The sequence below is a fragment of the Arachis ipaensis genome, chromosome B5 (assembly GCF_059453495.1).
Source record: "Arachis ipaensis isolate K30076 ecotype BB chromosome B5, ASM5945349v1, whole genome shotgun sequence".
Taxonomy (NCBI): Eukaryota; Viridiplantae; Streptophyta; class Magnoliopsida; order Fabales; family Fabaceae; genus Arachis; species Arachis ipaensis.
In genome coordinates, this window is record NC_142440.1 from 140,674,226 (window position 1) to 140,746,314 (window position 72,089).

The 72,089-nt window shown below is 31.8% G+C and overlaps 4 protein-coding genes, 1 non-coding gene and 1 pseudogene across 8 annotated transcripts; 2 read left to right on the forward strand and 4 right to left on the reverse strand.

The window, feature by feature from the left end:
- Nucleotides 1-24,014: 24,014 nt before the first annotated feature.
- On the forward strand, nucleotides 24,015-29,193 carry JAZ3 (jasmonate-zim-domain protein 3). Of its 4 annotated transcripts, none has more exons than XM_016347949.3 (8): nucleotides 24,017-24,277; nucleotides 26,724-26,917; nucleotides 27,264-27,553; nucleotides 27,835-27,925; nucleotides 28,107-28,380; nucleotides 28,499-28,559; nucleotides 28,750-28,920; nucleotides 29,048-29,193. In XM_016347949.3, exons 1-7 carry the CDS (start codon nucleotides 24,211-24,213, stop codon nucleotides 28,874-28,876), a joined length of 1,104 nt encoding a protein of 367 aa, XP_016203435.1. In that variant the 5' UTR covers nucleotides 24,017-24,210; the 3' UTR covers nucleotides 28,877-28,920; nucleotides 29,048-29,193. The 4 variants fall into 4 exon arrangements, with proteins under 4 accessions (XP_016203436.1, XP_016203435.1, XP_016203438.1 ...); XM_016347952.3 differs by adding an exon at nucleotides 26,581-26,621 and having other exon boundaries at nucleotides 24,138-24,277; nucleotides 28,750-29,193; XM_016347951.3 differs by adding an exon at nucleotides 26,581-26,621 and having other exon boundaries at nucleotides 24,138-24,277; nucleotides 26,727-26,917; nucleotides 28,750-29,193.
- A 254-nt stretch (nucleotides 29,194-29,447) lies between these two features.
- On the reverse strand, nucleotides 29,448-33,159 carry LOC107644142 (ABC transporter G family member STR-like). Its single transcript, XM_016347947.3, has 4 exons — nucleotides 32,655-33,159; nucleotides 32,014-32,193; nucleotides 31,674-31,942; nucleotides 29,448-31,261 (listed from the first exon to the last, which is right to left on the reverse strand). Exons 1-4 carry the CDS (start codon nucleotides 33,018-33,020, stop codon nucleotides 29,623-29,625), a joined length of 2,454 nt encoding a protein of 817 aa, XP_016203433.1. The 5' UTR covers nucleotides 33,021-33,159; the 3' UTR covers nucleotides 29,448-29,622.
- A 2,690-nt stretch (nucleotides 33,160-35,849) lies between these two features.
- On the forward strand, nucleotides 35,850-38,406 carry LOC107644146 (non-specific lipid transfer protein GPI-anchored 3-like). The gene is made up of 3 exons (XM_016347955.3): nucleotides 35,850-36,315; nucleotides 37,362-37,382; nucleotides 38,270-38,406. Exons 1-3 carry the CDS (start codon nucleotides 35,958-35,960, stop codon nucleotides 38,383-38,385), a joined length of 495 nt encoding a protein of 164 aa, XP_016203441.1. The 5' UTR covers nucleotides 35,850-35,957; the 3' UTR covers nucleotides 38,386-38,406.
- A 613-nt stretch (nucleotides 38,407-39,019) lies between these two features.
- On the reverse strand, nucleotides 39,020-41,206 carry LOC107644145 (uncharacterized). The gene is made up of 2 exons (XM_088488175.1): nucleotides 40,376-41,206; nucleotides 39,020-40,276 (listed from the first exon to the last, which is right to left on the reverse strand). The coding sequence occupies exons 1-2, from the start codon at nucleotides 41,027-41,029 to the stop codon at nucleotides 39,374-39,376; spliced, it is 1,557 nt and encodes a 518-aa protein (XP_088344301.1). The 5' UTR covers nucleotides 41,030-41,206; the 3' UTR covers nucleotides 39,020-39,373.
- Nucleotides 41,207-58,184: 16,978 nt separating this feature from the next.
- LOC148565982 (uncharacterized) lies at nucleotides 58,185-59,515 on the reverse strand (annotated as a pseudogene).
- A 4,150-nt stretch (nucleotides 59,516-63,665) lies between these two features.
- LOC148565983 (small nucleolar RNA R71) lies at nucleotides 63,666-63,773 on the reverse strand. The gene has a single exon (XR_015884255.1). It is a non-coding gene; the product is annotated as a small nucleolar RNA R71 (small nucleolar RNA).
- Between the last annotated feature and the right edge of the window lie 8,316 nt (nucleotides 63,774-72,089).

Consider the following 72,089-nt stretch of genomic DNA (forward strand, 5'->3'; position numbering starts at 1 on the left):
TTCTTCCCAACTCTCTGCTCTATCCGAAATGGGATACAAGGGAAAGAGGATTTCTGTCTTCTCTGCCGTGTATCTACGGTCTTAAACAATACTTGGGGACCAAATTGGTTTTCAAGGGCTCAGATCAAGTTGACCATGAGAAGATCTCTATGGTTGCTGCTTTATGGCTTTTGGTCAAGATGAAGAAGTCAGAAGGAAAGTTTCTACTCTGAGGATTAAGGAGAAAAAGTGATTCTGTGGGTTGGTGAAACTCAAGGCTCAAGGTGTTGACCTTGGAAGAAGAACCCAGCAACATGCAAGGAGATAAAAGAGGTTTGCTGTTCATTCAGAAACTAAGGAGAGAAAACCAGAGTGTGAGAACAGTGTTCTGTTAAGAAGTTCCTCTACTTGGATAATGCTTTCTTTCAAAGAAGCATTCGGCCAATACTGAAGAACTCAAGCTGAGGTTTGCGAATCTGGTTTTGCACATAGCGAAGAGGTTGCTGATGAAGTCAATCTCCTTCATGATTTACAGATTGTAATGTACTTTTCTATGTTTATCTTTCTGTAATTTCTTGTGAGAAAAGGTATTGTGAGAAAGCTCAAGTAAAAGCCATGAGTGGAAAAAGGCTGAGTGATATACTTGAGAGAAAAGTCTAGAGTTATTTTCTGATTTCTTTAGGTTGATTAAGTGTCTTATATCTTGTACCTGTAAGGTATCCCTTTCTTAGTTGGGTTAGCACTAAGAGGAATAGTTAGGTATTATCATAGCCAATGTCAAGTTAGGTTAGAACTTGAGTGTGAAAGGATTGGGTCAATCCTGTGAAATTGGTGTATGTAATACTGTTAACTATAGTGAAATTCTTCCATAGTTGTGGAGGAGACGGGATGTAGGTTGCATAGCACAAGGCAATCGAACCAGGATACATGCTGGTGTTAGCTTTTCTCTTCTCTGCTGAGTTCTGTTTTCTGATATTCATGAGACAAAAATTAATTGTCTCATAAATTTTCGCTGCTGAGTTCAAACAGAACCTGAATTAAAAATTTGTTTAAAAGGGTAATAACTGCAATCAAAAGGAAGGCATAGATTCAACCCCCTTCTCTAAGCCTACCACAACCTTCAGTTGGGGATCTAGGTTGGGGAAAATGGGTTGGGAAGGGTGTCTGATGGTGATGGGGATGAGGATGGATAGCTTATGTTGGATCGGATCCAATTGTGAACCTGGACCTATGTCAATAAAAAAATAAAAGAAAGAAAAATGAACACTAATAAATTTGTTTGTTCTAAAACATTTAAATTAGTGAATTTGCTAATGTGTGGTTTAAATGTACAATTTTTTTGTTTTTATGAATATATAAATATTCTGAATGTCATTATATTTTTAAATTGTTAAATAAATATTTTTTTTGAATTATTTAATGAAACTTCTTTTATTAGTGTTATATTTAATTATGTGTAATTTTATTATATTTCTTATATTTTTCAGATTTTATGATTTACAAGTTAGATTTACGTTTCGTCTAACGATTTTACGAATTACGATTTTATATTAGCTTTTCGAATCGAAATAAAAACTAAAATTTTACTATTTTGACTAATACATCAACTTAAAATATATTAAGTGTTAGTGACACGTCAATATTTAATTATTACATCATCTTCTATTTGTTAACAATATTAAAAAGAATGATATAATTAAAATATTTTTAAAATATTAAAAAAATAAATAAATCAAAACTTTAAATATATATTTAAAGTTTTCGAAAATTTGAGAGACAAACAATACCATTATAGCCATGTTAGAAAAGCTTATTAGAAGCACACCACAGACGTATATATATTATCATGAGTGATAAAATGATTAGTGTTGAATTTAACGAATTTTATCATATTAAAAAAATAAAGAAAGTATGTACCATGAAATTAAGGTGGTTGTTATTGTTATTGTTATCTTCTACTTGTTCATGAATAAATGACTATTTATACCCATGAGAGATGAAAACGCTGACATTTATACCCATGAAAGCTCGAAACTAATCTTGTAACATGATAGATGCTATCCGTGTGATAAAAGTGCCCTGACTTGGATCTGAGCTTGGTTCGTGGGTTTCCGAACCTACGTGGCACTCCCACCCCCCAAAGCTATATCTGAGCCAACCATTCACCATCATCATCTTCATCTTCTTCACCATCATCCCCATCCATCACTGTCTCTTCCCAGCCACCATAACCTCCATCACCATCACCTCAGTAGCGCCACAGCCACCTCCCTTCACCACAACCTCCGGCGACAACCCACACCGCCGCGCCCCTTTCTCTTCTTCTTCCCCTCTTCTCACCTCCGTTGAGCCCAGAAACCATAGCGCCAGCTCCTCCTCTCCACCAAACAGCCGCGACACCCAACCTTCTTCGCAGCATCCTTGTTCTGGTCGTTCCATGGGAAAACGGGAAACGGGGCTGGAATCGCGACGGTGCTAGGCTGGTTCGCGATGATGAAACGTGATGACAGAGAAGGAAGAAGATAGGGGGAAAGAGGCTCATCGTCGGTGTCGCTGTGGCTCGTCGACGGCACGGCGGTTCGGCCAGTGAGAGAGAGGGAGGAGAAGGTGGCCGGTTCGTTGGTGTGGCCGAGGAAGACAGAGAACACGCAAAGGGGAGAAAAGGGAAGAGGGTTGCGGTGGCTCGTAGAGGCCGATGGTGATGGTTGGCGGAGCTAGGGTTCGAAAAAGAGAGTGGTGACGGGTTGGAACGCCGTAAGGATGCTGCGGAGAAGGTTGAGTGTCGCGGCTGTTTGGTGGCAGACGAGAGGAAACCCAGGAATGGAGAAGGTGGCCGCTGCCGCTATGGGCTTTGGTGGAGAGGAGGAGCTGGCTCTGTGGTTTTTGGGCTCAGTGGAGGTGAGAAGAGGGGAAGAAGAAGAGAAAGGGGCGCGGCGGTGTGGGTTGTTGCTGGAGGTTGTGGTGAAGGGAGGTGGCTGTGGCGCTGCTGAGGTGATGGTGATGGAGGTTATGGTGGCTGGGAAGAGACAGTGATGGATGGGGATGATAGTGAAGAAGATGAAGATGATGATGGTGAATGGTTGGCTCAGATATGGCTTTGGGAGGGGGGGATGGGAGTGCCACGTAGGTTCGGAAACCCACGAACCAAGCTCAGATCTAAGCCAGGGCACTTTTGTCACACGGACAGCATCTATCATGGGTACAAGATTAGTTTCGAGCTTTATGGGTACAATTGTCAGCGTTTTCATCTCTCATGGGTACAAATGGTCATTTATTCATTGAACTTATTAGGGGGGACCAAATAAAAGCCGTAAGGAAGGATGTTAACATTGTGTGGCAAATATGAAATAACATTCTCGCAAATCACATGTTTTTCCCTCTCCGGTCTCTATCACGCCTAGGAAGTGGCAAGCCGGGAAATTTCTTCCGTTCCGTTAAAAATTTGTTTTTTGATGGGTTGGTTCGTGTCCAGTTTGGATAAACAACTTAATTAAGTTATTTTTGAAGAAATAGTTTAAACAATAAATGCTTATATATTAAAAGTAGCTTATAAATAAGTTATTTTGTGTTTGGTGTTTTAGTTTTAAAAGTACTTATTTTAAGAAAAAAGTGATAAAAAGCTTTTTATTATGAGAGACGTCATTTTTTTTAACTTCTTCTTAAGCACCAAAATAGCTTTTTAGAAAATTACAATTTTATTTTGAAAATTGTACCATACATTAATACTACACCTTTTCGTAAGTTAAAAGTTAAAAAAAAGTCACTTTTGAACCTATCCAAACGGGCCCTTAATAAGAGAGTTTTAAAATTTCCTTCCGTACTGTTTAATAGTGGGTTAGCGGGTTAATAGACCAAATTCGTCAAATTTCTCTTTTTAATTTTTTATTATTAAATATTAAATAATATAAATTACAAAAAAATATTAAATAATATATATAATTTCACAATTATTTTAATAAATTTATAATTTCTAAAGACATAAAAAAATTATATCTAAATTCACAAACATTAAAGTCTTTATAATTATAAATATGTAATAAACATAATCATAAACCAAAATTTTTTAAACAAAATAATAAAATTAACATTGTCTATTAATAAAATAAATATTGTCCAAAATATATAATTAAACATCCATAAGTTTAGAATATAATCAATCAAATGTAAAACATAATTCAAAACACTAAACTAAAACATTTTCAAAAAAATCTTAAGTCCGGCGGGAAAGTCTGCCCCGCCCCCGCCAAAGCCTATGGTTTAAGTGGTGCGGGTTATGCAAATTTTTGATATGTGGCGGTCTCAATTTTTCAGCCTGGCCCGCTTTTTTGGCGGGTTACATGACCCGACTCGATGGATTTAGACCCGTTTACCACCCCTAATCACTAGGGGTGGCAAAGCGGGCCGGCCTGCCCCGCCCCGCCTAGGCCCGCCAGATAAACGGGGCGGACCGGCCAGCCCCGCCAACTAAAATGGGTTCAAAATGTTAGCCCGCCCCGCTTTATGGCGGATTGGCGGGTTGGCAGGCTAGCCCGCTTGACTTTTTTTTTTTTTTTTGAAAAATAAAATTCATTAAAATTAACCAAAAAATAATAATTAAAAAGTCAAATACAAATAAAAAATAGTCAAATTATAATATAATTTTTTTACTATTTTTTTTAATTTTTAACTTCAATAAAATTGTTCAAAATAATATTTGTCAATAGAATCATCTTTATTTTAAAAAATAAGTCACATAATTTGAGCATATATACGAAATTGTAAAATAAAATAAATAAAGTTAATAACTCAAAAAAGAATTAAAACAAAAAATGAAAAAAAATATTTAAAAATTTTATAATTATTAATTTTATAATAGTAATCACTCTTTTATTTAATAAAAAAAAGAAAAATAAAAATCTTCGGCCCGGCAGACCGGCCCGCCCCGCCCCGCCAAAACTCACCAATTTGGCAGTGCGGGTTTAGCGGGTTTTTAATTTGGCGGGCTCCAAATCCTAGCCCGACCCGCCTTTTTAGCGGGTTTAGCGGATCGGCCCGACGGACTCGACCCGTTTTGCCACCCCTACTAATCACATCACATGTTTCTCTAACCCTTTAATCTTATCCATGTGCCTTTTCTTTTTTTTCTTTTTACTATGATTTTTTTTGTTATCTATAGTATTCTCTAGTTCGATATGTAAGAACTAATTCGTCGTAAATTTAAATTTTATTTAAAAATTTATTGCTGATGAATGAACTATTACATATATAAGATAGAATTCGAATCTCCAATACTTATTTAAGTAGACGAATAAATTAATGAACATTTAACCAATCTAAATTAATTAATATACTATAAATTTTAAATGTGTGTATATATATTTAAAAAATCCAAAATTTACGAAATACATATTTAAAGTTTATGCTAACTGAGTATTTGCTAATTTTTATTATTTCTCTAGATTTATTCCAAATATAATATATGAGAATCTATTATCTTTTAAGATTTTGGTTAAAATATGGCGTTTAACTAATTTTTTTTGTTATTAATTAATTTGATAATTTTGGATTATCTAATTATCAAACCTCACCTAACTATTTTATAGCTTAACCATATGTTTTCTTATATATATAAATCTCTTTTAACCTTAAAACACACATAGTTATATTATCATCGTTATCGTTATCGTTATCGGCGTCGTTGTTATTATTATTATTATTATTATTATTATTATTATTATTATTATTATTATTATTGTATAGAGTTGACAGAAGTTCCCACTCAAGGGAAGGTGAATTCACAAAATTTGTAGTACAATACGTTAGAATTATTACAACATGAGAATCATACTAAAACAGTAAAAAATAAATAATATAAAAGTTACAAATTTTTAATAGAAATATACTTGTTTGAAATAAAAAGCTAATAAGTATACATGCATGTGTTTCAACTTAATTGGTCGATGTTATTATGACATTGAAATGAATGTTCATCATTTCGTTCCTTTTCTTAATTATTAGATATAACTTGATAATAACAACCTTTAATTTCCTTCCCTTCTAATCCACCTGTACATATTTCATTAAACATGCGGATTGTATATTGAAATTTTACTTAAAAGACTTCTTCACATCACAACATTGGATTTGTTGGTATGTTATAATTAAAAAGGAGAAAGATGTATTTTATTGTGCGGATGAGGACAACTCCACCTCCAAACCTTCATATTATTTGTATATATGTTTAAAACAATAAAATTGTGTGTGTGTGTTTTTTTTTAACTTAAGAGTTAAGACAACTCTAGTAGCTACTGTTGAACTTTTGGATTAAAATAATAGGCACATTAGACATTAGTAAACTATAACAAAAATATGAAATTTTTGTTTCATATATATAAAACATGTTAAATTAAATGAAATTATATATACGGATCATCATACTGAAATATGAAATTTTTATCTACCAGCTGAAGATTTAATTAAGAAAAATAAAGAAGCGACTATTTAATAGTATATTGTAAGAGTATGGAATAATTATTTGTTGCATAAAATAACCAGATGAATAGAGACACACAAAACAATAGAAGAATTTATCGAAAACACTAAATTAATTAAATTAAAGAAAAACTCACACCACGATTACAATGAAAATATTGGAATCTCAAACAGAGCTCTGGCGAAGGAAGAAACAACGACAAAATTTTTAGATAGAAAGGGGAGATAGATAGAGAATGAGAATTAGAAATGAGGAAGAAAAAGAGAGTGCGACGTAATAATTTTATGTTTTCTTTTTACAGACAGTCAAACTGTCAGTAATAACAAAGAACCTATAATTTAGAATGCAATATTTTATTAAAACTCATTCATTAATAATAGCTGTGTTAGAGTGTGATGTAATTAGTTAGTTAGCAGCCTGACCTCATGGCAACCAGGGCAGTCAGAGTTAGTTAGCTACTATCTAGATGAGTTTCCGTTCGCCCTAGCTTATATTCAATATAAATACCCAAAATGTAACTGCATCGATTAACCAATTCAATACATAAAAACTCTCTCTCTCTCTCTCTCTCTCTCTCTCTCTCTCTCTCTCTCTCTTCTTCAGCTCAAGTTTATGATACCTTTCATGGTATCAAAGCTTCGGTTTTGATCCATGAAAAAATTAATAACTTCCTCTCCTAACAATCAAGCACTGTCGTCAATAGCCAATTTTTCAGCAACAATCAAGCTCGATGAAAATAATCACAAAGTATAGAAATGCCAAGCCTTAGCGTGCATCAAGGCAAACTGATTGCAAAACCACATCAGCACTGGATTAATTCCAAGAAGTTTCATCAACGATGAAGATAGAGCAGAAGAAAATGTCTCTCAAGAATTTGAAGATTGGGAGAAACGAGATCAATGCTTAGTTGCATGGATGATATCAGCGATAGATGAGACATTTGTGAACAAAGTGGTAGAATACAAGTTTGCATACGAGGCCCGGGAAGCGTTAGAAGAAGATTTTTACAGCAAGATTGAAATCAAAGATCAAAGTGCTGAAAACTCATCTCAAGTCAATCAAGAAATTCGGTTACACAGCCGCAGAATATATAACCAAGATTAACAAGGTAACAAATGCGTTAGCAGCTCTTGGAGCACCACTGTCCAAAGAGGAGTATTTTGAGTTTGCGTTAAGGGGCTTAAATGAAGAGTTCAGTGCTTTCATCACCATGACCAATGGAAGATCTGAGCACATGTCAATCAGTGAGTTTGAATCCCAACTTTTTGCTCAAGAAGAGGTAAATGAAAGGTTTAGAAAGCCAGATTTAACTGTAATGCATGCCAATTTAGTTAAAAAAGAACCAAAATCTGGAAAAGAAGAATCTAGATATCCTGAGTTCGATAATATGGTAGAGATTATAGAAGAAATCAAACTAGTAAAAGAGGTAGAAGAAGAAACTTTAGAGGAGGTCGCGCTTGGTGGCAAGGTAGCAAACCCCAATGCCAATTGTGTAGAAGGATTGGCCATACTGCTTGGCAATGTTACCACAGGTTTAACCCTAATTATCAGAACCCTCAGTTGCAAAACTCAAGTGGCCCTTCTGCAATGCCTCTTTTCATCAACAACTCCATCCTCAACCTCAGCAAGCAAGTAGTTCCACTCCTCAAGCCTCCTTACAGTTCCATCCAGCAACTTGGATTCAAGGTAGTATCCAGATTCAGGTGCCTTTCACCACATCACTTTTGATAAGATGAATCTGATTTCTAGCTTAGAATATGATGGATCTTAACAGGTGTTTAAAGGTAATGGAAAAAGGTATGAGTATTGCTAATATTGGGAGATCTTTCATGCATGCATTTAAATCAAACAAGTGTTTCAAACTTCATAATTTTCTACATGTTCCAACTATCTCAAAAAATTTGGTCTGTGTTTTAAAATTCATATTAGACAATGGAGTATTTTTTGAATTTTGGCCTCATACATGTACTGTAAAATTCTAGGAGTCAAAGAAGAGCCTCTTACAAGGCAAGCTTGGAAACGTTCTGTATAAGTTTGAGGACATTCAGATTTCAAGATCAATTTGGAATGCAGGAAAAATAAAAAAAATTCAGCAATGATAAAAAGAATATGTATGCAAACATTGCTGCAAAAAGACTAGTGCAAAATAAAGAGAGCATGACAAGCTTAGAATCAGCAAAAGACTATAGCAGCATAGCAAAAGTCATAAATAGTAGTGGAAGTAGCTTAGACTGTAATATTAATAATGAAATTGACAATGAATCTGATGAAAATATTGTAAACAATCAAAACAATTACGTCAATGTAACAACTCTTTTTGCCAATGACACAGCAAATAAAGAGCCAAATAAATTTTTCAATAAATGTTTTGTAAACTCTGACCAATCTAAACATTCAATCCATGCTGCAACTGCAAATTTTGAATTCAACATACATCCATCTCATACTGCATTTGCATACACTAACTCTACAACTTCAAACCTTGACAGCAACTCTCACACTCCAACAGCTTCACCACAAATAAATCCATACCAAACCTCCACTACTACTCCTTGCCATGATCCCTTACCCACTTCACCCCATCAGACCATCACCTCACTTGACCTATGGCACAGAAAGCTTGGTCACCCCCCCCCACCCAAATAACCAAATATATACTGAGCAGCGATAATATCTCCATACCAAAAATCCTCAGCCCTGTGAAGCCTACTAAATAAATAAAATCCATCAACTATCTTTTCCTCCCTTCAACATTCAATACACTGAACCCTTATAACTTATCTATTCAGATCTCTGGGGACCAGCACCAACCACCAACAGGTTTAGTTTTAGGTACTATGTGTCCTTTATTGATGCCTTCAGCAAATATACCTACAGTTATCTCTTAAATGCAAAATCACAAACCTTCAATGCCTTCTGCCAATTCAAAATATCAATAGAAACCAGAACAGACCATAAAATCTTTACAAGCCAATAAGGGGGGAATATATATCCACAGCCTTCACCCAGTTTCTCAACTCCCACAGCATCCAACACAGACTTTCATGTCCATACACACACACCCCTCAGCAGAATGGCTGTGCTGAAAGAAAGCACAAACATAAAATCGAGATCTCATTAACACTCTTGTCTCAAGCATCTTTACCTCTATTCTTTTAGGATGAAGCCCTTCTTACTGCAACCTACCTTATCAATCTATTTCCCACCCAAGTGCTCAATCTCAAATCACCAATTGAAAACTTTTTCAACAAACTCCAGATTACGATTTCCTCAAACCATTCGGTTGTGCCTGTTTTTCCCTCCCGAGGCCATACAATCACCATAAACTTGATCACAAATCTCACAAGTGTGTTTTCATTGGCTACAGCCAAAATCAGAAAGGGTACAAATGTCTATCCCCAACTGACAAAGTGTACATAGCTAGAAATATTGTGTTCAATGAAAATGAATTTCCCTTTTCCTCCCTCTTCAACAAAGTCTCTCAGAACCAAACTACCTCATCCACACCAACTATCCTCACATTGACATACACAACCCTTCCCAAACCTCAAAACCAATCCCCTCACCCTAATCCCACACACATAGTCCAACCACACCAACCCACAGCCTTAGACATTCATGATGCATCTCCCATTAATATTAATATTGTATCTACTTCATTGCCTACTACATCTGTTTTCATTCCTGAAAATTCTGCATTTTCTATTGCTCATGAATTTTTTACATGCAGAATCGAATGAGGCTCTCCCTTCACAGGTCATGCCAGTTCACAAGCACTAGTATCTTTCATTTCTCTTCAGCACACCCAAAACATTCATTCCATGCAGACCAGAAGCAAAAATGGTATCTGACCATTCAACATACCAAAACAAAACTACTAAGAGGACCCTAGTAAAGGGTTAAGGTCATCCCCGGTCACGACATCCTTAGCACGAGCAGAAATGGTCGGGTCATATTCAGAGACTGGCACGGTTGGGATGGCGCCAGGCCGTGAAGGAGGGAGCTCGGCGTTGACAACCTCAGGATTCTGAGTAGCTTGACCGACCTCTGTACTCGAAGACTTCGGGTCGGGCAAGGGAACCTCCTCATCATCATCAGGCGTTGGGACAATCTTTCTATCTACCACAATATTATCTTGGCTAAATAAAGAAAGATCTGCTTCGAGAGCAATAATTTGAATATGAACTTTCAGGTTGGCAAACATTTCATCCATCCCCTTGGCTACAGACTCCTCAAGCATAGCATACCTCTCCCGAGCTTTGTCCAACTTCTCTTGAAGATCGAGCTTTTCCCAAAAAATTTGGGTATAGCTATCCTCCGCCTTCTTTTTTATTCCTTCCGCCATGGCCATAGCCGCTTCTATTTTCTTCATCCTGGTCTGAGCTTTCTCCAGGTCGGACGTCAGCCCATCCCTCTCCTCCTCTAACTCCTTATTTATCTCCTTCAGCTTCTCCACCTTAGCTCTGGCAGCCACCAGAGAGTTGTAAGTGACACTGATAGGAGTCTTTTCCAACTCCTTTGCCAAATCCGTATACACTTCGGCCATTCAAATTCCACCTCGGGTCAGGAGTTGAAGATGGTTCTAGATAGCCACATCATCCATACTAATATGGCTAAAGGCTAGGATATTCTTCTCACTCCAAGCAAGTGCGTCAAAACCCCTTTGTCGTAAATACTTTTCCCTTAGCAGTCTTTTGCCTCTCAAGAAGAGGCTCCGAGGATAAAGGAAAAGGACGGGCGACAGTGCTTTCTGGAGGAGAATCGGAAGGAATCAGCCGACTTGATGGTACAGGTATAAACTTCTTAGGAGTTGAAGGACTCGAGTCTGACTTTTTGGGAGAAGTTCGGGCAGAAGTATCACCAGCTTTCTTTTGTTGTATACCACGAGCCATGACGTTCTTGCTGGTGGCTCGTAGTGTCTTCATAGCAGCAGATTTAGGAGCCATACTTTTTGCAAGCCAAAAGTCAAGGTGCATTAGTTATCAAAACAACTCACAGCCATAAATTATAAAATAGAAGGTAAGAAAGCTACCTAGCTCGTACCGAAGATAATTAGGATCCCCTAAACATTTTTTGGTGTCAAAATGAGGAGTCCGGCCCCAACACTCTTGAAACAGGTCTACCACACACTTCTCAAGATCGTCTAAGGCATCTACACTATATTTGGCTATCACAGGTTTCTCTTTCCAATATAACGGGAAACATGGTTCATCATTTTCATATAAAAAGAAAGGTCGGGCATCTTCTACAGCTGAAACCTTGAAAAATAGTTTTTAAAGTCGTGAAAAGACTATTCAAGAATGGAAAAGACTTTCCTTCCCTGGACAGCTTGGAACGATACCCAACCTAGTTTTTTGGAAGAATTAAAAGGTTTGGTCAAAACAAACAGATAAAAGAACACCCTGAGTGAAGGTCGGACATCTAGTTCCTGACAAAGGAGCTGGTATATCTTCAGAAAGGCCCAAGAGTTATGGTGTAATTGAGTAGGTGCGACATTGTAAGTCCAAAGGACATTGGTCTCAAAATTAGAGAAAGGAAGCCTAATATCAAGCTTAGTGAAAAAACAATCGTAAGCATAGAATAACAGGTGTTCCGACTTATTTAAGGGAGGAAAGAAAACCCTCTCCGATCAGCCACTACTATCTCATAATTGCGCTCGTTCTCCTAATTCCCACACAGTCTATGGTGCCTACGAAAGGTCTCGACAAATTCTTTATCAATCATGGGGAAAGGAGTAAGCACAGTAGTATCTACCCAAGATAAAAGAGAAGGGAGAACTTTTGTTGACATGTCGTGAATAACAGATTGAGACATAAAGCTATACCTACGAATGCAACAAAGAAATCATCACTAGAGAGCTCGGACACCAATCAAAAGAAGTCGGTTAAGTGAAACTAAACACAAACCGCGATTTCAAAAGATCTTTTCAAAACAAAGGAGATAGAAATGGCGTCACTCCTGCACTAGCAACAGCAACGCCATTGGAGACAACACGATGGCATTCTACAAAAGGCAACAATTTCTCAAAAATTCCAGAGACACAGCCAAAGTTCACAATAGTGATCCCAGACGGCAAAAACAGTTTCAAAAAGGTTTTTCTAGCAATAAACAAAGTAGAAACAGTTAAGCAAGCTATCAAAATCTCAAGACACAAGTATCGACAACGCAGAAACAAAATTCGTCACCAACACTACTATTCAGGGAACCATTTAGAACAGTTTCATGAATACAGAACAATCGAGACAACAAACAAAAGTGGATAAAAACACCAACTTTGATGAAATTTGAAAAACGGAGAGACATGTCAAGCAGCAAAATCACAATTGATCCTCTTCGAAGCACCATGGACTCTTTAAACGAATCAAGATAGAGAAAATCTTAAAACTAAAAAACAATTATGAAACAAGAAACAAAGAAAGAAATTGAAGAAGTTTTCGCAATGAAGGACGCAAATGGAGCATTTTCAGAAATGAAAAAGGGAGAAGAAGGAGAGTGCAAAGCATTTTATATGAAAGAAGGGGGTAAAACAGTCATTTCACACCCTTCTTTAAATCCACACGTGGATTCCAAGGGAACTATTGTGTAACATTTGTCCCTCACTTAAAGTGGTAATGTTCAAAAATTTAAAACATGTCGAGTACCCGATCTCTTGAAGGCGGCGTATCCGACAACGAAAACTAAAGCAACAAAATGCTTGAACCCGACCTCATGAAAGCTCGGACTCAAGCAGGGGCACTGTTCATACCCTGTCCCAAAACATAGAGCCAGACCTAACAAGGACAAAAAGGCCCACCTAAAAAACGATGACCTCTTCCATTTATCCGACCTCTTTAAAGAGGTCGGACACGGCGACAAGGACCAGCGTTACTTATCCAAATAAGTAACTGCCTCCCCGAATCTCTCTTACTATCTCTATCTCTCCTAAAATATAGATCCCAACAAACTCCCAAAGATAAAGGAAACAATTATCCTAAAAGTGGAATTACTCCCAAAAAAGGTGGTTATCAAACTCCACTATAAATATGCTGACACCCCCTCAAGTATACACGCGTTCCAATCTACTAAAAACCTGCTTAAAGTCCTTGCTAACTTAAGGATCGGAGTCTCTTAGCTGGCAGGTACCACTCTTTACCTCCTTACGCGGAATTCGAACAGCAACACCTCGACACCAAGAACAAGTCAGTCGATGCCACTAAAAGAGTCTAGATCTCACATTGAATCCTAAATCATCGTTTCAAATAACCCCATATATATATATATATATATAATAATAATAATAACATTCTATTCTAATATCTATTTTTCACTTTATTGCTCGAACTCAAAGTTATTGTTTCAAGGAATTCATTCCTACAGAAATATTTGATGGGGCAGATTTTTTTACCTTATCATTAAATGAGATATCACAGTATTTTTTAGGGTTAAATACGATTTCGGTCCATAACGTAGAGGCCGAAAATTTATTTCGTCTCCGACTTTTTTTTTGCTACAAAATGGTCCCAAAGGTTCCAGTTTGTTTTAAAATCGTCATTCGAACGAAAATACCCATCACCTTCTTCCCCAAAAACAGACGTAGAAGCTGAAGCTGAACTAGAAGCGAAAGAATAGTAGAAGCAACAACAACAACCAGACGCAGAAGAATAACAACAACAACAATGGATCATGTATACAGTTAACTATTAACAGAAATTCAATAACCTAAGCTAATTCTATCAAACCTAAACTAATTCAACAACAACAACAACAATTCAGCAGCAACTTTCAGCAATTCAATACCCACCTAAAATCAACTAACATAAAATCAAAATCCAGCTAAACTAATCCAGAATCAAATCAAGGAACTCACTAACCAAAAACAGAAATTGAAAGCAAAATGGTAACCTGGATTATGAAAATAGAAAACAGAAAAGAGAGAATAGGGGAGGCAGTGGTGGAGCGCCGGCGGTCTGGGTATGACGGGAAGGGGCTGGAGGTGGCCGAAGAATGTGCTAGCCGAAGCAGAAAAGGTGGCCGGCCCAGAGGCGGCTGTGAGTGTGGCTAGAGAACTATAAACAGAGGCTGGGCCCTGTTTCACTTGTCAAAGCCACGAAGAACTGGGAGTGGCCAAACAGAAGTAGGGCAGAGATGGAGTGCGGAAAAGAAAGAGAAGATGAATGTGATGGGTTCGCCGGCGGCACGACGACGACAGGCTGGCTGCGGCGAGGGCACAGAAAAAGAGGAGAGGGAAAAGAGAGAGAAAAAGAAAGAAAGAAGGACGAGGAAGAAAGAGGAGAGAGAGTAGCGACGACGGTGACGAAGAGCAGCGGCGGCGAGAACCCCTCCTCTTCCCTTCCCCCTCTTCTTTCCGAACCCACCCCCTCCCCGTCCTTCTCCCTTCGCATTTTCCCTTTCCCCTTTTTCCTACGTGTTTTCTTTTTTTCTTTTTTTTTATTAAGGGTAATTTGGTAATAAAAATAAAAAATTTGGTAAAAAAGACGATTTCAAGATCATTTTATTGTAAAAAAAAGCCAAAAATAAAATAAATTTTTGGCCTCTACATTATTAGGGACTAAAATCATACTTAACCGTATTTTTTATTACATCGTTACCTTCTCTACTACTATTTCATCCTCTACTGCGTATCTTTTCAAAATTTTAGACGTAAGCTTTGCCTGTAATTCAACCATCCCGTCATTTTGTATATGTTTCTCTTCTCCATCCAATTTAGATCTTTTATGATATTTCTTTCTTTCTATTTTACCTTTTTTTGTCGTCTCTTACATTTTCTATTAGAATATTCTTTATTATCTTCATGTTTCTTTATCTTTTCAGCATTCAATTTCGTTTATTTTTAAAATAACGCACGCTTAACTTTTTACGTTTAGGTAAAAATAATTAAATTATATTTATTTTTATTATTCATGCATATATATTTCTCAAAATATTGCACGTTTACTTTGCTGTATAGAAAATAAATTTCTATTTATTTTTATAATACATGTTTATCTTTTTTTATAAAATATTTAATTTTATTTATTTTGTAGGGTAGATATGTTAACTCTATTTTTTTTTTATAATGTCATCGTTTCCAATTTAATATATTATTATCAATACAACGTGCTTTATATTAAGATCAGAGTAGTATATATCTCTCAAAATTGAGAGTGACATGTAGCTCTAATTTCATTTTTATTTTCAAAAGGTAAAACTTATTTATAGAAGAAAATGAAGCACAACATTAACTATCTACATCCTCTATGTGAATGTGACTATGTATAGTAGCGAGTTGAATAAATTATAATGAAATTGTCATTTTTATTGATGAAAATGTAATTAACAAAAATAACAACTAATGGGTATAATTACAGACGAAATAGAAGTTATATATTAAGAAACTAGGATAAAACAAAAGATATTTTTCATATTATAATAGATATAGATAAGTCAACAAATCATCATAACTTATGGATGTTGTTTTACCCAAAAGAGTACACTAAAAGTCTAGAACCCATTCTGGATTGGAAGAACAAGTTCCTGAATACGACAGCTACTAACAGCAAGTTGTGTAACAACATCAGTGAGGAAAATAACTCGGTGAAAGTAGTTCATGCTTAATTAGATATGATATTTACTATAATTTATAGTTGATCCATGTAATCTTAGAGAATTTCCAATTGACTTTTCTTTTATTAAAGAAAAAAAAAACTGTATTTAGTTTAATCTTTGTTTTCTAAGAGAAGATTTAAATCAATGCAAAGTTAAAATTGTGTAGAGAGGTTTTAGAGGAGTATAATTTGTGCATAAGTCACAGTAAGACAATATATATAAAATGTAATAAGTTTGGTAGGCAAAGAAAAATAATAATACAAAAGTGAAAATTGAAAAAGTCATTCTATTCCAAATAAAATGTTTTAAGTATTTTGGGTGAATTATGTATCATAATAGAAATATTAAAGAGGATATAAAACATCAGATACAAACAAATTGATTAAAGTGACACAGTGTATTTGATTTTATATACGATAAAAAAATATTTTAAAACTTAAAAGAGAAATTTTATCGTACTATCATTAAACCGGCTATGTTATATGTAATATAGAGTGTTGAGTTATAAAAGGTGAACTTGAACATAAATTAAGTATAAAAGAGATGAAAATATTGAGATAAATAAGTGACCACACACTTATAAAATAATACTTATTATAGTAAAAATAGTAAAATCTCATCTCAGTGATTTAGACATGTAAAAAGAATATCAATAGATTATTCAGTCAAAAAGATAAATGAAATAGAAAGTGGACAAATAACAAATAGTACAAGAAGACTATATTATATATATGAAGTGGTAAAAAAAATTTACTTATAAATCAACAGTTTCACTATAAATATAATACATAATAAGACAATAAAATTATTTGATCAATATAATTAATGTCATCTAATAAAATAAAACTTTGTTGTTGATTTAATCTTTGTTTTCATCTCAAAACCTTAAAATTAAAAGTTGCTTTTGTCTTTTCATTCACGACAACAAAAACAAGTGATAACTTAAGATGATTGTGGATCATGGTTAATTAACGTATGGAAACAGATGAGCTAATAATAAACTATATACGCAAATTCATGCAAAAAAATAAAAAAATAAAAAATTAAAAACAATAGTTGGCATAATGATTAGTAAGTGACAAAATATTAACTAATGCTCCTTTAGTATTAGTGCGAAAGAGTTTCATATTTTTTTATTTAATTATAGGCCTTTTTGTTGGCGTACTTATTATAGGCCTTTTGATATACAAGTAATTGAATAGATATTTTACAATAAAAGTTAGACACACACTTTTACTAATATGTAATAACGCTCTAATAATCTCTAATATAATTGGCTCAATGGCAAGAAATGTATATGTTCTTTTCGCACAGTTTTTCTCAAGGTTCTGAGAATCGAATCGGTTATCGAACTATTTTAGTCACTATTTTATTAGTTTATTGGTCCAATTAATCTAACCGTAATTTAATTTAAAAAATTATTTTAAAATAAAATAATAAATAAATTATAAATATATATACTAAAATATAATTATAGTCTAATATAAATCTTAAAATATCTTCTAAATTTAAAATATTACATAAAATGTCATAAATCAAAACCACATGATCTTATCAAAATACAAACTCAAGTTTTTTTTTAAACAATTCACAACCTTAATTCTCTATGATTTCTTTTGGAAAAATAAAATCCCATCCAAGAAGGAAACCATAGCTGTAAGTAATTGAGAATATTTGTCAAACACTCAAACTCAACACCAAGACATAGAACAACTACACATATAGAACAGTACCAAACAATCCAATTCTCAATTCCATGAATCATAAACAAAAAAGTGTCTAAAATATCCATAGAATCAATCAAATTCAGCATTAAAATTATCAAAAACCAAATTTTACAGATAAACAAAATAAAGTAAAGATGGAATTTATACTCAAATTCTCCTTAATCTTAAACCTTGTCTCAGCACATACTTTGTGAGCAGCAACAAAATCATCTTTACAAGCACAACCCAATTATTCAGAACTATCACTCTCCAAACCTATGTGACAAATTCTACAATCCCTCTCCACTTTGTAATTAGTATTATTATTAATATTATTAATAATATTAACATTGCCAACTAATAAATGGATATTGAAGCTTTAAACTTTATTTAACAACAAGTTGTAACATGGCTCAAATAACAAATTAACCAAATTAATTAATACACAACTCCAAACACAACAAGTAAACTACTTCATACACTCCTCAAAAGCAGTCCTAAATCATTTGCAATTACAGTGAATTATGCTTCATAAACTACTCAAATTATCAGAATCAGAAACATGAAACGCACTATTTAAAATCTACAGAGGCATACAAATTTCAGAAAATGCATAATTGGCACAATTTATCAAGCATAGCAAAACTAAGTTCTCAAAGAAAAAGAAGACACAAAACAGGCATACCCCACGTACAACACATAGTTTCAAAAGATTCAAGCCTAAAGACCCCATCACCTTCTGCAGATAAATTATCAGAATCATTAACAATGGAGTAATTCACAGTAAAAACAGCAAGATTCACAGATTAATTAACACTTATTCAACAATTATTCAACCCATAACAAGTTCACAAATTAACTAACAATAATTATTTAATAATTATTATTAAAAAAATATCTAGAAGCTAAAAGCCTTAGAACAGAGCAGAGCAGATCCTAAGCAAGAGGGAGACAAGGGCACGACCGAAGGAATGACAGGTGAAACAGAGATAATGCCGGCGACGATGGAACAGAGCTGCGGGATGGAAAAAGGAGGCGAGCCCAGCGACGATGGAACCGAGCTGCGCGACGGTGCTTTTAAAGCTGAAACAGTAGCTGCACGATGGTGGAACAGAGCTGCACGATAACGACGGTGGCTTCGAAACTCGTTTCGGCGTCAGCGGCGGGAGATGGACGGAGGTGAGAGAATGAGATCGATGAAGGTGAGAGGAAGGAGGAGCTCGAGGGTGATGGGAGGGATGGGTTCGCGTTTAGCCGTTGTGTGGAGCTAAGGTTGCTGGGTTGGGTAATTGGCTAGGGCATCCCAGCAAAACGATAGCGTTTTGCAAAATTTAAAAAACCGACCGGATCACGGTTCGGTTCGACCGACCGATTACTGGCCGGTTCACTGGTTCAATTCTGATTTTTAAATTCTCCGATTTTGTTGTTTGCTCGAGTCGTTTTTCTATGCGGTTCACGGTTCAATTGATTCGACCGGTCGATTCGAACCGATTTTCAGAACCTTAGTTTTTCTAGATATGGTTGCCTTTACTCTTTTCTAGATTAAAGATTTATAGTAATAAATAGACTAAACCACCAAAAGTAACCATGAAAGATTGATTCACTGACAAAAGTAACCATGGAAGATCAAAACTCCTCAGATACCCACAATTGATTTGCTCCGTTTGTCAAATGTGACCAAATGTTAATAAAATGTTGTTAAATTATATAATGTGTCCACATCCATTGCAACATGGCAAAATAATGCCTTATGTGGATTAATTTTTTTTTGTTAAAATTGCATTTATTTAATTGCATTTATTTAGTTTATTAAAAAAGAAAACGTTACTCTTTCAAGCATTGAAATTAGAAAAATAGAAAGAGGTATTACCCCTCCCTTTTGAGTGTGACATCAATCATGCCCTAACAGAGCAGTTTTTCATCTTTTTCTTCTCTAGCGTACTCCCATTGTACTTTGAATCCATTCCTGTGACGACATTGGAGAAGGAGGTTGCTGCTTCTCCGACGGACCGTGTTTAGAGGCGTACTCTGTCACACTTAAAGGCTCTATGAAGTAATACTTTTATGAATTAAATCATTCAATGATTGTAACCTCTAAGTTATAAGAGTTGTTCGTTCAATATGAAAAAATTAGTTCTGTTGTTGTGGTTATTTCTGATAGGGTTTGGATTTGTGTAACTTTATTATATTCTTGTTCCTCTATTTAAGCGGTATAATTTTTTATGGTTCGAATATTGTGGTAATTATTGTTCTTGAAACCAAATTGATAGTGAAGTTAGGTACCATGATGGTTAGAGTTTGAGTAACTTGGAGTTTGTAAGATTGCCACTAATGGTAGATTTTAAATTCTTTTGCGTAGATGGCTACATTACATATCACTTTGGAGATAGATGAAAATTTGAGAGAACAAAAGATGGAAAAACTATGTATGTAGGTAGAGAGAACAAAAGAGGCAGCCTTGGATGTTGCAGCAGCTGAATTTGAGGCATCTCTGGGTGCCGAAACCCAACCACAGGTAAAATATAAATTTATTAAATTGCTTAAACATTTTTTGAGCTATTAAGTTTACTTACATTAATGTCTAATTTAAATTATAGGTCACTACCACATTGAATCCATCTCCTAATATGCCACATACACCACAAGTGCCACCACCAATTAGGCCACCAACCACAAAAATAAAGAGAACAAAGAGATCCACCAAGAGGCCTCCTCCATCACAAGTTTAGACCCTGTGCCTCAGGCTCCAACTTTGAACACTCTTCAGCAGCCATCCAATGCATCTGTTAGGCCACCCACCGTGTCCTCACATACAATGCAAGGAGCCAGTACAGACACAACTTCCATATTCGCACAGTTTATGCCAATACTAAAATCGCACCTTACACTAATATGGTCACTTCCTAGATTCAGACCACCCAGACCATCTACTACTATGCAAGGCACAGCCTATGAATTATCCAGTGTGAGCAGCAACTCAATCCCAAATTAAAAAAAAATTAACAGTCTTTATATTTTTTGGAATCTATATGTATGTAATTTAGCTCAAAATTTTACTGCTAAGGATCAGTTATGTTTACTATTTTTATTTTGGATTATCATGTCATGTTCGTATGCTATATATACTACTTAAACAGTTATTGATGCTCCTTTTTAGAACCTTATGAATGCTTATGAGTGCTTAAATTGACCCTAAATGGTACTGAGTACACGTATGCCTACCAACACGTGTAATCGTCAATGTAAACAGTCCACGTATGTCACTCTGCTAAGGTTACATCAGACTTGGCTATTTTTGACAAACGAAATAAATCAATTATGGATATATGAGGAGTTTTGATCTTCTATGGTTATTTTTGTCAGCGAATCAATCTTTTATAGTTACTTTTGGTGGTTTAGTCTAATAAATAAACATGGTCTTGGATCACTTGAATAATAAATCTAGTGCACCCGCACGTTGCTAAAATAAATCAGTTACTTGTTAGACTCTATGGGAATATATATATATTATTTGGAAAAGCAAATTTATTAATTCAAATTTAAGCTGAGATAATTTTACACATAATTAGTGTATATAATTTTTGTGAATTTTGTATAATAAATTAATAAAGTTTTATCTATAAAAAATAAATTTAATAAATATTATATAATATTTATATTAAAATAAATTATTTTAAAATAAAATAATATCATATAATATAAAAATATAATATTTTATTATTAATTTTACCGTAAAATATATATCTTATTTATAAAATATAATTTTGGATCGAGGTGAATCAACCTAAAGTATGATTCAAACTTAACCTAAAATTATATCAAATAAATTTGATAAACTCAAACTCAATAAAATATACTTTAAATTTAGGTGAAATCTTAGATGCTGAACCTTTTTTGGTATGTATGTAAGACTACATTTGTTTATAGAGATATAAAATCGTGTTTGACAAAGAAAATATGGACAAAGATAATATGTCTAAAGACACTAAATTAATATATTTTATGTCTATTTTGACAAAAAAGATACAAAAACACTAACAAGAAGTACAATTTATTTTTTATTTTTTTATTATTATTATTAATTCTTCATAATTATATTTTTTATTATTGTATTTTTCGTCTCAAATTTTTTGAATGAAAAAAATGAGAATAAATTAAAATTTTATAATTTATTTTAGTTTATTTTATATTTCTATCTTTTAATGTCTTATTCTCAATATCTTATTTTTTCCTCTTCTCAAAAATAAATCCTGCGTAAAAGAACAAAATTGAGGGTAATTAAAGTAAGAAACGTTCATTCACAATTGGATCAATAAAATGATTTACAGATGTATTTTTGAAGGAAAAAATAAAAATGGGATAAATATTATCAAATTTATTCAATAAAAAAAAATATTGACATCACAAGTAACAGAAAACATTCAGCTTACCTGCATTTAGCTAATGAAACATTAATTATATTATAAATTATGATAATTGATCATTATTTTATTGAGTAATCTACGGTTTCTAATCACAAGAAAATTAAATGTTAATAATAATTCTAAAAATAAAATATATAAATTATTTTAATGCTCATCAAATACTAAATTTCTTTAAACCAGTAAAAATAGATGATTTATTGAATAATTTTGTCAAATATTTTAGAAAATTTCTTTAAACCTACCTTTATTAGCTTGAATACACATCAAAGTAACCTTAGAATCTAGCAAATACAAAACATACACATATCCAAAAAAACAAAAATAAAAAATACAATGATTATATATGTGTATTGTGTAGTATGTAACGGCGCTGCATTTAACAACTCGTACGGCTGCTTCTACCAACTATTTTTTTCTCTTTTATATGAAATGAATTAATTAAGTTTCACATTTTATTAACCAAAAACATATAATAGAAGAATCACATGTCAGTATTTAACTTCAGCACACATGTTTGGCTATTAAATAATGTTGTTAATTAATTAATTATTTATTAACAATTTTAGTGGGTAATAGCTTCACGAGACAAAGTTGTTAGATTCTATTTGTCTGTGGCAGCCTGGCTTCTCATATAATATAATATAATCATCCATAAAGCAAGCCGATTTACCAGCAATTGTTACCTCTTAATTATTATTATTATTATTTGCATAAGACTCGCTCCTATTTCTTCTATTTTTATCCTTTTCATAATTGAATAAAAGAGAAAACACAAATTGAAAGTATTAGATAGAAGAAGACCAACTCGTGCGTTATATATATTTTCCTTTATTAATTTTAAAATGTAATTCAACAAAAACACAAGGAGGGGTGGGGATATATAACAACATAAATGGAGCTTTTACCCATAATTGGAATAATAAATTAAATACATAAAATATAATTTGAATAATAAAATTATTTGACCTGATAATTTTTTTTAAAAATTAATTGATTTATTTAATATTACAATATCAGAAGATTTTTGCTTAAACTGTAATTTTCTAACAGAAAGTGTAAAAGGACAATACAATAGGTGAAAAAGAAAAAAGGCATGCAGTATGGAATAAAAAATAATAAAGGAAACGTTATTACTTATTAGAGGAGCAAATGCATGTACTATGTATGTTTTCTTAACGCCAATTTGGAATATTTTTACTTTATTGAATTAACCATAAAGCCATTATTAAACCACAGTGTGAAAGACTCTTCAACCAAAAAGCAGCATTTTTTTGGTGTCTAAAAGAAGCATAAAAAGGATAAACAATAATAAATATATTTTTTTATATTATAAAAACAAGTTGAATATTCATTTCCTAAAGTAAAAACAATTAAAATGATTGATTGAGTAATTCACTATTCACTAATTTGCTTAAATAAATATCAAAAATTTAAATTTCATCATATATAGATTTACTGGCCAACAACAAACAAAAATGCCAATGAGTTATAGTTTAAATGACATAGTTTTTTCATACTCAATTAAGAGGTTGCGAGTTCGAATCTCCTATCTTTGGTAAAAAAAAAAAAAAAGAAAAAACCAAACAAAAATTCTTAACGGAATCCACTCCCGGGTGCGGACTCGAGGGACACCCTTAGATGACAAAAAATTAAATAAATAAGGTAACCCGTCACCACCAACAAAGAACCGAGTGCACGTGGGCACTTACCGGCAAAGACCGGTTTCCAGACCGGTCAACAACATCATATTGGATCGAATCTCCTTCAATCTAACGGTTCAAATTTAACGCTGCAAACCGGGTTCATTTCAGTTCTTCTATATATGTGCGTGTCTGTTATATGTTCTCTCTTCCGTTTCTTCTTCTTACTCCGTTTCTATCTCAGCTGAATAGAAGCAAGTTTTCACTGCAAGAACAAAGGAAAAAAGAAAAAAAAACTGTTTTTTAATTATTATTGTTAACTTCTTTTCTCTGCACTTGTTAAAGCTTTGATCTTTGTGTAAATTGGAAGAGAAACACACTTTTGGGTATCTGAGTTTTGCGATATGGAGAGAGATTTTTTTGGTTTGAGCTCCAAAAGTGATGCAGGGACTACTATCAAAGACGATGCAGGTAGTTTTTTTTTCCTTTTAAATTTTGATTTGGTATTATTATTATTCGTAACTTATAGAAGAATTTGCATTTCTCAGGTCCGTGTTTTTCCTTTTGCAATTGTTATTTGTTGTTGTGAAACTTAAAAAGTTTTTGCATTTGCTTTGAGGCCGAATCTGATTTATTTTCTGTTTTTGGGATATTATTTTGCTTTTCAGAATTCTCTATTCATTGTTTTAGTCCTTCATGTTGCGGGAAAGAATATAATGAAATTTGTGATTTCTTAATTTGTTCTCAATTTATCTGTTGTTATATGGTGATTTCTTAATTTCTTTCATTCGCTTGAATTCGTGGGTTTCATTCGTTTGTTTTATTATTATGGATGAGGTTTTGTTTTTTTCTTAATTTCTCAGAAGCTAAAATAGGGAAGAACATGTAAAAAAAAAACCTAATAAATAAATAATAACTGAGATGGGAAAAAACAACAAGGTTTGAGTCTTTGGTTGATATTTTTGTTGTTCCTCTGCTGGATAAAAACAAGAGTTTCTAACTGCCCTTTTTCATAAAGGTAAATGGATTATGGGTCTATAAATGAAGTGAATGCATTTACTGACTTATCTTACAACTTCTTATATTAAATAAATTGCATTAATGAAGTGATGTATCTATCATGTAGCTGTGCAAGGAAAAATGGTCACTAGAGTACATTTATGGGTCCATATAGTATTTAATGTGAACTAATAATCTTCTTGTGTCAGTGTGTTCTGAAGGGTCAAGTAAATAGTGATCACTTTTTTTTATAGGGTTAGGAGAGGTGAGAAATTCTTACATGTTGAGTACATCTATGTCCTTTTTGATAATTATTTTAAGACAGAAATTCAAAGACAACAAGATATATATAAAGTTATTTGGAGATGAAATTAGATACAAAAATAGACAAGATATCTCCACAAAAATTCCCTGAACATAATTTAAATACATGTTTCAACAGTATTTAGAACTACTATTTTTTTTTTTCTTTTTGATGTTAAAAAAATAGTGGATATTTGTGTAACACTAAGTAATTATTCTGCAGAGTTTATATAAGTAAGAGAAAGGTAGTTATCTTGTTGGTGAATAATAATGCATTCTTCTCTTATTGGATGGTAGTTGAAAACGTGGTCTAGGTTGTTTGGTGCTATTTGTTTGGTTGTTTTTTAACTATATTGTAAAATGTGCTACTTCTTTTTCTTGCTTCCATTTCAGCTTTTAGATTCAAGTGCAATATTTAAATGATTTTGACAAGAGATATGTTTCTATTAATTATTTTGGATACTGATGTGTGAATAGTTTTAAAAGAAATATATTAATTAGACTAGGTTTTTGTCATCTTTTTTTGTTTAATATATAAAACTACTAATTTAATTTAGCATTACTCTCGCTAATATTATTTTATATCTAAGGTTAACATGGGCACACTTGATGCTATTGCTACGTGTCAAATGGCCTTGAGACTTTGATGTTTGTGATTGGCTTGGTGCAATAATGTTTGCATAAATTAATACTTTAGAGAAGGGAACATTTTAATAAAAATAGCATAGCGACAGCATAAAATATTCCAAGTCAATAAAGCATGATAGCATTTAGTAGAGTATTATATTCTTGTTTCTTTAATATTGGACTAGAGATATAATATAAGAAAAAGAAGGGTCACTGGTTTTTTATTGTGTGGTGCTAACTGCTAAGATTCAGGGACTAGTTAATGTTTTCATACTTTGGTTTCTTAAACTTTCAGCTATTTTTAACTGTTTCTTGCCATATGCTACCGACATTACATATGATAGCATGTGATTTAATTATAATATGTGAAGACTACAAGGACTTTTAGCTTCTTATAATGAAAAGTGCTGCCAAAGTTTCTAATGAATAAGTTTATTTGAGTAAAGAGTAATTCTTGGTGTTTCATCTTAGTTTCTGAAGTTGTTCTGACTTCAGATTAGTATTCACTGAAAAAATCTTTCTCCACTATTTCCATATTTTGAGGAATTTAATTGCCATGTATTGTCAGTGTAAAAGAGTTTTACATAGACAACTAGTCGTGTATTGTCACATTCGCAAAAGTAATTAATTTTCAAACCTACTACTTCAAAAGCCATTTAAATACATGAATCTGATTAAATGATCGTTTAGAATTTGACACTGTCAATGTATTCAAATTAGATTCTATTTTGAGTAGATGGAAAATACGGAAAAGTGTTGTCTAGAGACATAGGCATTTTGCCTGTCTTCTTCTCCAAACAAATTTATATTTGCCTGAATATCTTTGAATTTCTGTCCTGACACAGGGTTGAAATATAGGTTGTAGAACATCTTCTCTATCACTGAGGTATCCATGCAATGCATTATAATCATATTTATTCACAGATGCATTTTTGTTTTACTTGTTTCCATTACTCAACCATTTTTTTTCCCCTTAATTTTGCTGCAGCAGTGAGGGGTTCAGGAATGCAGTGGACATTCTCAAACAAAGTCTCAGCCATTCCTCAGTACTTGTCCTTCAAGACGACACTGGAAGATCAGAGAAAGACAATTATGGATCCCCTAGCTTCATCTGGATATATGACCATATCAACTAAGGATGCTTATGACACTGACCAGAAACCATTGTTTAGTGTGGTCCAGGTTTGTTTCATCCTCTAATCGAAAACTAGCCTTTATTTCTGATAAAAAAGAATAGTTTCACTTTGAGGTAGAACATTTGCGTGTTTTATTATTTACCAAAATTTAGCTAAACCTCGGGAGAGGACAATGGATATTATATTTCTAGGACTAGAGGGGAGTTAGGTTGAACTTCGCCAAAAATCGAGGAAATGCGTGTAATTCGTCTTTAACTTGTGCATGCTAATAATCCTTTATATGACTAAAGAAAGAAATGAGAACTGTGTGAGAATCTTTTGATGCTGTGTGATTCTTTTTTCGCAACTAAAATCTTACCTTCTTGCCTTGATATATATATATATTTTTTTAGAGGAATTTATCCATAGGAAAGCAAGCCGGAAACAACATTGGAATGACAGTGTATCCACCGCCATGTTCTGGTTCACATTTAGCTAGCCAACAACAGGAATCAAGAATATTTTCACTTTCCAACCAAACAAATAAAGTAAGTCCTGTTCTTCAATCTAACCTTGCTACTACTACCGGACATAGCATGGTTGCTTCAGTTATAAAACCACAAGCACTCGGTTCCAAATCAACCAGCACACCTGTATCTGCTCTTCCATCTGCGAGTTCCATTGTTGGAACTACCGAGTTAAGGTATTATATAATTTTATTACATCTGAGGAGTTATTGTTTCTTTAATTAGTTTAATTTCTATTTATTGTCAGCGTTCAAGAATTTTACATTTACATCCAGTCAAGTGTTTCCATGTAGACAACAGAAGTAGTTTCTTTTTGAGATATTGGATATTTGGATGTCATAGTTAACTGTTTTTTTCGTACCTGGCAAAACATGATTGGATATTGAAAGGGTAGTTTGATATTGTTGATCAATATGGAGTGGCACATCTAACATTTCGGAGTTTGTGTTTTCTTCAGGAATTGTTCCAAGTCTTCTGGGACACCTACTCAGCTGACCATTTTCTATGCCGGTTCAGTATGTGTTTATGATGACATATCTCCTGAGAAGGTATGTTAAAATTCCAAGGCTAGCTTTCCATTTTAATTATAGAAATGCTACCGAATTTTCAATGTTTTTCTATTTACCGGATTGTGTGACTAAAATAGCACAAACGAAAATGAAAATCCTATTTCCTGTTTTCACTTTCGCTGTTTCCTTCACTAGTTTTCTGATTGTTATCTTCTGTCAGGCCCAGGCTATCATGTTACTTGCTGGAAATGGCTCTGCTCTAAATCAGAACAACACAGTTTCTACAACTAAATTGCAGCCAGCAATGTCTGTTCCCTCCAAAGATAATGGTTTCATTGTAGGCATGCCAATTCCTCTTCCATTGACTTCTCTCACCGTTTCTCGTCCTGGAGGAGCGTCGGTGGCAGTTGGATCTTCGACTACCTCTACCAACAATTTGGAATCTCCTAATGTTGTTTCAATAAGATCTGCATCTCAAAAAATGGTTAACACAGGTACATATTTCACCTATTTCACTACCTTTTCTTTTTTCATGTATACCTTCTGCAAGGTAATGTAACACACTATGATTAATAATAAGGTGGTGTTTCTTTTTTCCTTCAATATTTATAGTAGGGTTGCCTCAGGCACGCAAAGCATCGTTGGCTCGGTTCTTGGAGAAGCGAAAGGAAAGGTAAATTATCTTATTATCTTACATTATGATCCAAGATATTGTGAATCTGTTTGGTGTCTGTTTTCATTCCATTACAAAATTATGAAAACAGACAACATTGAAAATGAAAACAAAAACTAGACAATCCCTAATAAATTTCTCTTGGAAATGGATTTTCTAAGGATAAAGCTTGCTTTTGTACTTTATGCAGGGTTATGAGCACATCTCCCTACACTTTAAGCAAGAAATCTTCCCCTGAAAGCAGCAATCCTGGATCAGATACTATTAGTCTTTCCATGAACTCCTCCGGTTCCTGTTCGCTACCAGCCATTAACTAATCCCTTACCAAGAGGATGTGCCGAAAAATATACCTTTTGTAATTGTAAGATCCAATTATTTTAATCTCTAGATTAATTTTCTTAAGAATTTTTGTCCAATTCCCCCACCCTTCATTATTTTTGCTTTGTTCCAGAGCTTTTCTATAATTATTATTGTTTTTTTTTTTATAGCATTTTACTTCACTCTGAAGATCTCACAATTCGCCGCAGAAACTTGCAGCATGCTGTATAATTAGTGTTTGTAGATGTATAACAGTGAATCATATTCAGATTTATCTTGGATTTTAGTGTTCAAGTCATATACATTGGCTTCGGCATATTTGGATGTTTGTTTTAAATTTTGCACTGAGTTCATCAAAAACTAAATCAATCTTGATATTGCACCAATTGTTGATCTTCATACATGTTTGGTTGATTAAGAGTGAGGCACATTTACATGACAGGAATATATGCCTTACTTTCTTTTGAAATGAATCTACAAACATGGCTTATGGAATAGCATTTGTTCCACAAATTAATGGAAGAAAAGCAGAATAAAAGGGTAGATTTTCTGTTTAGATTCTCTCAACACTACTAAGAACAGTAAAGCTGAAAAACTCAGTAGCTACTTTTCACATATATCATCATGATAATATATATTTGTTATTATTGTTTCACATTTTCAACAAACTATAGGAAAATGGTACATAGAAGTCTAAAACTTCATCAAGAACCAAAAATGTAGACATAGTATATATATGATTGGTTCATTTTCTCTCATTCTTGGAGTAAAATCTCAGTACCAAGTAGAAGAAGAACCTGTAAAGAACACCCCAAGCTAGCAGGATCAAGATATCATACCATACATTATCCAACTGAATATCCATTGTCTCCAACACATCCTTCCCAATCAAAATGCAGTTACTGCTGAAATTGTGTTGTTGGCTAAACTTCAAATCTCCCATTGGACCCGGAGACAGATCGGCTAGGTTCCCTGTGTAGCAGTTGTTGTTGTCGAATTCGTTCGTCAACAATGCTTCAAAAGGGTATTTGATAGCAGAAATGTAATGCAACCACCTCCAATACACTGGTATCTGAGTTCGCTTGAGGAAGAAGCCACATGTTAAGAAGAACAGCGCGGTTGTTGCTATAACAACCGCGTATCCTGTGATGTAACTTGGAACAAGAGCACTCACAAGCATCACATATGCATTGGTGGTTATAAGAGAAGCAAAAAGGATTAGCCAAAAGTACAAGAGTTTGCTTTTAAGATGGAGCAAAAGCTTTGTTATGGCTGCGAAAGTTAGTCCCTGGACGGCGAAGAAAGGGAGGTAAACAAGAAGGGAAGAAATGACATAGGATGATGCGCGATAAGCGTTGTGAGAAGTCTCCCTAATGAAGATAAACCTCTCCAGGATGAAGGAAGGGACGGCGTCATTCGAAGAGAAGAAGACTAAGCATACTGCAAAGATGTAGAAGTTGAGGAGCCTATTGATGTCTAAGCAAGTTGTGTGGCTTAGATTCTTGAAGATAGAGGATAGGACAAGTGCCATGACAGTTAGGACAATCTCTCTGGACAGGAATAGCTCTGGAGTTCGAATAACATTCAGCATTGTCCTCCATGAGAGCACGACTACCTCGCGAAGCCATGGATTTGCATACTTTGATCCATGGCTTGGCTCATCAAGCACTTCTTCTTCAATATCAAATTCTTGATATGAAGTTGCATAGATGTTCATGGATTGGCTAACTAGTGAAGGTGTTTTCGCACGAGCATAATAAGGATCTTGATGTTGGCTTGTCATAACACTTCTAGAAGCTGACATAGGTGTCACCCCTGGTGTCCTAGCCGGCGTCCAAGAGGGCGCGCGGCGAGGTGTCCCTACCACACCGTGGTAGAGCCAAACAGAGAAATCCTTGGCAGAGAAGTCTTTGTAAAACTGCGAAGCCAGCCGGGGATGGACACCACTGGCCATAGTCCTTGGAGTTTGAGCAGTAGTAGCACTTCTTCTCTCAAGAGAATTGTCAAAATTCTCCTCATCATCTTCGCCTTCGTCTTCATAATTATAGCCATAGCTGAAGTTTGAGGAATCAGGAACCGATGTTCCGGCCGTGAATCCTTGAGATTTTAGGCTAATCATGTGTTTTGAAGCACCAGCAGGGTTGTTCTTCCTTGTGTAAGCTGTTCTTGGTGTTCTTGGGACAGGTGTTTTGGCGGCTTGATCTGGTTTGAGGCCGTCCCGTTGGTAAAGAACAAGAGGGTCAAGTCCAATGGTGGATTGCTCATATTCTTTGATGACATCTAATAGGTACTCCATGCTGTTCTCTCCATCTGGTACTGTTCTTCCAAATCCAGAAAGGAATACACCCAGTAAATCTGGCTTTCCCATGTATACAAGCCTTCCCCTGTATTGTTAGCTTCTTCCGTTAAATGTTGATTCCCAAAACAGTCAACTTTATCTTTCTTTCTCTATAGGGCTAGAGATATCCACTCTTACGTCTAAATATGTTACAGATAAGTATATTTTTTGTCTCACTCTTAAATTTTGATTTTGTTTTAATTTTGTTCTAAAAGTTTTTGATTTACATCAAATATATCCTGATAACTAAACTTTCAAGAAGCTTAGGACCAATCCAGCAATAATGTATGAGAACTAGAGCCAATGACAGAACTTTGTGTCTGACTTGCTTGTGTTGAAGGTTATCTTGTGAAGTTGTTTCTGAATTCGTTCTAAGTTTCTTGAAAATTTTTGAGACAAAATTAAAACAAAATAAAACTTACAGATATTTTTGAATGTATGTATAACAGGTATATTACCTCGCTAAGACTGTGATCTTGTCAAGGAGCATTTGAATTCTAAATGAAGGTTGATGTATGGTCATGAGGACAATGCTACCTCCTCTTGCTATGTCCTTAACCTTTTCAACAACACTGTAGGCACTTGTTGAATCAAGTCCTGAGGTTGGTTCATCAAGGAACAAAAGGGATGGCTTATGAATTATGTCTATGCCAATGGACACCCTTCTTCTCTCCCCTCCTGATACTCCTCTTCTTCCCTCATCACCAATATATGTATGTGTTGCACTCTAGAGACAGAAACTCTCATCAGTAAATCCTAATAATCTAAAGGCTATGTACAAATAACAGGCATATATACCTGCAAGCCAAGTTGATCAAGAAGCTCATAAACCCTCTTCCTCTTTTCCTCCCTTGAAACTGATGGAGGAAGCCTAACCTCAGCTGCAAACATGAATGTCTCAAAAACTGTCAACATAGGGAACAACTGATCATCTTGCATCACATATGATGAGACCATCTTCATGTAACTTGTAGTCACCTGCATAAATCACATCACATCATATCATATCATAAACATACTCACCAACTAAATAAAAAAAAAATTGTTTTTCCCATGAATATTTTTAGAATAATAACTTAAATTAGTCGCCGATTTTTGTCAGACATTTGAATCTCCCGTTTTAAATTGTTTTTCTGCGTGAAGAGACTGATATGAGAATTTTAAATTTTTTTCAGAGATTTTCATATCCCTATTAAATAACAATATAAACTGATTTGTTTAAACATTTTAGCAAATATAACATAAGTTATTTTCTAGCAAAATAAAAGGTTAGGTACTAATGTGGTAATTGAATTTGTTGAGGACTATGGTCTTCGACAAAAATGTTCTTAGAGACTAATTTGAATTATTACTCGTCTTTTTATCAGCAACATAATTTTCCCTAGATAGTTTTAGTACTTAACTTTGAAGAAAAAAGTATATTAGTTGAATATTCTTACTGGTTTTCCATCAATTCTAACTGATCCTTCAAGACTCCCTTGAGCAATTCTCCCTGCCAAGGCATCAAGAAAGGTGGATTTTCCAGCACCACTCGGCCCCATGATCGCCATGATTTCGCCTTTGTTGGCCTGGCCGGAGATGTCATGAAGAAGATATGCTTCCTTCTTCATCCAAACCCCATCCTTCTTCTGCTTCTTTATGACACTATAAGAAAGGTTACTAAATTCTAGCCCTGTTCCAGGAACAGAGTTCTGTGGTCTAAGTTGATTATTCAATTTTTTTGCAACTCCTCCTGCTTGATCCATGTCTAATAAACTCTCTAGGTTCTTGTTTGAGCCTAGTTTCTTATTTGGCCTTGATGCCATTCTTGCTGTTGAATTATTCAGCAAAGCTCTATGGTTTCTTTTACGTTGACGAGTTTTTTCTAAATGGTTAAAGTGGAGCTATGTGCAAAGGTATTATAGCAGAGGGGGGCATGAAGAGTGGACAAAAAATGTGATGGCTAAAGTTAATGCAAATTGATCATAGAATAATATGGAGTTGGAAACATGGATATATTTTCACATTTTAAGCTGGATATGCTTTGCTAATTACAAATGTTAAATGATTCTCCAAATACTACGGCCATAATAATCTATCTCGGAATATGACATGTCAAAAATACAAAGCGTATATTAAAGATCAGTTATCAAATTAATCATTATGAATGTGTAAATACATGTGTTGTTTAATTCACTTTTAATATACGTTTTATATTCTAGCATATATTTTATTTGTGGCTGATTTAATATACACTTAGCATACTTGAAATTATAATGATCATTACTATTAAGTCTTGTTTAATAATTATTTCAAAAAAATAAGAAATATTAAATTATTCAAAAATATTATTTACACACCAAAATCAACTACTATATATTTATATATAAATACATGTATAATTTATACCAGTGGTTGATGTTTGAGACAGTTAGCATGACTATGAATTGCTTTACATAATCGCCGAATAACATTTTTAATTTAAAACAAAAATAAATAAATTATATGAATTTTAAGATAAATATATTTATTAGAGTTTAATTTTGTTGCATTTAAAGTATTTTACACAATCATTTAATAGTAATTCTTTTTGGATGGCCGCGTGGTGTTATATAGTTAGATGCATGTATAAAATTATTTTATATTTAAAATGTATTGAAATAAATTTATATATTTAAAAAAAAAGATAAATATTATGAGATATTTTTTTAAATAAAATTTATCCAATAATTTTCCAAATTATACAACTGATTATTGTGAAACGGGACAAAGCTAAGACAACTGTTTTTTGGTCTTAGGACACTCATCAAACAAAATTTTAAGGTTTGGTGGTATATATATAGACACCTCTTGATTGTCATATCTACAACAATGTATGGTTGATTTGGTTAGCCTCATATCTTATAAAATCGGTATGTATAAATATATGTATTATTTAAGTTATTTTTAATGAGAAATGTTATTTGTATATCAAAATTAGCCACTAAAATCAGCCAACTAATATATTTGTGTATAAATACATGTGTGGTTTAATTTATTTTCAATGTATATTTATATTTCAGCATATATTTTATACTGGTGGTTGACTTTGGTGACTAATTTTGATGTACACATAGTATAACTCATTTTTAATATGCATTTTTTACCGATAATAGATTTGATGATTGATTTTTTGTGTACAAGTTAATATAGTTAATATTAGAATAATGTGTGTATATAGGGTGTGTGTGGTTGGAGGAATTATAAATAATTCCTAAGAATTTTAAGATGAGAATATCATATTTCCATGTTTGGTTCGAAGTTTGAAAAACTATTCCTAAATAAATTTCAGGGAATCAAAATACCATTATTTCAATTCTCACTTTTTCATTGAGTATCTTTAATTTCCATGGGAATGAAATCTTTACAACAATGTGTAATACTTGAACCACACACATTCATAAGGTAAAGTTTAGGAGAGTTTAATTAAGTGTAAATTACACTATAAAATATATATATTGTTGAACAATTGAAAACGATGTAGAAATAGTTGGGTGTGAATAGCTAGCGAAAGTGTGGCAGTATATTCTTTACTATATATGCATGAAGATAGAGAGAGAGCATAAGATCTTCAGACGGCACATTAAGTAGGAGGAGTCTCTTTATTGATGTTGTCGTTAATTCGACATAGGTGGTGCCGAAGAGTGTTATTATTCTTTTGTTCCATCAAGCAATAATAATAGAGACAACGAACTTTGATTTAATTAACTTTCACTAGAAAATGACGAAGGCAATTAGAGCTAGCATGCATGCCATTGGCATGTATATGCCATGGTATGTAGCATGTTTTAGTTAAGAGCCTCATAATGGAATTATTTGCTAGCTAGCTTTGTTCCATGAGACACGAGAAGGCAACAACTTCAAATTTCAATTTTGTCAAATCTTGACTTAGCTTGTGCTTGATTCTCTTCAATGGTCTCTATGGATCACGTTATTTTTGCAACTTTATAAATATTATTTAGATTTAATTATTCTATTATTTCTTATATTTTTATTAAATTTATACTTAGATTTCTATAATTTTTTTAAATAGAATTCTTATAATACTTTTAGTTTTAAAATTAGATCCTTACCAATTTAAAAATTATTAGAATAATTAACGAATTTTTTTCGCAAATTGAAGGTAATCCATAGATAAGAACCTAATTAGATTTTTGACAATATTTTTTTTTTGAGAGAAATATTTCATTAAGGATCTTAATTGATGCTTTGATGAAAATCACGGATTAGATGAGAGCATTTAGAGATTAGTAACTCTAATATTTTAATTAAAAAAAATATTAGGTGACCAACAATTTTAGTGAAAAAATGAGAAGAAAATCACTATAATATTTATCTTTTATATTTTACTATGTTCATAAGAGAAAGTGTTCAAATATAAATAAACAAATTCAAAAACAAGGGTAGATGAAGCGTCAAACAATACAAAATTCACGTGGGAGGACAAAAAGTTTAATTAATGGCTAATAATAAAAGCATCCAACTATTAAGCACATCTATATATAGAAAAAAAAAAGATGAGTGGCTGAATTTAGTCTTCAAAAACAGACTTAAAAATAGAAAGTTCATCTAATTATAAACCAAGTTCCGCCACAATGATGCACTAGGAGAATTGAGAGGAAAACCAAAAACCATTCATTTCCTTTGTTTTGTGTGTGTTCTTCTTCTTGCTCTTTAATTTTTTAAAGAAAAAGAAGAAGAACATAATCATAATAAATAATAATATGGCTTCCAAGGTTATGTTCTCATTCTTCCTCATATTCTCTTCAATAGTTCATCAAGGAATCTCTCAAAGCCTTGAAGAACTTCTTGGAGGACTTGGAAAAAATATGGGAGTAGTGAAAGAAGCACAATGCATGCAAAAGCTAGTGGCTTGTAATAAATACCTGAAGGACCAAAGTAATGTTCCTGAAGAATGTTGTGGACCTTTGAGGGAAATTGCAACATCAAATGACCAAGAATGTTTGTGCGCTTTCTTCAACAACCAACAGATGCTTGATTCCATGCAAATCTCTAGGGATGATGCCATGAAGCTTCCTAATGCTTGTTCTGTCCCTGTTGAGATTTCTACATGCAACAATGGTAATTATTATTATTATTATAGATTTTTTTTTTATGTGTAGACGTGCGTGCAATTTTTAAATGGTTACATTTTATGTGGTTACAAATTAGCTAAATGTTCTAGTAATTTAAAATGACCAAAATTTTTAAATTTAGTTAGATTAAAAAGGTGTACTTGTGTATATTTATAAGTATTTTACATAATTTTTTTAGTAGAGTAATTAATCACTAAAATAATTACTTTTTTTTATTAAAGAATGAAATTTTTGTAGTAGAGTAATAAATATTTTTTAAATTAAATAATCAATTTTTTCATGAATATAAAAAGCTAGGAACCATTCAGATATCTATTTTTTGTACTTTTATTTGTATTTTAATTACAAATGTATATAAATTTAGTTGATTATATTATTTATAAAATTTTATTATAAATTTGAATTTAGTTTGATTTTATTTTTTATAAAGTTCGATTATAAATATAAAATTCAATTATTATTTGAAGTGTGATTATAAATATAAATTTGTGATTATTTTATTTTTTTATATAATACAGGTGGTTCTTCATTTTTAAATTAATATAAAATGATTGTTTTCCAATATCACAAGTTGCACAACTTAATGCAATATTTATCTTGTTGTTTCACATTAAAATAGGAATATTGATTGTTGTTATAATTTTTTTTCCTTTTATTTTCATAGTAACATTTCCATTATTATATCTTTTTTTTCTTGGTTTAGAAATTTAACAACAGAGAAATTACATTTTCCATTGAAAGATCCATAATCAAATTAAGAAAACAAAACCATTATAGCTATAAATCTACTAATAAACAAATTAAAACAAATAGATGAACATTTTATAGTTCGTGAAATTGTTCCCTATTATATTATTCTCGCTTTAACCCAATCAATATATACGTTTCATAATGTTCACCGAATTGTGTACTTGTGTTGAGCATTCGCAAAATCTTAACATAATGTCTATAATTTGTATTCTTCAAATTTTGTTCACTTAATGGATGGCTTGGTTTTAACCTTCAATTTGCGTTGTTTTGTTTTCATTGCAGTACAAAGCCCACCAGTATCAGGTAAATCATCAACCAATACTATTGTGTTTGAAGCATTGAAATTTTCATGTCTAAAAAAAAAAAAGCATTGAATTTTGAAATATTTGTGAACAAGTTAAATAAAATTTAAGCAGTTTTAAAGTAATTTATATATGACAAATATATTTATTTGAAGTTAATTTTTAAAATTATTTCTAAAAAAAATAGAAAAAATATCATCCTTTTGGATTTGAAAACAACTAAATCCTCTCAAAGTAGATGAGGAAAAATTACCACCATCCTTTCATGGATAATTTATACAAGGCAAAATTTTAGACTTTAAGGTTTCAGTTAAATTTTAATTTAGTTCCTAACGCTTAAAACTTTTTTTTTTCCACAAACATTTTCTTTCATTCTATTTTAAACTTTTGGTTGAAACTAATTTTTTTTTCAAAAATATTATTTTTCCATTATTATTGCCTTCTTATTTCTTTTATTCTTCTATTATTTTCATTTTCAAAATATTAGAACCACCACCACTATAATCACTCTAATTACGATATGATATTTGTCGCTACCTAAAAAAATCATAATAGAAAAAGTGTATTTAAAAAAAAAATTGGCTAAAAAACTAAAATAGGACGAAATAAATATGTTTAGAAATAAAACATGTCGATTCAAATATTAAAAACAGAACTAAGACTTAACCTAGACATTAGAACTATAAGAGTAGTACTTTACTGATACAAATACAAAGCGATAAATATATCTATATTTTTTAATAATGCATAGTAGTGAATAAATTTATCCAATAATAAATTAATTTATTATTAATTTCAAATCAATTAGTTTATTAATTTTACATTTATCTGAGACTCATTGATATACATGTGTAATAACAAAATTCAAACTACATTTGCTGGTTTCAGATATAAATCTAGACCCTAAAATGTTTGGTCCACCTGCTGAATCATCAAGTGCGACAGGACTCATCCGTTTTGGTGTTCCAAGCTTTTTTGCTTTGTTGGCTGCTGCTCTATTTTAGATTAATAGTCCAACAAAATTCATGTATATGAATCTTTGTTTATTTGATGCTGAAAATTTTTTTATTATTGTTTTTGGGATGGGGGCTTGCTTGATGAGATTATATTGAGATTTCATGTCATCAATTGCAACCAAAACGCATGTACTTACAGCTATCATAGAGCAATTCAATGATTCTTTAATTCTTTAATCATTTTGCCATATTACAGTATCTTCATCAATGTATTAACATTTTTTTGAGACAACGAAAGCAGAATAGATTCTGCAGAATTGGAAGAAGATAGTATTCTTGAATATAAATTCTATAACAATCTGAATAGAATATTGAGCATTCGCAAAATCTTGAGATAACTGAACCATATTAACCTTGACTCGATGTTGCTTAGGTTGATGAAAAAAGGGGACATGCATTTTAGAAGGTGGGTTTATTTTTAAGATGGAAGTGAAAACTATATAGCCTAAGAATAAATCCTTATTACCTATTTAAATTTCCTTTTACAACAATCCCCAGAGGGTTCAATCAAATAAAGAATAGCTCACGGTTGCTTATGATAAAAAGTCAGGAATTAGTTTGATATATATATATATATATGGTACCTACAAAGGTGCGGAAAAATAAGTTGCACAACAGAATAGCAGAGAACAAACAACAAAACAAAATTTTCAATCTTTTTAGTTTTGCTTAGTTTGTAGCATGATAAATACATGATCTCATAGAATAACAGTAAAGAACACTCTATTGCTATAAAGAGATCTTAAACACTAAATCTATAAACTATAACTAGGAATATCATCTAAAGAATCAATAAAGTAGTGGAATTAAAAAGGATGATAGCAATTGCAAAAATCGAAAGTGCAAAATTAATTAATGTTATGGCATTGCCAAAGTCCTCTGACCCAACAGACACAGAATTTACAAAACTATGATACATATTCAGCAACAACGAGATGTAATTTCAATTTGAGTTGAGGTATCTTACCTTCTTTTATCAATTCAATAAGCCTCTAGCAACCATTTCCCGAAGAAGTTTCTCCACCATGCCATTCTCATCTTTTTCAAACAAAGCATGGATAACAGTTTCAAAAGTCACAGCATTTGGTAAGCAACCATTTCCTTCCATTTTTGACAAGAGTGCCAATGCTTCTTCAAACAAGCCCTCTTTGCAGAGCCCATTGATCATAATATTGTATGTCCTCACATTTGGACGAAAGCCTTTAACAGAAAGATCTTGAAAAATCTCTTTTGCATCTATAAGTCTTCCACCTTTGCATAGGCCATCTATAAGTATATTGTAAGTGTATATATCTGGATCAATAGCACACTCTTTCATTTGATTGAATAACATAAATGCCTCGTTAAGTTGTTGGTTTTTGAACATCCCATTCAACAACGAATTATAAGTGACTACATCAGCAGGTTGACCTCTATGATGCATCTCGACAAGAAGCTCCAAAGCACGGGAGATTCTTTTCGATTTGCTCAAGCCATCAAAAAGAGTGTTGTAAGTTACCGTGTCTGGAACCAAGTTCTTGCGACGCATTTCTTCAAAGAGATTCAAGGCTTCATCGACCATTCTACTTTTGCAGAAGCCATTAATCATGATACTGTAACTTTGAACATCGAGTGAAACTCTACTTTGGGCCATTGTGTTGAATACATATTTTGCCTTATTTACTTGATTAACCAAACAATATCCATCCATTAAGCTGGTATAAGTAACTACATCTGGTTTCACACCATGTTTTGCCATTACAGCCAATACACTCTTAGCATCTTTGATCTTTCCTTCCTTGCATAGCCCATCAATCAAAGTATTATAGGTATAAACATTAGGAGTAATGTTTCTATGCACCATATCACTTAACAAATCAATGGCTTCCTTATATTGACCCTCAAGACACAATCCAAAAATGAGAGAACTGTATGTGATAATGTCGGGAGAAATTCCCTTAGCAAGCATTTCAGAGAATAACTGAAAAGCCTGACTTACAAGTGTATCCTTGCAGAGGCTATCAATAATTGCGCTGTACATGAAGACATCAGGAGCAATGCCATACCGTGGGATCTTTCTCAACACTTGAATGGCAGCTGATGTGTGTCCGGTCTTACAGAGGCCATTGATCAAGGTCCCATAAGTGACTTGATTAAAGTGAAATCCATGAGCCAGCAGTCTGTCATGAAAGCGCACTGCTTTTTCAACACTACCACAGAGACAGAGACCTTTCAGGATTGTTGTGAATGTTACCGTATCAGGTTGATAATCCATTCTGAAAATCTTGGCCAATACAGAGAAAGCAAGCGTCATACGACCCATGCCGAAACAACAATTGATTGCGATGCTCAAAGTAAATAAGTCGGGAGCGATTCCTCTGGCTTGCAATTGCCGAAAAAGGGAAATGGAAGTGGGGAAATGGTTGGTCTTGGCAAGAGACCCCAAAATCTTGTTAAATTGGGTTATTGATGGAGGGCGACGCATAGAGAGCATGCGAGTGAAGGAATCAACAGCTTCATCAACGTGGCGAAGGGATGGGGGCTCAGAATGAGAGTGAAGGGATGAAGAGGAAGGGAAGGAAACAAAATTAGGGATTTGGAGAAGAGAATACCTAAAAATGAAAGTGATCCTTGAGGTTGAGGATGTCAACATTTTAGTGATTCGCACTTTCGCTGTTGTCTAAGACTCTCAAGTTTGAGGGACAGAGAGAGTTTGGTAACTCTGCGGAAATAGTCCTCTCAATTTTGTCAGCTTTGGTTCTGTTTCCGACCCCCCCATACTAATGAAAGGTCTCCAGTCTCCAGACTCCAGCCTGTTTTACTTGGGTTCAATTGGTTTCTTTTTTATCAATTTTATGAATTGGACCAAGATACCAAATAAATCACAAGGCTTGGGGGCGTAATGGTTTCATTATGCTCGAGAAAAAAAGGTGATCCATTAAATAATAATAATAATAATAATAATAATAATAATAATAATAAAATTTAATTTTTTTATTAGTCCTTATAATTTGATCAAATTTTTAATTCAGTCTTTAGAGTTTAAAAAATTATAATTAAATTCTTATATAAGATAAAAATTTGTATAGATCTTTATTAGTTATTTAAAAAAATTTATTAATTCTAAAATATTTACTTTTAAAACAAATAGTATTTTTTAATAAAAAAAGAGATAATCTAACTGAAAGTTTTAATCTAGTATATAAATTTAACTACAAATTTTTAAATTATAAAGATCTAATTAAAAATTTGATAAAATTATAAATACTAATAAAATAATTAAATATAATAATAATAATAATAATAACAACAACAAAAAGGCATGTTACCTTTAAAAAAGTAGTGTCCACAGATAATTTTAGGATTTATAGTTTACAGAATTTATTGAGTAGTATAATGTTAAAATAGGCCAAATTAGTATGTTTGAAGTGGTTAGCATCACACTTATCATAATTTTGTTGATATACCTAATATACATCTGTTTGTAAAATTTTGTCCAATTTTACTATATATTTTTTCGGATAAAGTAGGAGACCAAAAATATTTAATATTATATTAGAAAAGAATATACTAGAAAATTTATACTTATACAATATTTATGCTCTAACAATTAATCAGAGTTAATTTTTGTTTATGCCTCTTGATAATTGTGTATTTATATTAAAAAGCTTATCAAACAATATTGAAAAATCAATTTATCATTGAGAAAAAATTGAATGGAATAAATAAAAAATTGTCACCGAATAAAATATTGCACCCCATAGCTATTAGTTATTATTATTAAAATTAGAGACGCTAAATAATAAATTTTCACCAAAAAACAATGACTGCTCTTTAGGTCTGTTAATTTCAATAAATTTTTTTAATGTGAATTCATTGAAGAACATGTTTTTTTAACCTTAATAGCTACTATTTCAAGTTTTGGACAACGTACAAAAGATCAAATCTGAGTCCTAATGAATAAAATCCCCCCTCCCCCCGAGATTCTAATATACATTATTCCCAAACAAAAAATCAAAACAAGCAAACAAAATATATAATAACAACAATCAATAAAAGCACACACAAAAAGGGCCTCGAGCCCATCCGTTGTCCAAGACTAGGTAAATATGTCTGTTCTAAACTAATTTGGGTTGGTCGAGTAGTCTGTTCATTTGTCCATTTAAATAAGTGTTGGGAGTTCGAACTCCGCCTTATGTACGCAACAACTTATTGGCCAGCGACAGACCCTTAAATAGAGTTCAGATCCGCGATAAATTAATCCTTAACCTGTTGGATTGGAGATACCGTTTGAGTAAACAAAAAAAAAAAATATATGTCTGCTCTAGAGTATGCCACCTCAATTCGTCATGTGAAAAAAAAAGTTTCATTAGCATAGCAATGACCCTTTTTTTTTTCAAATGAATTCGACAATCTTCAATTTTAGGTACCACAACATTATACACTCATTTATACAATACTAAAGAATTCATATTCAACACTTGGCGTATTTGTCAATGTTTAAACTTGGATACAGCGTATTAAAAGACATATAATTTTACCAATTGAATTAGGCTTCAGTGGCTAACAATGACGTTTTATTATATCACGTTTTCTTTACTTCTTTTATTTCACTTAAAAAACACCGGGAAAATAATATTTTATAGATAAAAACTTATATACAAATGTTTTTATGTAAAAATAATATTTAAAAATTATTAAATAATTTAATAAATTTAACTAAATTATTATTTAAAAATTTTTAAGTATTAATTTTATATAAAAATAATTTAATATAAGTCTATTTTATAACATTAACAAGCGTAATAATTCGTGTCATGCATGTGATAAAATTAAAATTATAATTTTAAATTGTTTTGTTAAAATTAATTTGAATTATAATCATTTGATTAATAAAAAAGTAACATGTCATGTATTGTTTGTTTTTTCTTAATCTCATGTTAAGTGTATCAACTCTAATGTAGTTATTAATCATTTTTATTAATCTACTCTAATGGCGAGCACATGATGGTGCGACAGGTAGGCGGCAATGGCGAGTACATGACGGCGCGACGAGTTTGTTCTCTATGTCGTTAAGTGGCCGCTAGGTTTGTTTACTTATTTGGGTTTAGGATTGTTTGTGGGTTTGGTTGTAACAATAGTAGTTAGACCCCAATTATAATGAGATTTATGATCCTAAGAGAAGAATTGCTACTTAAATTTATGAAAGTAGGTGAAGTAATTAAATGGGTAAATTAAAAAATTTTTTGCTGTGACTGTGTTTGGAGTTGGGTTAAATGAGTTGTGCCTGTGTTCAGTGGCGGAACTTGAAACAAAATTTTGGGGGGGCCAAATAAAAAATAATTGTCAAAATATTTTTTTATATAGACCTCATTTAAGATAAGTTCGTCTAATCTCATCTCTTTGATTTGGGTGATACTGCCAAATTTAAAGTCCTTTTTCAAGATCTCGTTCCAAAAAGTTAAAGTTAAAGTCATCAGATATAACTTTTTGAACTTTTGAAGGTTATATCTCACTTTCTTCGTGATTCATTAAAGTAGAACTATCTACATGTGTTGATATTGTAAAAGTTATATGTTCTCCTTCTTAAATATTAGCCTTCCTCTTAAAAAATGTATCAATTCTTTGATTTTTCATTATTATTTTATATAAAAATTTGAATATATATCCTGTAAAATATATAAAGAAGAAGTTAGAAGGACAAATATTAAAATTTATAATATTTATTGAATTTTTTTTATCAATTTATACAAATACAATAATATTAATACTTATTGAATATTCTATTATTTTTTATCATATAAAAAATTAAATTAAATAAATAGTAAAATATAAAATAATATTAAATTAAATAAATAAAAGATATCTAATTTTTTATATTTGAACCTAAAGATAGAGAGAGTGTTGTTTATTGAACTTATTAGATACTTTAAATTATAGTAAAGTATTTAAGTCAAGTGAACTATTTTTTATCTTTTGAAAAAGTACTACTAAGTTTTTTATAAAAAGTTTGGGGGGGCCATGGCCACCCCTTGTCTGAACTAAGCTCCACCACTGCCTGTGTTTATAATATCTATTTAGTTTTCTTTTTATTTTTATCATATGTTAAAGTTAATTTTAAAATATTATTTAATATACCATGTGCTAATACTAAGAGCATTTTTTTAAAAGATATATACATAAAAATAGATATAATATCATTACAGATATAATATCATTACAGATATAACATAAACAAATATATTAAATAAAAAGTTAGACCAATATGCTTACTAATGCATTTGTTAAGTTTTACAAATTGGAGAATAAATATGTAGTCGATTGCTTGATGATCCCATAGATAATTGAGTAATTGGGTTGCAAATTGATTCCACAGTGTGCACTTTATTTTTTTCTCATCTATCTATTCTATTATATAAAAATCGGCTGTCTGCACTTAATGATAGAGCTGACGTGGCATGCTTATGAGAGTGTTTTTCGATTTATTTCTTTTAACTCATTAAATACAAATTATTACGATAAACTAACTATATCAACTAATTGATTTGATTAGATATTTAAATATCATATAATTTATTATAATTTATATCAATTTGATTTGGTAGTATTTTCTAATTTATTTATTTTAATATTCTGTTAGTATTTTTTAATTTATTTTTTTAATTTATTAAACCAAATTTATTGTGTGTACTAATTAATTAATTTGATTAATTTATTAATCATTAAAATAATAAATTTATGAATAAAATAATTGAATTAAATCAAATTAAATCATATATATTGAACTAAATTCAAATTATGTGAATTAAGGACTAAATTAAAATAAAATAATTTCTTACTTATCCAAATTGAGTGCAATAAATATAAATTAATTTTGTTAGATAATAATAATTTTTTGGTCTACTATATATAGATGACCACACAAAATTATAAGAATCGTGATTTTTATCGCTCTTGCTATTTCAACTCTTTTTTTTTCTTCTTCTTTTTTCTTTATGTATAATTTCTTTTATATATAAATGTACCCAACATGAAAAAGTATGAATGAGTGTTTTATTGATTGTTTGTTTGATGAATATATCTCAATTTAGACATTTTACTACTGTGGATAGAAGTTGACCTGTAGCAATTCAAAGTGACCAATGTATTTTTTTATAGTATTAGATAGAAGAATATTTGTTAAAATGAATATACCCATTGTAATGAATTTTTTTTTAATTGTCATATTTTTATGTCAGTCGTGTAAATTCTTTGAAGGCACAAGAGAATAAAATAGGTTGACTTTAATATCATTAGAAGCTAAATTTAAGGGTTCAAATAAGCACCACTAATTATATTAAAAAAATAATTTTGTAATAATAATGTGATTTACATATTAATTTTTTTGTGTAAATTCATTTCAAAATATATAAATTAGACTCAATTACGCTAAAATTTTAAAGGTAATATAGAATTTGACAACAAATTAGCATTCATTAAGAAAATAAATTTATTTATGACTATTTTCTAATTATAAATAATAATAAGACTTATGAAAAAATATTAATGTCATCATTTTTATTAATTAAATCATAATATTAGGTAATTAATAGTTTTATAGGCAAAAATTATTAAGTAATTACGTAAAAATTAGTAACGAACAAGCAATAAGAATTCAAAAAAAATCTATTATATAATACCAATTTCATAATTAAAATATGTCACATATCATATTCTCATATATTCTATTTACTATCTATTCTATTATATAAAATTAGGTTTCTGCAGTTAATGATGAAGTTGACGTGACATGCTTATGAGATTGTTTAGCAATTTGTTTCTTTTAACTCATTAAATACAATTTATTATGATAAATTAACTATATCAACTAATTAATTTGATCAGATATTTAAATATTACATAATTTATTATAATTTATATCAATTTGATTTGGTAGTATTTTTTATTTTTTTTAATGTTTTATTAGTATTTTTAAATTTATTAAATCAAACTAATTATGCAAAGTATCTGTATTAATTAATTAGATTATATTAATTAATTAATTATTAAAATAATAAATCTATAAATAAAATAGGTTTTTGAGATATTTTTCATTAATAATTAAATCATATTTATTGAGCTAAATTTAAATCATGTGAATTAAGGACTAAACTAAAATAAGATGATTTTTTAATTATTCAAATTGAATGCAATAAATAAAATTAATTTTGTTAGATAATCATGGACTTCTGGTCTTATATATATAGATAGCCACACAAAATTATAAAAATCATCATTTTTATCACTTTTGCTATTTCAATTTTTTTTATGTATAAATATACTCAAAATGAGAAGGTATGGATGAGTGTTTCATTAATTGTTTGTTTGATAAATATTATAGTTTGAAAATGTCTCAATTTAGGCATTCTACAGTTGTCGATAGAAATTGAACCTCTAATAATTCATGGTGACCATGATATTTTTATAGTATTACATAAAATTTTTTTTTAAAATGAATATACCCATTATAATTAATTTTCTTTATTAATCTGTTATCTTTTACCTAACAAACAATATCTATCCATGTTGTAATATTTTCATCAGAAGCCATACATAATTGATTGATAATTCTATATATAAAAATACTCATGTAGTAACTAAATACCATATTGTTATCTCGCTAAAGTTAATTCTCCTATGATTATGCGAATGTATAGCACTATCAGATGAAAATTGATTGGATTACATTTATTTCTAATGACGTAGGTGATCTTTTAGGCCTAATCACGGTCAGAGTTGAGAAAAGTTTGAAAAATGCTAACAATACAAATACTTTTTATTTTTAATACCCAATAATAAATATACAAATTAAAACTAATATTGTTTCATATAAAATCATAAAATGTATAACATACTCAAAACATATTCAATCTGTATTAACTGCCATTGTTTATCAATTACGTTATGATAAATCTGGTTATTAAAAAAGATTAAAATTAACTTAAATATACACAATATTATTTCATACTTTTCATTTTTATTTTATTATCATAAAAAGTCATACATATTATAAGAGAACCTCATCTTTTTACCGACGGTTCTTCCATTCAATGGTTTTTATAAAAAAAAAAAAGACATAATAATATTGTGTTTGACAAGAATATATGAGATTTTGAAAGGTTGAAGTATAGGTTTAGTTCTTAACATATTCGTAGATAAAGTGCAGAGTAGATAAAAAGACAGCTAATAAAAGAATAAATGGCTAAAACTTCCTCAATACTAACAATCGTGGTGTATGGTAGGTGTTCTATAACTTTTTTGGGTTTGATTGTTTCTTTATTATTATATGTTGTTCTGTTTAATTTATATTAAAAAGACTTATGATAATCATTTTATCGTGGTAGTGTAAAAGTTGTACGTATTATATTTACTTTGTATGCTCTTAAATCTCATGTCCTTGATGGATATTTGTGGCTGAGTAATTATTAAAAGAAATTGGTTTAATATCTATTTTATATTCTATTTAAATTATAATAGTGAGTAAATATTTTTTTTTAAAATAAATAATGCAATTTTTTCATTAAAATAATGTTTAAATAATTGTGAAATTAGATTATATAACAGATGATGATAAATATTTTGACATTAGATCTGCTATAAAATAAATTTTTAGGAATAGAATGTTATATTATATAATTTAGTTATATTTTTCTTATCTTCAATCTATATTATTTAGATTGGTATATTTCTAAAAAGGGTTATTCAATTTTTTTAAATTATTAAAACAGATCAGTTACAAGCTAATTAATTAGGTTGATTAAATATCTAGATATCTTATAATTTAATATAATTTAATTTATATAGATACATGACTTTTACAGTTTTATTATTTATTGTAATAAATTTTAGAGATAATTTTTCTACTTTAATATATCAATTTTTTATGAATTTTTTATTGTGCAGTTCACTTTAACAAAAATAAATTAATTTATAAAAATTTAAAATTGAGCGCTTGCTATGGTTAAACTCAAACTTTAATTTATTTTGTCATATTATTATATAAATATTCAATTCTTTGATTAAACACTTATTTCATTACGAAATGATACTATATATTACTTTCATATTGGGAATTAAATTTCAGTTACTATACAAATATTATATTTTAGGTAATTATATATTTTTTTTGTTATTTTAAAAATTATTATATAATTTTAAGATCATTTAATTATGTTTATTTTTTTTAAAGTATTATCATTATTGGAGAGTAACTAATGTTTGTGATAGTCTAAAATTGAGACATAAAAATACAAAATATTAATATATTGAGTTTTTGAAGTATAAATCTTGAAGTAAATATATATAATTATAATTAATGATCATAATTAAAATTTTTTATTTTATTTTGATTTGTTCAGGACATGTAAATTAATATTTTTTTACATTTAATTATCATTAATTTATATAAATCAAAATGTATAACTTAAAAAAATAGATATGTGTCTAAAAAATAAAAAAATATATTTTTTATTAGTAAAAAATTTATGTCGCTTTAGCTTTTTGTTTTGGCATTATATCGAACATTTTTATTATAATTAAAAGTTAGAGGTAAATTATTAAATATAAATTAGTAAAAAAAAATATAATATTTAATAAATTATCATAATCACATTTAAAGGTATTTAAGTTATTTTCATATAATAAAAGTGATATGCTTTAAAAAATATTTGTATATAATTTACTAACAAATATATGAGATATTTATCATAATTTTTATTTTTAATAAAAGTATCATTGTATTAAAGTGATGCATTTTAAAAATGTATAAATGAGATTTTTATTAAAAAAAATTTACAAGATAGTAAATGCAACTTTATTTTAATTTTATCCTTAACATTTAATTTTAATTTTACCTTTAGAGTTTCAATATGTTTCAATTATACCATTAGGTGAACAACATTAATTATAACAAATCAATTATATTATTTAATTTGACCAAAATTAAATAAATATTAAATTATTTAATAAATAATAAACAAATAATAAAATAAATAAATTTAATTTGAATTATTCTTTTATTATTTTCTATATCTAGGAATCAGAATGTATTTTTATGTATTTTGATTAATAGTTCTTAAAGGAGTTACTATTTTATTTACTAACATTTTAAATTTTTTATAATATTTTCATAAAATTTGATTAATTAATATGTTTTTCTTCACAATATTTTTCTTGAATTTTTTAACAAAAATATATCTTAATTTTTGTCTTTCATCTTTTATATTCATTGATTATACTAATTTTTTTTACAGTGTATTTTTATTAACTACATGCATTGTTTTTCTATTTTTTTTTTACTTTTTTTAATTATTTTATTATCTTATTTTTAATTATTTATTTTACTTTCACTCCTCATATGTTTATTGTATTTCACTTCATCTTACTTTCAATTTCATAGTTAACTTTCAATTATATAAAATTCAATAATTTCTTTCAAAACATGCTTAAATATATTATCTATTATATATAATCATTAGGATAAATAAACAAATATAAATTGAATACATAATTTAATTTTAATTTAAATTAAAAATTAAATATAAATTGTCATTAAATAACAACCAATTTTGTTTTTTAATTTTTCTATAATTTATTTAAAGGTAAAAATCTCTTTATAATCACTAATATCGCCGATAACAAAATTATATGTCTCTATAAAATAAAAAATATATAAAATAAATAACATATATATAATTTTAAAGTTATTAATCATAGACTATGGACAAATTTTAAAAAAAAAAAACTTATGGATCAACATGTAATTTTTTTATATTTTTATTTTTTTCTAAAATTTTTTAGACATAAGTTGTCTATACATCACTTCTCAAAATATTATGATTTCACAAGTCATAATATGTGGGGTAAATCACCTTTGTAAACCATTTGCAAACCAATTTTACGTATATCCTCCGAAATAAAAAAGGCTACGTGCATGTCTCAATATACATATCTATGTAAATCAAATTTATGGAGTTCGAATTATGTGTTTTTGTAGTAAATCGAATCTATAAAATTCGAATTACTTGGATGCTATCTATGCTACTAAATCAAATGAAGGAGATTCGATTTACAATGAGGTGGATTGCTACTAAGTGAGTATAAATTGAATCTTATTGCTTCGATTTAGCATAGACCATATAAATCGAAATTTATAGATTCGATTTAGTAGGGGATGATATAATTTGAATTCTTTGAATTCAATTTACTTTCGAATCACAATGTCAAGTGATTCGAATCCTATAGATTTGATTTACTACTTATTACCCTAATTCGAATTCTTTAAATTCGATTTATATAGAAATGTAAATGGAGACAACCAGGTAATATTTTCAGGTTTGGGAGATTTAGACAATTTTGGGGTGACTTTGATTTATCAACGTAAATTAACCTAATATGTGATATTAGTTATTGTTATACATATGAAAAATGTGACTTATTTATATATTGTTTGGATTAGAACAATTTGTAGGAAAATAAATATTGGAGAAAAAAATGGACGAAAAAAATCAATTTTTCATTGTTTTGATCAACAAAGAAATTGAATGGAAAACATAAAAGTGTATGCAAAACTAATGTAAATTTTTTTCTCTTTAAAGTTGCGAAAAAAAACTGATGCAGAAGTGCAAACATGGGTAAAAATACAGAGTTACCATTTGAATTATAATTTATATATAATATATAAAAACATTAATATAAGTTTACTCTATTGTAATTTTTTTTCTTCTTACTTTTCTTTCGATCCAAGCAAAAGAAAATTTTTTCTCTATTTTTTTTCCATTCATTTTTTCTTCATCTAAACAACATACAAAAATATATACTTTTCTTTCTATTTTTTTCCTTTTCATTGTCTTTATTTTCTCTTATTTTCCATCTTATATCCAAACAATAGCTTAGTGTTTATCTATTTATCTTCTATTAATATTGTTATAACAATGATACATGTGACTTTATAAAAATGATATAACTTAAACTTTGATTATTTAAAAATTTATTGAGTGACTAGAATAGCTCCACATCACGAACTAATGAATGCTTGCAATAGAAATTTTCACAAAAACAGTTGAAACAGATATTTGTAGAGATTACTCGCGTTTTGGGGTTAGATGGGGACTAGGGGTGGTAAATGGGTCGAAACCCATTGTGCTGGCCTGCATAACCTGCCAAAAGGTGGGTTGGGTTGGAAATTTGAGACTGCCAAACTTAAAAATCCTGCCTACCCCCGCACCGCCTAATTCATGGGCTTTGGCAGGACAGGGCGGGGCATGCTTTCTCGCTGGGCCAAGCTTTTATTTTGTCAGGACATTTTTTTATAAATTTCTATGATGTTATTGATCTACAAGAGGATAAAGATGATAATTGAAGATGTTCTAAGTTATATTTTGGATTATGTTTTATGTTTGATTGATTATAAACTTGAAGGTGTTTAATTATATATTTTGGACAATATTTAATTTGCTTTGGACAATATTGATTTTATTATTTTGTTTCAATAAATTTAGTTTATAATTATGTTTATTACATATTTATAATTATAATGACTTTAATGTGTGTGAATTTAAAAATTATAATCTTTTTATGTTTTTAGAAATTATAAATTTATTGAAATTGTTGTAAAATTATATATATATTGTTTAATATTTAATGGTTTATAAAAAAAGGAGACCCGTCAACCCGCCAGCGTACCATTAGGCGGGGCGGGGGAGAAATTCAAGACCGCCTTACTAAGCGGGGCGGGGCAGGACAGTCCACCAAATGGCAGGCTTTTGGCAAGACAGGGCAGGCTTTCCCGTTTGTCACCCCTAATGGGGACATGGACATAAGTACCCACCCCATAAAACCTATTAAATATACGCGAATATAAAATTATTAATTTATCCTAATTTATATATACATAAATTCATTTCTTGAATTTAGTAACCCTAATTTCTACCTCCAATTCAAATTCTTCCTTTTTCTTCCAGACTCATTCTCAGCCTCATCCTCTCTCTAACTCACTTTCTCTGCCTCTCAAGTCCATCACTACGTCGCTCAGTATCGTCCCAAAAAATTATGTTATTTTATTATGTTGGAATATGTTTTTATGTTTTCTCCTTTTAAAATGTTATTTTTCATAACGAATATGTTATAAATTGTGTTGAATTATATTGAATTGATTATTTTATGATTATTATATTATGTCTTTTTGTGTTAATTTTTTTCAAAAGTTTTCAAAGAATATTCGTAGTTATCCGAGGAGATCTGTGTTCCCTAAGGGGTAATTAAACAGGAACTTGCAATGACAGAGAAGGAACGAAAGTATTTTTTTTTTAAATAGGAGTGAGGGATGGGAATGGGCTTCTCGCTCCCCTGAGTACTCATTACCATATCTAACTAGCAACGGGATCCAATCTGAGCTGATTTAATAGGGGAGGGGTGGACTTCATCTGCATTGGGCATTTAAGGTAATGAACCTAAGTCGGATCTGGGACCTAACAATGAATTTTAGTTGATCTTGCTTGCATTGAGGTCTTACTAGGCCCAAATATATCTTGGATTAATATTTTAAATCATTGTTATAGTAAATACTATACTATTTAATATTATAACACTTAGTATATGTAAAAATTGGATATATTTACAAGATATTTTTTAATTCAAATTAAAAAAATAATTATCTCTTTTTTAGTTTTAAATATTATTTTCTAATGTAACGAAAAAGTGAAAATAACAATAATCACTCACATAATTAAAATAGATAATCTTATTATATATATGACACTATATATATCAAGGATTATTATATATGATATTTTTTTTTCTGTAATGACTATTTATATAATTTATTGAATAATTTTTTCATCTTAATATTTAATAAATTTAATATACAAAATATTATTTAACATATAAAATAAGTAACTTAAATCAGTATCTAGGACAATAAGTATAATAGTGCAAATACTTATTTATTTATTAGTAGTGAAAAAATATGTAAATAGTATAAAATTGATATTTTTTTAGTATAAAAATAATAATAAAGGTTGTTAATTAAGTTAATTATATAATTAAAAAATTATGAAGAATTTTTTAAATAATAATAAAAAATAAGATCACTATTTTCACATATTACAAAGTTTATGAAAATAATTTTGGATAATAAATCAATCCTCAATAGATTATACATTAATTCTGTCAAAAAAAAAATAAACAATTAATACATTGAATACTATTATTTACGTACTAATATAATATATATTATCAATTATTCAGTTTATAATTAATTTTTAATCTAATTTTTGGTAATTAAAATTTAAATGATTGAAATTATTAAATGCTGAATATTTTGTAATTAACCAATTTATTTTTTTATTGAAATTAAAAAAATGAGTTGTTAATCAATTCTAAATTTAAATTTAAATTTGAGTAAGAAAATAAAAAAATATTTTAAATTTCATCTCACTAACCAGAATTAATTTCAAGATAAGAAATTACTTTGTACATCATATATATATATATATATATATATATATATATTGCAAAATAGTATGGTCATTTGCTATTTTTTAATGATAAATATTGTCAAATAAAATAGTATAAGAAATTATAAGGAAATGTATTTACAAGTTTACAAAATATTAATTTATTTTTTAATAGAATAAATTATATATTGAATAACAAAAATTGTTATTGTTTCTCTTCGCATTAACTAATACTCAATGATGGTGTTTTGGTACACTATGTTACCAAGAAATATTAATTGATTTAAAAATTTAGAAATCATTTCATAAAATGTGAAGTTTTAACAAGTAATAATGTTGATCATATTGTTTTGACTTCAAGAATGAATATGATACCAACCAACAAATAAAATTGTCCCAAGTAAATTTCAACAAAAGACAAAAGTCTATAAATATTGCTATTAATGAAAAATTAATCTATTTTAAAGACAAATACAATTTTTTTCTACGGATTTCCTAACTCGGCAAGTCGATGACTAATCCACCACATATTGATGCTCTATTTATTAAGGGTCTGTTAATAACTAATGGATTGTTATACACACAAGGCGAGATTCGAACTCCAAATACTTGTTTAAACGGACAAATGAGATGATCATTCAACCAATCCAAATTGATTAAAATAGATATTAATTATTTTTAATATTTTTATGTTGTAAAATATTTATAATAATAATTATTATAGATATTTTTCATTTAAATTTTAATAAAAAATTTATATAATTTTATGTATTATTCCGTGCAGGACACGGGAACATACACTAGTTTCTAAATAAAAGCAGAAATTAAGAGAAATAAATAGTAATATATCATAAAAAAGAAAAAAAATTTTGCATATGAATAGATAATTGTTACAAAACAAAATCTCGTTGTGAAATATTAAAATTTCACATACTACAAATCATGAAGATCAACCACAATGTAATAGCCACTTCTCCCTGATTTTGACCATGATATAAGCTCTCTTTTTTCGGTCAAAAGTCCAATAACATCTAATTAAAAAAATTGAACTAAAAATATCAAATTAAGAACAAATAAATGAATAATATAATAAGTTACTAATAAATTAAAGAGATTTTATCAATTTATTTTATACTAAATGATAAAATTAACAATATATTAATAAAATGATATACCTTTAAAAAAGTCACAATACAATTTCAAACATTTGCATAAATTAAATGTTAAAATTTGTTATCGATAAAATGATGCTATTATATAATTTTTTAACAAAAATAAAAATAAAAAAATAATTTTGTGTAGGTTAATACAAATTAACTACGTACCAAATAAGTTAGACTGTTCATTTGTTTGTTTTAATATATCAGCATGAGCAAGAAAATTAAAATGATTGTCAGAAATTTTACGATCATTGATCGTATTTACTATACATGACTCCTTTTTAAAAGTTATTCTATACACGTGTGCAATTGGAAGATAAATTCCGCTTAATTCCTCAATCACAAAATTTGAGAAGACAAAGACCCACCCATCAATCAGTTCATTCTCAAACATGTTTGCCAAATAACTCTTGATTGAATAATGAATTTTATCACACTTTAAAAACAAATTAAATATAAAAGCTATTAGCACTTATAAAGTTATTAAAAATATTTATAAATTGGACATAGCATCACTTGAAAGAATTATGAAAAATAATCAACTAACCTTATATCCATTAGAATAATTTCTATGTAAGTCGTCTTACTCTTGTCAAATTTGAATAAGACTTTTCATAACCTTATAGTTCTTGCCTTTATTTTCTAAACATTTTCATCACATAATCTACCATAAATAACACTATTGATAGAATCGTAGCTAGTAGCCATTAGGTATGAAAAATAAAAAACACAAGAGGAACTATGTCTGAATTATGAATCCTCTAAATGATAAATAATTGTAAAACATCACTATTATTTAGTGTCTATATATATACACACTAATTGTATACGACAATAATTAGGCAATATTTTCAATGGAGATACTTGCTATAATTAGGTGAAAATTATGTCATGTTTGTTAACTTTTATGATTAATTCAATAAAAATACTTGCTCAGTATATATATATTATCTAAATAGTTAAAGAAAAGAAAAAAAATATAATACTAAATAAATAAATAATTGTCAAATAACATAAAATCAAAATTTCGTATTCTATAAATAATGATATAATCTCCAATGCATTTATTATATAAAATAAGTAAGTTAAACTTATTATCAAAATTTAAACACAGTTAAGAAAATTATTGAACGTGTAAAATTTATAATAAATATTATTGTTGATTTGTTCGTATTTAATTATTAATTATTTTATTATTTGTGTACAATAATTTTACATAGTTGATTAAAATAATTGTTATATCAAAAATAATATTTATTATTTACTGTTTTTTCAACTTAACTATTTTTTTCTTAGTTATACTGAGAGAAAATAAAAATAAAAATAAAATAAACTTAAAAATTGAAAAAAATTTATATTAAAAAATCTAAAAATAACATATCCAAGAAGAATAGTCGTAATATATAAATTGAGGTAACAATTTAAATCTAAATTTTTCTAAAACTAATTTAATCAAATACTAATATTAGAACTAAATTACTTAAATAATATTTAATCTATTATAGTCCTTAGACACGTATAGATTAGAGTCATTCTCGTAACGACAACCAACTAAAATACCATCTAAGTTTGAACATTTAGAATTCGTGCAAATTCAGACCATTCCCTTGTTAAATAAACTTCATCATCCTCTATCCATGCAATGCGGTAAGGTATAGAATTGTCACACCGAAAAACTAAACTTATCTTTATTTTTCTCAATGGCATTGCATTGATGTAAAAGAAGGACGGTAATTTCTGAAAAAAAAAATTACAATATATTATAAAAATATTTTAATTACAAAAAACTTAAAAAATAAGAAAATTTGAATATATTACCAATCGTTGAAATTGCATCTCCGAGTTTGACACGAATTTATCAAAACCGAACTTAAATTGAGAAAATTCAATCTCATTATGTGCTCCACTTCAAAAATTTCCGAGCAGACGTAGAAAGTTTGGAAGGGATAGAAAATATTCACCTGTTGTCCATCTACTACGCCTTTCGGCCTGATCTTAGGCCCTGACTCACCCTCCGTGGACGAACCTTGCGGAGGAACCCTTAGGTTTTCGAGGCATTGGATTCTCACCAACGTTTGCGTTACTCAAGCCGACATTCTCGCTTCCGCTTCGTCCACCACTGCTCGCGCGGGTCCTTTCCTCTAAGGCGGAACGCTCCCCTACCGATTCATTTTTACAAACTTGGCCTACGAAACTCTGTGGAAACAATTCCTCAATAAAAAATCAAGTTTCTCCCAAGAAAACTAATTTTACCCATATTCCATCATGTTTGTCATAATATGTGAATAGATTCAATCATCTTTCGGTAAAATAGAGCTTACTGCCCTTCGTTGGACGCTTACATTCATGTAAATAAAACCCGAATCAGTGAATACAACTTGAGGTGGTATTTGATGGATGTGATACATTGTAAACGATTGCGGCAAAAGACGATCGCACTGGAACATTAGAACGAAAAGAATAATTTGGAATAAGAATAATCATTAAATTATCAATATAATAATATAATAGAATTAGTATATAAAAAATACTATAAAAAAATATAAATTATACCTTAAAAAGGATTAACTTTGATGAAAAATGAAGAATATAATTTTATTCTATGAAGTAGTAAAAGAAGAATAATAAATTAAAAAAAAAATAAGCTGACTCTCAAATCTAGGCTCATGAACTACAAAAAACACTATATATAGCCTTTATTAGAATAAAAATAAGAAAAAGTCTAGGAGGCCAGCAACTTTTGTGTTTTCTAGCCAACACTTAACCATCAAAATAAAAGTGAGTGATCTCCCACCATTAGATGTAATCTCACACCATTAAAAATGCTATTAATGGCCAATTTATGGTTACAAAACATTAAAATTGATGGCCCCTAACATTTCTCTAAAAATAATTATATTATTATTGTTAATATTATTATCAATTGATCAATTGATATCAATATAAATGGATCACCATTAACGTAACAACTTGCCACTAATAAAATTATTGTATAATGAATGAGAATTAGAATTGTATTAATATAATTAAAATAATTAAAAATATTCTCAATTGACAATTAGTTTAATAATGTATTAAATATTAATTATATATTCCTAAATTAGAATAATTATGCATTATTCATTAAATACTAATTGTATCTTACTTTCTTTTATCAATTCAATAAGCCTCCAGCAACCATTTTCCGAAGAAGTTTCTCTGCCATGTCATTCTCATCTTTTTCAAACAAAGCACGGATAACAGTTTCAAAAGTCACAGCATCTGGTAAGCAACCATTGCCTTCCATTTTTGACAAGAGTGCCAATGCTTCTTCAAACAAGCCCTCTTTGCAGAGCCCATTGATAATAATATTGTATGTCCTCACATTTGGACGATAGCCTTTAACGGAAAGATCTTGAAAAATCTCTTTTGCATCTATAAGTCTTCCACCTTTGCATAGGCCATCTATAAGTATATTGTAAGTGAATATATCTGTATCAATGGCACACTCTATCATTTGATTGAATAACATAAATGCCTCGTTAGGTTGTTAGTTTTTGAACATCCCATCCAACAACGAATTGTAAGTGACTACATTAGCGGGTTGACCTCTATGATGCATCTCGATAAGAAGCTCCAAAGCACGGGAGATTCTCTTTGATTTGCTCAAGCCATCAATAAGAGTGCTGTAAGTTACCGTGTTTGGAACCAAGTTTTTGCGACGCATTTCTTCAAAGAGATTCAAGGCTTCATTGACCATTTTACTTTTGCAGAAGCCATTAATCATGATACTGTAACTTTGAACATCGAGTGAAACTCTACTTTGGGCCATTGTGTTGAATATATATTTTGCCTTATTTACCTCATTAACCAAACAATGCCCATTCATTAAGCTATTATAAGTAACCACACCACATCTGGTTTCACACCATGTTTTTTCATCACAGCCAACACATTCTTAGCATCTTTGATCTTTCCTTCCTTGCATAGCCCATCGATCAAAGTACTATAGGTATATACATTAGGAGTAATGTTTTTAAGCATCATATGATTTAGTAAATCAACGGCTTCCTTATATTGACCCACAAGACACAATCCAAAAATGAGAGAACTGTATGTGATAACATCGGGAGAAATTCCCTTAGCAAGCATTTCAGAAAATAAATGAAAAGCCTGACTTACAAGTGTATCCTTGCAGAGGCTATCAATAATTGCGCTGTACATGAAGACATCAGGAGCAACGCCATAATGTGGGATCTTTCTCAACACTTGAATAGCAGCTGATGTGTGTCCGGTCTTACAGAGGCCATTGATCAAGGTCCCATAAGTGACTTGGTCGAAGTGAAATCCATGAGCCAGCACTCTGTCATGAAAGCGCACTGCTTTTTCAACACTACCGCAGAGACAGAGACCTTTCAAGATTGTTGTCATAGTTACCGTATCAGGTTGAAAATCCATCCTGAAAATTTTGGCCAATATAGAGAAAGCAAGCATCATACGACCCATTGATGAGCGGATAATTTATACGCTTTTTGACACTGTTTTTAGTATGTTTTTAGTAGGATCTAGTTACTTTTAGGGATGTTTTCATTAGTTTTTATGTTAAATTCACATTTCTGGACTTTACTATGAGATTGTGTGTTTTTCTGTGATTTCAGGTATTTTCTGGCTGAAATTGAGGGACTTGAGCAAAAATCAGATTCAGAGGTTAAAGAAGGACTGCTGATGCTGTTGGATTCTGACCTCCCTGCACTCAAAGTGGATTTTCTGGAGCTACAGAACTCTAAATGGCGCGCTTCCAATTGCGTTGGAAAGTAGACTTCCAGGGCTTTCCAGAAATATATAATAGTTTATACTTTGGCCAAGAATAGATGACATAAACTGGCGTTCAACGCCAGCTTTCTACCCAAATCTGGCGTCCAGCGCCAGAAAAGGAGCCAAAACCAGAGTTGAACGCCCAAATTGGCACAAAAGCTGGCGTTCAACTCCAAGGAGGACCTCTACATGTGAAACACTTAGGCTCAGCCCAAACACACACCAAATGGGCCCAGGAAGTGGATTTATGCATCAATTACTTACTCATGTAAACCCTAGTAGCTAGTTTATTATAAATAGGACCTTTTACTATTGTATTAGGCGTCTTTTTGACCATCTTTTGATCATCTTAGGATCATCTTTGAACGCATTGTTCTTAGACTTTGGGGGCTGGCCATCTCGGCCATGCCTAGACTTTCACTTATGTATTTTCAACGGTAGAGTTTCTACACTACATAGATTAAGGTGTGGAGCTCTGCTGTTCCTCAAAGATTAATGCAAAGTACCACTGTTTTCTATTCGATTCATCTTATTTCGCTTCTAAGATATCTATTCGCACCCAAGAACGTGATGAAGGTGATGATTATGTGTGACGCTCATCATCCTTCTCCTTTATGAACGCGTGCCTGACAAACACTTCTGTTCTACATGAATTAAGCTAGAATGAATATCTCTTAGATCTCTTAACCAGAATCTTCGTGGCGTAAGCTAGAATGATGGCGGAATTCAAGAGAATCCGGAAGGTCTAAACCTTGTCTGTGGTATTCCGAGTAGGATTCGATGAATGAATGACTGTGACGAGCTCCAAACTCGCGATTGCAGGGCGTTAGTGACAGACGCAAAAGGATAGTAAATCCTATTCCAGCATGATCGAGAACCGACAGATGAGTAGCCGTGCCGTGACAGGGTGCGTGAGCATATTATTCACTGAGAGGATAAGATGAAGCCATTGACAAGGGTGATGCCTCCAGACGATTAACCGTGTTGTGACAGGGCATTGGATCATTTTCCCGAGAGATGACCGAAAGTAGCCATTGACAGTGGTGATGTATCACATAAAGCCAGCCATGGAAAGGAGTAAGACTGATTGGATGAAGATAGCAGGAAAGCAGAGGTTCAGAGGAACGAACGCATCTCCATATGCTTATCTGAAATTCTCACCAATGATTTACATAAGTATTTCTATCCCTCTTTTATTATTTAATTTCGAAAACTCCATTATCAATTTATATCCGCCTGACTGAGATTTACAAGGTGACCATAGCTTGCTTCATACCAACAATCTCCGTGGGATTCGACCCTTGCTCACGTAAGGTATTACTTGGACGACCCAGTGCACTTGCTGGTTAGTTGTATCGAAGTTGTGACAATTATGTATTGAGAACAGAGCACCAAGTTTTTGGAGCCATTACCAGGGATTGTTCGAGCCTGGACATCACAATTTCGTGCACCAAGTTTTTGGTGCCGTTGCCGGGGATTGTTCGAGTTTGGACAACTGACGGTTCATCGTGTTGCTCAGATTAGGTAATTTTCTTTTTGTTTTGTTTTCAAAAAATTTTCAAAAATCTTTTAAAAATTTTTCTTTGTTTTCGAAAAAAAAAATGTTTTCAAAAATCTATTTTTCTTCAGAATTTTTAAGAATGAATTCTAGTGTTTCATGGAGCATGTTGAAGCCTGGCTGGCTGTAAAGCCATGTCTAATTCCTTTGGGAATGAGTATGTCAGGCGTGTCATGTCTGAGTTACATACTAAAGCTTGGCTGGCTATTAAGCCATGCCTGACCTTTTGAGTGGAGCTTTAGAGCATAAGATTCCTGGGATTCATATTAAAAATTTTGGAATCCTTATTTTTATTTTTCACAATAATTTTCGAAAAAATTAAAAGAAAATACAAAAAATTAGAAAATCATAAAAATCAAAAATATTTTTTTGTGTTTCTTGTTTGAGTCTTGAGTCATGTTATAAGTTTGGTGTCAATTGCATGTGCATCTTACATTTTTCGAAAATTTCATGCATTCATAGTGTTCTTCATGATCTTCAAGTTGTTCTTGGTAAGTCTTCTTGTTTGATTTTGATGATTTTTTGTTTTGTGTTGTATGGTGTTTTTCATATGCATTCTTGAATTCTTAGTGTCTAAGCATTAAAGAATTCTAAGTTTGGTGTCTTGCATGTTTTTCTTGCATTAAAGATTTTTCAAAATTGTGTCTTTGATGTTCATCTTGACATTCATAGTATTCTTGGTGTTCATCTTGACATTCATAGCATTCTTGCATTCATCACATGTGTTGATCTAAAAATTTCATGCATTGCATAATTTTCATGTTTTTTTTTCTTCTCTCTCATCATAAAAATTCAAAAATAAAAAAAAATATCTTTCCCTCCTTTCTCTCATCAAATTCGAAAATTTGAGTTGACTTTTTCAAAAATTTTTAAAATCAAGTTGTTTCTTATGAGTCAATTCAAATTTTCAATTTGAAAATATTATCTTTTTCAAAATCTTTTTCAAAAAAATCAAATCTTTTTCAAATTTATTAGTTATTTTCGAAAATTTCAAAAATATTTTTCAAAAATCTTTTTCTTAATTTTCATATCAAATTTTCGAAAATAACAAAAGCAATTAATGTTTTGATTCAAAAATTTCAAGTTTGTTACTTGCTTGTTAAGAAAGATTCAAACTTTAAGTTCTAGAATCATATCTTGTGATTTCTTGTGAATCAAGTCATTAATTGTGATTTTAAAAATCAAATCTTTTTCAAAACTAATTTCTATCATATCTTTTCAAAAAATATCTTCTTATCTTACCTTTTTCAAAAATTTGATTTCAAAATATCTTTTCTAACCTCTTATCTTCTTATCTTTTCAAAATTTGTTTCAACTAACTAACTAACTTTTTGTTTGTTTCTTATCTTTTTCAAAACCACCTAACTAACTCTCTCTCTCTAATTTTCGAAAATATCCTCCCTCTTTTTCAAAAATTTCTTTTTAATTAACTAATTATTTTTATTTTTATTTTTGATTTTAAAAATTTTCGAAAAAAAATACTAACATTTTGCAAAAACCATTTTCGAAAATCACTAACTCTTTTTCAAAAATATTTTTCGAAAATTCTCCCCCCATCTTATTCTATTTATTTATTTATTTACTAACATCTCATCTCACATCTCAAAGCCTCCTCACAGTTGTGTTTCTTCCATTACATTACATTCTTTGTCTCCCCCTCTTTTTTTCCACTCACAAAGGGATCCCTATACTGTGGTATAAAGGATCTCTATTATTATTATTATTTTTCTGTGCCTTCTTCTTTGTCATATGAGCAGGAGCAAGGATAAGAACATTCTTGTGGAAGCAGATCCAGAACCTGAAAGGACTCTGAAGAGAAAATTAAGAGAAGCTAAATTACAACAATCCAGAGATAACCTTTTAGAAAATTTCGAACAGGAAGAGGAGATGGCAGCCGGAAATAATAATAATGTAAGGAAGATGCTTGGTGACTTTACTGCACCTAATTCCAACTTACATGGAAGAAGCATCTCCATTCCTGCCATTGGAGCAAACAACTTTGAGCTGAAACCTCAATTAGTTTCTCTGATGCAGCAGAACTGCAAGTTTCATGGACTTCCATCTGAAGATCCTTTTCAGTTCTTAACTGAATTCTTGCAGATATGTGATACTGTTAAGACTAATGGAGTAGATTCTGAAGTCTACAGGCTCATGCTTTTCCCCTTTGCTGTAAGAGACAGAGCTAGATTATGGTTGGACTCTCAACCTAAAGATAGCCTGAACTCTTGGGATAAGCTGGTCACGGCTTTCTTAGCCAAGTACTTTCCTCCTCAAAAGCTGAGCAAGCTTAGAGCTGATGTTCAAACCTTCAGACAGAAAGAAGGTGAATCCCTCTATGAAGCTTGGGAAAGATACAAACAGTTGACCAAAAAGTGTCCTTCTGACATGCTTTCAGAATGGACCATCCTGGATATATTCTATGAGGGTCTGTCTGAGTTATCTAAGATGTCATTGGACACTTCTGCAGGTGGATCCATTCACCTAAAGAAAACGCCTGCAGAAGCTCAAGAACTCATTGACATGGTTGCAAATAACCAGTTCATGTACACTTCTGAAAGGAATCCTGTGAACAATGGGACGCCTATGAAGAAGGGAGTTCTTGAAGTTGATACTCTGAATGCCATATTGGCTCAAAACAAAATATTGACTCAGCAAGTCAATATGATTTCTCAGAGTCTGAATGGAATGTAAGCTGCATCCAACAGTACTCAAGAGGCATCTTCTGAAGAAGAAGCCTATGATCCTGAGAACCCTGCAATAGCAGAGGTAAATTACTTAGGTGAACCTTATGGAAACACCTATAATTCAACATGGAGAAATCATCCAAATTTCTCATGGAAGGATCAAAAGCCTCAACAAGGCTTTAATAATGGTGGAAGAAACAGGTTTAGCAATAGCAAGCCTTTTCCATCATCAACTCAGCAACAGACAGAGAACTCTGAACAAAATGCTTCTAATTTAGCAAATCTAGTCTCTGATCTATCTAAGGCCACTGTGAGTTTCATGAATGAAACAAGGTCTTCCATTAGAAATCTGGAAGCACAAGTGGGCCAGCTGAGTAAAAGGATCACTGAAATCCCTCATAATACTCTCCCAAGCAATACAGAAGAGAACCCAAAAGGAGAGTGCAAGGCCATTGACATAAGCACCATGGCCGAACCTGTAAGGGAAGGAGAGGACGTGAATCCCAAGGAGGAAGACCTCCTGGGACGTCCAGTGATCAATAAGGAGCTTCCCTCTGAGGAATCAAAGGACTCTGAGGCTCATCTAGAGACCATAGAGATTCCATTAAACCTCCTTATGCCCTTCATGAGCTCTGATGAGTATTCCTCTTCTGAAGAGAATGAGGATGTTACTGAAGAGCAAACTGCCAAGTTTCTTGGTGCAATCATGAAGCTGAATGCCAAATTATTTGGTATTGATACTTGGGAAGTTGAACATCCCTTGTTCATCAATGAACTAAGTGATCTGGATCAACTGACATTGCCTCAGAAGAGACAGGATCCTGGAAAGTTCATAATACCCTGTACCATAGGCACCATGATCTTTAAAGCTCTGTGTGACCTTGGTTCAGGGATAAACCTCATGCCCCTCTCTATAATAGAGAAACTAGGAATCTATGAGGTGCAAGCTGCTAAAATCTCACTAGAGATGGCAGACAGCTCAAGAAAACAGGCTTATGGACAAGTAGAAAATGTATTAGTAAAGGTTGAGGGCCTTTACATACCTACTGATTTCATAGTCCTGGATACTGGAAAGGAAGAGGATGAATCCATCATCCTAGGAAGACCTTTCCTGGCCACAGCAAGAGCTGTGATTGATGTGGACAGAGGAGAATTAATCCTTCAATTGAATGAGGACAACCTTGTGTTTATAACTCAAGGATCTCTCTCTGCATCCATGGAGAGGAAGCATAAAAAGCTTCTCTCAAAACAGAGTCAACCAGAGCCTCCACAGTCAAACTCTAAGTTTGGTGTTGGGAGGCCACAAACAAACTCTAAGTTTGGTGTTGAACTCCCATATCCAAACTCTAAGTTTGGTGTTGGAGAGTTTCAACAAAGCTCTGTACATCTGTGAGGCTCCATGAGAGCCCACTGTCAAGCTATTGACACTAAAGAAGTGCTTGTTGGGAGGCAACCCAATGTTTATTTATCTAACTATATTTTCCTTAGTTATATGTCTTTGTAGGTTCATGATCATGTGGAGTCACAAAATAAATAAAAAAAATTGAAAACGGAATAAAAAACAGCAGAAGAAAAATCACACCCTGGAGGAGCATCTGTCTGGCGTTCAGCACCAGAACAGAGCATGGTGCTGGCGCTGAACGCCCAAAATGGGCAGCTTCTGGGCGCTAAACGCCAGAACAGGCATGGTTCTGGCGTTCAACGCCAGAAATGGCACACAAATGGGCGTTGAACGCCCAAAATGGCCACCAACCTGGCGCTGAACGCCCAGAGTTGGGTACAAAGGCATTTTTACATGCCTAATGGGTGCAGGGATGTAAATCCTTGAACACCTCAGGATCTGTGGATCCCACAGGATCCACTCAGGATCTGTGGACCCCACAGGATCCCCACCTACCTCCACTCACTTCTTCTCACCACTCTCTTTCACACAACCCCATAAACACTCTTCCCAAAAACCCTTCACCAATCACCTCAATCTCTCTTCTCCATCACCTCTTCACCACTCACATCCATCCACTCTTCCCCATAAACCTACCTCATAAACTCCACCTACCTTCAAAATTCAAAACCAATTTCCCACCCAAACCCACCCATATGGCCGAACCAATACCCCCCTCCCTTCCCTATATAAAGACCTCCATTCTTCATCAAATTCACACAACACATCCCTCTACACTCCTCTTGGCCGAAACCACATCTCCCTCTCCCTCTCCATCTTTCTTCTTCTTCTACTTCTATTCCTTTGTTTATTGCTCGAGGGCGAGCAATATTCTAAGTTTGGTGTGGTAAAAGCATAAGCTTTTTGTTTTTCCATTACCATTGATGGCACCTAAGACCGGAGAATCCTTTAGAAAGGGGAAAGGGAAGATAAAAGCTTCCACATCCGAGTCATGGGAGATGGAAAGGTTCATCTCTAAAGCCCATCAAGACCACTTCTATGATGTTGTGGCCAAGAAGAAGGTGATCCCTGAGGTCCCTTTCAAACTCAAAAGAAATGAGTATCCGGAGATCCGACATGAAATTCAAAGAAGAGGTTGGGAAGTTCTAACAAACCCCATCCAACAAGTCGGCATCTTAATGGTTCAAGAGTTCTATGCCAATGCATGGATCACCAAAAACCATGATCAAAGTAAGAACCCGGATCCAAAAGACTATGTTACAATGGTTCGGGGGAAATACTTAGATTTTAGTTCGGAGAATGTGAGGTTGGCGTTCAACTTGCCAAACATGGAAGAGAACGCACACCCCTACACAAGGAGAGTCAACTTAGATCAAAGGTTGGACCAAGTCCTTATGGACATATGTGTAGAAGGAGCTCAATGGAAGATTGACTCCAAAGGCAAGCCGGTTCAACTAAGAAGATTGGACCTCAAGCCTATAGCTAGAGGATGGTTGGAGTTCATTCAATGCTCAATCATTCCCACTAGCAACCGGTCTGAAGTTACTATAGACCGGGCCATCATGATCCACAGCATCATGATTGGAGAAGAGGTGGAAGTTCATGAGATTATACCTCAAGAACTCTACAAGGTGGCTGACAAGTCCTCCACTATGGCAAGATTAGCCTTCCCTCACCTCATTTGCCATCTATGCAATTCAGCTGGGATTGACATAGAGGGAGATATCCTCATTAAAGAGGACAAGCCCATCACTAAGAAAAAGATGGAGCAAGCAAGAGAGCCCATTCATGGAGCTCAAGAGGCGCAAGAAGCTCATTACCATGAGATTCCGGAGATGCCTCAAATGCACTTCCCTCCACAAAATTATTGGGAGCAAATCAACATCTCCCTAGGAGAATTGAGTTCCAATATGGGACAACTAAGGGTGGAACATCAAGAGCACTCCATCATGCTACATGAAATAAGAGAAGATCAAAAAGCAATGAGGGAGGAGCAACAAAGACAAGGAAGAGGCATAGAAGAGCTCAAGGACATCATTGGTTCCTCAAGAAGGAAACGCCACCATCACTAAGGTGGATTCATTCCTTGTTCTTATTTCTTCTGTTTTTCGTTTTCTATGTTATGTGCGTATCTGTGTTTGTGTCTTTATTACATGATCATTAGTAGTTAGTAACTATGTCTTAAAGTTATGAATGTCCTATGAATCCATCACCTCTCTTAAATAAAAAAACTGTTTTAATTCAAAAGAACAAGAAGTACATGAGTTTCGAATTTATCCTTGAACTTAGCTTAATTATATTGATGTGGTGACAATGCTTCTTGTTTTCTGAATGTATGCTTGAACAGTGCATATGTCTTTCGAAATTGTTGTTTAAGAATGTTAAATATGTTGGCTCTTGAAAGAATGATGACTAGGAGACATGTTATTTGATAATCTGAAAAATCATAAAAATGATTTTTGAAGCAAGAAAAAGCAGCAAAGAACAAAGCTTGCAGAAAAAAAAAATATAAGCGAAAAAAAAAATATAGAAAGAAAAAGCAAGCAGAAAAAGCCAATAACCCTTAAAACCAAAAGGCAAGGGAAAATAAAAAGGATCCCAAGGCTTTGAGCATTAGTGGATAGGAGGGCCTAAAGGAATAAAATCCTGGTCTAAGCGGCTAAACCAAGCTGTCCCTAACCATGTGCTTGTGGCGTGTAGGTGTCAAGTGAAAACTTGAGACTGAGCGGTTAAAGTCAAGGTCCAAAGCAAAAAAAAAAAGAGTGTGCTTAAGAACCCTGGACACCTCTAATTGGAGACTTTAGCAAAGCTGAGTCACAATCTAAAAAGGTTCACCCAGTTATGTGTCTGTGACATTTATGTATCCGGTGGTAATACTGGAAAACAAAGTGCTTAGGGCCACGGCCAAGACTCATAAAGAAGCTGTGTTCAAGAATCATCATACTGAACTAGGAAAGTCAATAACACTATTCGAAATCTGAAGTTCCTATAGATGCAAATCATTCTGAACCTCAATGGATAAAGTGAGATGCCAAAACTATTCAAGAGGCAAAAAGCTATAAGTCCCGCTCATATGATTGAAGCTCTGTTTCATTGATAGTTTGGAATTTGTAGTATATTCTCTTCTTTTTATCCTATTTGATTTTCAGTTGCTTGGGGACAAGCAACAATTTAAGTTTGGTGTTGTGATGAGTGGATAATTTATACGCTTTTTGACATTGTTTTTAGTATGTTTTTAGTAGGATCTAGTTACTTTTAGGGATGTTTTCATTAGTTTTTATGTTAAATTCACATTTCTGGACTTTACTATGAGATTGTGTGTTTTTCTATGATTTCAGGTATTTTCTGGCTGAAATTGAGGGACTTGAGCAAAAATCAGATTCAGAGGTTGAAGAAGGACTGCTGATGCTGTTGGATTCTGACCTCCCTGCACTCAAAGTGGATTTTCTGGAGCTACAGAACTCGAAACGGCGCGCTTCCAATTGCTTTGGAAAGTAGACTTACAGGGCTTTCCAGAAATATATAATAGTCCATACTTTGGCCAAGAATAGATGATGTAAACTGGCGTTCAACGCCAGTTTTCTACCCAAATCTGGCGTCCAACGCCAGAAAAGGAGCCAAAACCAGAGTTGAACGCCCAAACTGGCACAAAAGCTGGCGTTCAACTCCAAGGAGGACCTCTACACGTGCAACACTCAGGCTCAGCCCAAACACACACCAAGTGGGCCCAGGAAGTGGATTTATGCATCAATTACTTACTCATGTAAACCCTAGTAGCTAGTTTATTATAAATAGGACCTTTTACTATTGTATTAGGCGTCTTTTTGACCATCTTTTGATCATCTTAGGATCTTAGGATCATCTTTGAATGCATTGTTCTTAGACTTTGGGGGCTGGCCATCTCGGCCATGCCTAGACTTTCACTTATGTATTTTCAACGGTAGAGTTTCTACACTACATAGATTAAGGTGTGGAGCTCTGCTGTTCCTCAAAGATTAATGCAAAGTACCACTGTTTTCTATTCGATTCATCTTATTTCGCTTCTAAGATATCTATTCGCACCCAAGAACGTGATGAAGGTGATGATTATGTGTGACGCTCATCATCCTTCTCCTTTATGAACGCGTGCCTGACAAACACTTCTGTTCTACATGAATTAAGCTAGAATGAATATCTCTTAGATCTCTTAACCAGAATCTTCGTGGCGTAAGCTAGAATGATGGCGGCATTCAAGAGAATCCGGAAGGTCTAAACCTTGTCTGTGGTATTCCGAGTAGGATTCGATGAATGAATAACTGTGACGAGCTCCAAACTCGCGATTGCAGGGCGTTAGTGACAGACGCAAAAGGATAGTAAATCCTATTCCAGCATGATCGAGAACCGACAGATGAGTAGCCGTGCCGTGACAGGGTGCGTGAGCATATTATTCACTGAGAGGATAAGATGAAGCCATTGACAAGGGTGATGCCTCCAGACGATTAGCCGTGCCGTGACAGGGCATTGGATCATTTTCCCGAGAGATGACCGAAAGTAGCCATTGACAGTGGTGATGTATCACATAAAGCCAGCCATGGAAAGGAGTAAGACTGATTGGATGAAGATAGCAGGAAAGCAGAGGTTCAGAGGAACGAACGCATCTCCATATGCTTATCTGAAATTCTCACCAATGATTTACATAAGTATTTCTATCCCTCTTTTATTATTTAATTTCGAAAACTCCATTATCAATTTATATCCGCCTGACTGAGATTTACAAGGTGACCATAGCTTGCTTCATACCAACAATCTCCGTGGGATTCGACCCTTACTCACGTAAGGTATTACTTGGACGACCCAGTGCACTTGCTGGTTAGTTGTATCGAAGTTGTGACAATTATGTATTGAGAACAGAGCACCAAGTTTTTGGAGCCATTACCAGGGATTGTTCGAGCCTGGACATCACAATTTCGTGCACCACCCATGCCGAAATAATAATTGATTAAGATGCTCAAAGTAATTATGCTGGGCGCGATTCCTCTGGCTTGCAATTGCTGAAAAAGGGAAACGACGGCGTGGAAATGGTTCGTCTTGGAAAGGGATCCCAAAATCTTGTTAAATTGGATGATGGGAGGAGTACGACGCATAGAGAGCATGCGAGTGAATGAATCAACAGCTTCATCAACTTGGCGAGTAGAATGAGAGTGAAGGGATGAGATTGAAGATGAAGAGGAAGAGAAGGAAACAAAATTAGGGTTTTGGAGAAGGGAACACCTAAAGATCAAAGTGATCCTTGAAGTTGAGGATGACAGCATTTTAGAGATTCGCACTTTGCTGTTGTCCAAGTTTGAGGGACAGAGGGAGTTTGCTACTAACTGTGCGGAAATAGTCCTCTCAATTTTGTCAGCTTTGGTTCTATTTCCAAACCCCATACTAATGAAAGGTCTCCAGACTCCAGGCCCGTTTTACTTGGATTCAACTGATTTGTTTCTTATCAAGTTTATGAATTGGACCTATATATCAACTGATTTGTTATTTTTATCAAGTTTATGTATTGGACCTATATACCAAATAAATTACAAGGCTTGGGGGAGTAACGGTTTCATTATGCTCGAGAGAAAAAGGTGATCCATAATAATAATAATAATAATAATAATAATAATAATAATAATAATAATAAAATTTAATTATTTTGTTAGTCCTTATAATTTGATCAAATTTTTAATTAAGTCTATAGAGTTTAAAAAAATATAATTAAATTTTTATATTAGATAAAAATTTGCAATTAGATATTTATTAGTCGTTATTTAAAGGTTAAATTACACTGTTAGTCCCTATACTTTCACTAAAATTATAAATTAGTCCCTACACTTTAGAAGTTTGTACTTAGGTTTTTGTACAAAATATAATTTTGCAATTAGGCTCTCAATAACATTTACCGTAAAAAAATCGCTCATTCACCATAATGTCCTCTTCCTCTCTTCAGCGTTTTTGTTCTTCTTTAACAACAATAATACAGCTTCAACAATAACAATGCTGGAATCGTTGCTGATGGCCAAATTCGTTAACTCACAGTAAAAACCAAAATTAACAGTAATTAAACAAACTACCATGTTAATGTGCGCTATTATCATGAATCATGTATGAACTCAATTTAACTCAACCCAATTATTTTTAAATTAGCAATAATCAAAATCTTCGCCTCATCACAAGCAAAATCCTTCTCTCTAACAACTCGAATCTTACTAATCAAATCCCTCATAGTATGTATTGAGTTAAGAATACAATTGATTTAATGATGATGACAAACATTGATTTATTGGATTAAATATCCAATTGGGTCTAATTGTTTCATTTAGTGGTGCATGCTCAAATGAATTTTGTTGCAGCCCAAAGGAAAGGAACAAAGAAATCAAGACTGCTGAATGAACAAGGATCCACCAAACCAGCCCAATGTCAACCAAGCTTTAGTGAATCAAACCTAAGCTAGGATTCACATGTGCACTTCGGGTAAACACAAAAAAGAGAGAGAGAGCTTCATCTTTGATCTCACACACCAGAAAAGAAAGAAAGAGAAAATAAATCAAGAAAGCAATATCCAATTACATTAATCAAAATCACATTAAGCTAAGTCAGAGGTTAAAG

What these genes read in the sequence shown, in the direction of transcription:
- JAZ3 (XM_016347949.3), top strand. Translation starts at nt 24,211, where the DNA reads ATGGAGAGAGATTTTTTTGGTTTGAGCTCCAAAAGTGATGCAGGGACT. An exon ending in GTTGGAACTACCGAGTTAAG is followed by an intron (nt 27,554 to 27,834) that starts GTATTATATAAT and finishes TGTTTTCTTCAG; the next exon opens with GAATTGTTCCAAGTCTTCTG. An exon ending in TCAAAAAATGGTTAACACAG is followed by an intron (nt 28,381 to 28,498) that starts GTACATATTTCA and finishes CAATATTTATAG; the next exon opens with TAGGGTTGCCTCAGGCACGC.
- LOC107644142 (XM_016347947.3), bottom strand. Translation starts at nt 33,020, where the DNA reads ATGGCATCAAGGCCAAATAAGAAACTAGGCTCAAACAAGAACCTAGAG. An exon ending in TTGATCAACTTGGCTTGCAG is followed by an intron (nt 31,943 to 32,013) that starts GTATATATGCCT and finishes TTCTGTCTCTAG; the next exon opens with AGTGCAACACATACATATAT. An exon ending in AAGATCACAGTCTTAGCGAG is followed by an intron (nt 31,262 to 31,673) that starts GTAATATACCTG and finishes CTAACAATACAG; the next exon opens with GGGAAGGCTTGTATACATGG.
- LOC107644146 (XM_016347955.3), top strand. Translation starts at nt 35,958, where the DNA reads ATGGCTTCCAAGGTTATGTTCTCATTCTTCCTCATATTCTCTTCAATA. An exon ending in GATTTCTACATGCAACAATG is followed by an intron (nt 36,316 to 37,361) that starts GTAATTATTATT and finishes TTTTCATTGCAG; the next exon opens with TACAAAGCCCACCAGTATCA. An exon ending in ACAAAGCCCACCAGTATCAG is followed by an intron (nt 37,383 to 38,269) that starts GTAAATCATCAA and finishes TGCTGGTTTCAG; the next exon opens with ATATAAATCTAGACCCTAAA.
- LOC107644145 (XM_088488175.1), bottom strand. Translation starts at nt 41,029, where the DNA reads ATGTTGACATCCTCAACCTCAAGGATCACTTTCATTTTTAGGTATTCT. An exon ending in GCCTCTGCAAGGATACACTT is followed by an intron (nt 40,277 to 40,375) that starts GTAAGTCAGGCT and finishes TTGTGTCTTGAG; the next exon opens with GGTCAATATAAGGAAGCCAT.